The 54373-nt window shown below is 37.2% G+C and overlaps 2 protein-coding genes across 5 annotated transcripts; one reads left to right on the forward strand and one right to left on the reverse strand.

The window, feature by feature from the left end:
- Window positions 1-4457: 4457 nt before the first annotated feature.
- LOC140148502 (leukotriene A-4 hydrolase-like) lies at window positions 4458-33232 on the reverse strand. 2 transcript variants are annotated; one of them, XM_072170485.1, is made up of 18 exons: window positions 33063-33232; window positions 24072-24211; window positions 23460-23580; window positions 20108-20176; window positions 17694-17848; window positions 16979-17051; window positions 15708-15848; window positions 14838-14861; window positions 13808-13967; window positions 13242-13267; window positions 12479-12623; window positions 12093-12196; window positions 10596-10666; window positions 8910-8964; window positions 8194-8289; window positions 7563-7645; window positions 6671-6775; window positions 4458-5975 (listed from the first exon to the last, which is right to left on the reverse strand). In XM_072170485.1, the coding sequence occupies exons 1-18, from the start codon at window positions 33222-33224 to the stop codon at window positions 5849-5851; spliced, it is 1857 nt and encodes a 618-aa protein (XP_072026586.1). In that variant the 5' UTR covers window positions 33225-33232; the 3' UTR covers window positions 4458-5848. The 2 variants fall into 2 exon arrangements, with proteins under 2 accessions (XP_072026586.1, XP_072026584.1); XM_072170483.1 differs by lacking the exon at window positions 13242-13267 and adding an exon at window positions 13330-13355.
- Window positions 19330-46232, forward strand: LOC140148503 (GDP-fucose transporter 1-like). 3 transcript variants are annotated; one of them, XM_072170486.1, is made up of 8 exons: window positions 19330-19440; window positions 28547-28706; window positions 35760-35888; window positions 41102-41162; window positions 41459-41599; window positions 42098-42214; window positions 43078-43186; window positions 44162-46232. In XM_072170486.1, exons 2-8 carry the CDS (start codon window positions 28552-28554, stop codon window positions 44701-44703), a joined length of 1254 nt encoding a protein of 417 aa, XP_072026587.1. In that variant the 5' UTR covers window positions 19330-19440; window positions 28547-28551; the 3' UTR covers window positions 44704-46232. The 3 variants fall into 3 exon arrangements, with proteins under 3 accessions (XP_072026587.1, XP_072026588.1, XP_072026589.1); XM_072170487.1 differs by lacking the exon at window positions 19330-19440 and having other exon boundaries at window positions 28518-28706; XM_072170488.1 differs by lacking the exons at window positions 19330-19440; window positions 28547-28706 and adding an exon at window positions 35067-35407 and having other exon boundaries at window positions 44162-46231.
- Window positions 46233-54373: the final 8141 nt, after the last annotated feature.

Consider the following 54373-nt stretch of genomic DNA (forward strand, 5'->3'; position numbering starts at 1 on the left):
CATCTTCAGTCCTAATTCTTGCTCTCATTATTCAAGCTTAGTATTAAGTTGCACCTCCATATCTTCAACTGCAAATCTCAGGTCTGTTAACTTCCCGTCAATGTTGACTCCTCTCGGTTTTCTGTCAAAATTCTTGAATACTAATTTCCATGGCAGCTGTGAAGATTTCTAGAAATATTGTATCACCATGTCTTACACCTCTATTGATGTGTCGTATTTGGACAAATCATTTTCAAGATGAATTTTGGCTGTCAAGTTGCATCTGTGTAGGCCTAGGCCTACATGTATAATTTATGTCCTCGATGATTTGTATGTAGGCGTACATATCCTTCGTTGATCTTTCTTAAAGCTGTGAATAGTCAGGTCTCTGTGCTGATGTGTCATACCGAGTCAATTAAGGCTTTTTCTTAGTCAACTCATATCCAACCAGAGATGCCAGTCAGTTTCACTCAAAAAACCTGAAAAGCGCGTGAATGCAGGCCAAAAAGCCCCAAAACAGGCTGAAAATAAATAAAAACGCAGGAATTTGAACTCTCAAAAAACCTGAATTCAGGTTAAAACCTGAAAACTGGCATCTCTGTCCAACGTAAATCTTCATTTGCTTTTCTATTAATTGGTTCAATGCAGGAAGATGGTGTATACAGCTCCAAAAAAGTATCCTTACAGTTGAAAAAATAATCACAATTTCAAAACTGAACCATATTGGGGTAAAATTTTTTTAAAATAGATGCACTATTTAATCCGGGCACATTATGACACCCCATTGAATCAATGTGACTTCAAGAAGCAAAATTACAAGCATTTGATTTGACGAAGGTCCAGTTTTAAAAGTGACAAACTCAGTGGCCTATTCAAAACTCCACGGACTAGACATCTGGTTTGAGAGTGGTAAATGGCTAATTTGTGCGTGCCTTTAATTTAAAACAAAAGGAACAAAAGAAAACTGAAATAAAGAGCTGACAAATAAAATGGAAGTTATGAAAAGTACAGAGAAGTAAAAACTGAAATAAATACCGCTTTAAATAAAGCTTCATTGAAGAAATTGTGTTGTCTCTTTCTTGCGCTTGTTGGAATCTTTTTGCGCCTTTGTCGCTTTAAAACGGGACCTTGTAACTTTACTTCTTGAGGTCACATGTGGTGTCATAATGTTCACGATCAGATAGTGCATCTATTACTCTATTAGGGCCACTGTTTAATTTTGAGAACATCTCAGTTTCAGGACCACCTACTTAAAAGACCCTAGAACATTTGGTTTGGTTGGAGTTCTGTAGGGGCAACCAAGGTGGTAATAGCTTTCCATATGAGGAATATTAGTTTCAATAAAGAGGGTCTATGTTGTACACCATAATGCAATGACACAGAAGTATTACCACACCAGAAACGAAAAATACGTTGGCTTCACTTTATTATTCACTTATTATCTCAGTCAGGTAACCAACAATGATTTACATTACATGTATTTGCACTGAAGACTTTCCATATGGAGCACAATTATTACAAAATATGCATTTGGCTTTCCATATGGAGCACAATTATTACAAAATATGCATTTGGCAAAATAACCTTTTGTTATTGTTCAAAACTAGCAAGAGTTGTACAGAATAGTTTTTTCTTATGTGATGCTCAAATAGTTAGGTTTCCCTGATGACTTACTTTACTAGTTCAAGACTAACCGAGTGGGTTTAGTGGAAAGGTGGGTGGGATGTGCAGCAGCTGCAGGTAGCGTGATACACTTACGTTTAGATTAAGTTACAAATTTCAGAAACTCAACAAATCTGGAAAAGGTATCAATTTTGTTAACAATTTCCATAAATTCTTGCAAATTTAGTTTAATTTCAACATAAAATATTTCCAAGTCCAGAACATAAGTATAATTTTGGATTGTTTTCTCTTCAAATTTAATTGTTTCGTTTTCGGGTCGGTTTTCAGCATGCCAATCGCACATCCCACCTAATTAAAATTTAAGAACCCCTCCGACCTGACCCTATTAATAATTTGGCAATGACCCGTTAAAGATCTCTAGGTCTCTTACTAGTAGTATATACAAATTACTGTTAAAGTCTTTGTCATATTGCATTATTTCATTGCATGTATTACATGTGGGGGTGTGTTTGTAAACACCAGCAACTGAGGACACCCACATCAGAAATCTGTGTAACTGCGGACAAACAGGAACTGTGTATGTAGATGTTGTGTCTGGACTGTGTTTCTGAATGTAGATAAGGCTAATGAAAGTTGATTCACTACTTCCCATCATCCACTCGCATCACTTTTTCATTTTGGCCAACCTTATGAAAAAAGTCAATACACTAAAAATTAAACTATGTTGCAAAATGTCTGTACAGATGATTTAAGCATTGTCTTATATCAACAATATAGTATGAAATGCAACCAAATAATGAATAATGAAAGTGTCACCTAAATCACTTGACAAAAAGATGTTACAGGAAACTTAAGGGATCTAAAATGAGCGTTTATTGCGTTTCGACAGTATTTTTTGTGGGACATGAGAGCACCTCAGACCTATCGAATTGCATTCTGAAAACGAAGCATGTCTTTCTGATATCAAATAATTTTCATTTTTGAAAATCACAATATAATACAAATTTTATGACAAATTATAAAAATTTGATATTTTTCAAATTTTGATATATAACAGTCCTCGATAAATTATATAAATCTAATGACATATTCTTAAAGTGTATGTAGCAGGGAGGAAAAGCCGACGGTCAATTGAAAATTTTGACCTTTCATATTGAAGATATGGATTTTCCCCCCAAAAAGACCTAATTTTTTTTGGTGTATTGGGAAAAAAAATCCATATCTTCAATACGAAAGGTCAAAATTTTCAATTGATCGTCGGCTTTTCATCCCACCTACATACACTTTAAGTATAAATCATCAGATTTATAAAGTTTACTTCAAGTACTGTTAAATATCAAAAATATCAATTTTAATGATTTGCCATAAAATGTGTATTAAATTGCGAATTTCAAAAATCAAAATTATTTGATATCAGAATGACATTCTTCGTATTCAGAATGCAATTCGATATGTCTGATGTGCTCTAATGTCCCACAATAAATACTGTCCAAACGTTCATACCCAGCCCTTAACATCAACTTGGCATAAGGAGAAAACAGACATGATCCTTTATAGCCCTACTATAGGGCCTTTTGACAGTGGCACAATCCCTTATAAAAACATTATATTCCAAGAACTGCTACGGAATTACAGCAGTTGTCCGGGAATAGAATCTTTAAAAGGCCCTATAGTAGGGCTAGTCCTAGGTTGTTGTTGTTATAGGTGTGAACATTATACTGACTTGGTCTTACAAAATATACACTGAGTATAAAAAACTATATTCTAACTGATTTCTACATAACATTATGTATGGCTGTGAAGCATAATGTGTAGTACACATTGTGTATGCTAAAGCCAAGAATTCTCCGCGTTGCGGAAATTCCGCGAAAATCGCGGAATTCGGAGGTAAAGCGGAAAATGCATTTCTGAGAAAAAATAAAAAAATAAGCAAAATGACCTAGAAAAAGAAAAAAAATACAATTTTCACAGCTCGAGTATCCCACAATCCTTTGCGCCCTCGACTAAAATAGCTCTTGGGGCTTTCCCGGCCTTTTATGCGTGTTTCAACATGACTCAGACACGTGCATTGCGCTGCTACTACGCTGGATTCTTGTGAAATTTTATTATGTCAGAAATGTGCTAAAATTACAAAGCGGAGAAAAGCGGAATTTAGCATTTGTAAAGCAGAAAATTCTTGGCTTTAGTGTATGCCCATATCAAAACAATGCAATTGTCAATATTTAAAGATTATAAAATAACCAAGATTGTCAAACAAATTATTAAAGAAATAAAAAAGAAACATTTGTTCTGTACATTGCTCTGTACAAAAGACTTACACAAACAATCATTACACATTGGCAATTCCTTATTGATAGAAAAGTAGTTGTTTTTCAATACATAATTATATATCTTACTTTCCACATTTTGGTACCATTTCTGATATACTACATTATTTGACAACTTCTTACAATACAGTGTTACATTTTATGTAGTTTGATAATCTTATTCCCTCCTACTGCTCTTGATTCAATGTTGTCTGTGAAAAAACACAACCATTTATGATTTATAAAATGAGATCCATTTTAGCAGAAAGGATATGAATAATTGTGGAACCACACATTCATCAAAGAATTGAGATATGTGTATGTGATTTATTACAACCAATTATATCTTTTATTCAGAGCTATTTTATAGGGACCTCTATTATACAGGTATCTGTTATCTGACTGAATTATATTTTAAAGAAATCATGTTCTGAACAGTTTGATCAGTACTTACTTTCATGCTTTATTTGAAGACCATATAGGTTATTTGTTATCTGTAATGCTGCTTGGAGGATAAATACTATATTTTGGTTCATTCTCTTGTCCTGATTTTCATTTAAAGGCCTATTCAGTGATCCCAGCAAAGTGTAAAAAAACAAAATTATGTATAAATTGCTTAAAAGTGAATGGTAAGTCATTAAAATTGTCATTAGGTATTTTTGAAATGAAAAATTTGGCACAAACAAGGAAAAAAGCAGTATTGACAAAGTTGGAGCCCCATTCAAATACATGTAGCCAATTCCTCTACTTAAGTGGAGAAATTACATTTTCATACAAAATGTCCTAATTTTCTTTTTCTGATTTTCAACAAATCACTGAATAAGCCTTAACAAGCCAGTGCTGGTTACAGATGGATAACCAATGTTGGATTGTACTGTTCAAAACAAAACAAGGTACTGGCTACCTGAGAACAATAAGTTCAATAAATTATCATTTCCACACAAATGCATTAACATATCGTTTTTAAACTATGATGCAATTTTATCAGTTTCGCCGTCGAGCAATGATTAAAGGAGGAAATAGGAAAAAAGGTCATTTAACCCTACCTCCTTTGTGCAAGTCATCCCAATGTGGCTTGGGCCTGACAAGCGTAAATAGTGCCGTCCTCACTGTAGAGGGACATAACATGAAAAACAGTTTTTCATGATATCGTTTTTTAACAAACACACACTGTGGCAACACTGGAGGGTATTCTTTTTAATGCATGTGTGAATATCTTTTGATACTGAGCTAGCAATCATGTTTTCAAAAAATAATTTGCACATTCTCATATCATGATAGGTATAAAATCAACTTCCCCATTCTGACGAAGATGTGTTATGCCACATTGATCAAATTAGCATTATGATTATATAACATCAATGACAAGGACTATGTTGCAATTTGTTTATTTGCAATATGCAAAACAACACCATGGTACTTCTTGTAAGACACAGGGCTGTCAACTCTCACACATTCAAGCACTTTCTCACGCCAAGGTAGTAAATCCCACGCCCAGATCTACCAAATGTCACGCATTGTCGAAATATTATGTGAAAATAACCTATAAAAGTGCAAAAATGATGCATTAAATGGCTTCATTTGGACTTTAATTTTGGACACATTTCCCCTCACATATGCATTACACAAACGTACTGGACGGCACAGACACTGCGATTACAAATTTTTAATGAACTTCCAAATCTTTCGACAATATTTCACGCCAAACAATACCAAGAAGTTGACAGCCCTGAAGACAGACTGATAATCAGTCATTTTGACAACTGTAACAGTACTAAACAATACAAATATAAAACAGATACTTCAAAAATCTAACAATTGCCTTTCAAAGGAATCTTACTATTAGCTTTGAGCCTTTGGGAATTACCCCAAAGATTACATAACTATATTGACGGTAAAACATGGATATATTTCGAGGTTCATGTGAAACAAGTTCTACATTATTGTTGTGTGTCCACCTCTAGATCTTTGGCCACCATTGTCGCTGTGATTGGATGCATATTTTCCCTGTTCTCCAAGAACGCTTCCACTGCCTTCTGGCGTGACTTCTGCCATTTGTACAGATCCCTGAAATCAAAACAACAGGTTATGAATTTGAGAATGAATCCTTACTAAAGGTGAATACAATTAAATGGCCTTTCAAATCCATATTTGTATGTAACAAATGAATTTGTATTATTTTAATGAAAAAATGTCAACCTTGCTAAGTACAGTAATACTCTTTATTGGTATGCATCAGTGTGAAAGTTTAAACTAAGAGTGCAAGGTTAAATAGTGGTAAACAAGATTAGTTGTCTATTATTCCCACTAAATGTTGTCAAGTTTTAGTATTATATACCATAATTCTTTCTAATTAACGCTAATTAATTTGTTGCATTTTCCAAAATAGGGGGCGTTAATTAGAGGTCTTTTTTACATTGGTTATTCTCATTAAAAACATTGCCAGTACTGTCTGGCAGTGCTCCACAAACAATACGGAATTTCTACAAATACTGTAAACACTGTTGACGACAATGGCCGCTTGCATGGATATCGTAAAATCAGTAATCACATTTTCGACAATATGGGAACTGAATGGCATTTTGACAGCATTTATGGAACAGTTTGGTTGACAAAAATGGTGGGAGAAATGGAGAGAATATGGTAGGTTGTAGTAAAAATATCTTGATATTTGTGTTACTTCACCTATTTCAATACTTAGTTTAAATCAATTAGCCTACTTAGACACAGGGTTACCATGAAAGCCACTATATACTACTTACTTGAATAGTGGTCTTGCAAATTTGAGCCTCCCTGTCTTGCAAGCATATTCAATAGCCTTTGGTATGATCTTAGCATAGCCTGCTTTGATACACAATCGTAACCATCTGAAATACAAAATAAACATTCAAATCAATTATACTGATGTGCTGGTACTGATGAACGGACCAACTTTGTTATTATATTAGGCTATTGCAATTGAAATCCATACAACCCCCTATGGAAGGCATGACCTTAATCTCCCACACAGGGGGTGTAGATTTCCAATGAGACAAACCATTCAGGTAACCCCCAATTGAAATTCACTCCCTGTGTGGAAGATTAAGGTCATACATGTATTTTTCCACACAGGGTGTATGTATGAACAGCCCATTGGTCATCCTATGATCATCTGAAAGTGACAGCAAGCTTCTCCAGATTTGGTGATCATCCGCTGCAATTGAGTAGAGTTGCAGCTTATGAATAACTAAACAAGAGGTGGCAGTTAAAGCAGGCATTGATCTTGCTCACAATGTACATAATCAGAGTGATATTCAATGAGATTTTGCTGTTAAAGCAGCACTAATTTTGCTCAAAATTGATAATATGTCAAGTTAGTATGAAGTATTTTAGAGTTTATTTGGCTTTGCAGATGTAGAACCCAATAACCCACAATGAGTTTCTTATAGGTCACACCAGGGTTTTCTATACGTATTTTGCTGAAGGAGTATATAATTACTGATGAGTCAGTCATATTAATGTGCAGAGATTAAAAAATTATTCCATTCTCATGAAACCACCAAACTGTTTTATCCTTGCTTTATAAAAAGCCCTGATATACATGTAAACGTACGCAAATTTCATGAGCATTTCACACTGAACTACATGTAACACATTAAAAAAAATCTTTCTCACCTGAACTTGATTTCAGAATTACCAGTGTCATCAAATTTATAGCATGACCCCATAGAATGTATATGTAACTCACTCAAAGCAGGCTGAAAGGAAAAAACACAAGGCTAATAAATTAATCAACTACTACAATAATAGCTGCTCTGATGATAACGCTCGCTAAGTATCAAAAGATCAGCCCCTGATATGGACTTCTCTCTGGGACAAATGTTCTATTCATGCTCACCAACAAGAGGTTGCATGAAGGGTGTGAATTAATCAAATATAATGTAGGCCTAGCCGAACACAAACAAACAAAAACAAATTACTGTTAAGATTTGTCTAATGGCGCACATGGGCTCCTTAGGGTTAATTTCGCGTACAAATAGAGAGCTCGCTCCTCTGAAATTCCAAACAAGAATTAAGGGCATGTGTCCTTAATTTGCTGGTAGGATATTCACAAGAGGGATCTTTTAGTTTGTACTTAAAATTCCAGTTATGACAAGGGAGTCCACATGCGCCATTAGACGAATCTTTATACAGACTGCATGTGTACTAACTGATTCATATCCATGCAAAATAGGATTGCTATTATGTAAAAATGAAGCGAATCAAAGAAAAGTTTCATTATTTCTCAAAGAAATAAAATTATTACCTTTAGCAAAAGCTGAGAGAGAAACTCAATTACTTGTCCTGTTGACATTCCCTTCAAGTCACTTGCACCAAATTCCTCTAATTCCATGAAATCGGCCTGCATAGAAAATATTAAATAATGAAATTGCAGATGCTTCATTATAAACAATTATAAGTCTTAGTTTTCACCATTGTCATCACAATTATCTTTGCATCAATGTTAATTTATTTGCCCCTGAAGAAGATGAAGGTTTTTTTAAAAGCTTAAAAGGAGGCAATTTTTTACCTTTCCCATCTATAATTTTAACCTTTCCTGTCAGCTTCAAACTATGATTTTTACCCTTCCCCATCCGGTGATTTATTTCTTACTTAAAATGTATGCCTAAGAACCACAAAATGATTCAGAATGTTGTTTTACAGAAAGGATTAAGACATGTTTATAGTTACACTACAAGATTCCTATTGGGCCGCCTGCACAGGTACACCAGCAGGGGCGTAACAGTGTAGAACCAGTGCAGTACCACTACTGGTGGGACCTGTGCAGTAGCAGGATTGGTACTATGTAGGTACTCTGTGTGTACCAGTCAGATACCTTGGCGATGGTGTACCTGTACAGGCAGCAACAATAATAATATTGTAGTGTATACCATCCTTTTATCTAATGCCATAATCCATTTAAAATGCAAAATATTATGTGCATAATTTTTATACAAGAGAAGAAATGTGCAAAATCCTTACCGCACACCACCTATCACAAAGTTTGGTACAGGCATCACTTAGTGTGGTATCAAACCTATAGAACAATTATTTATCAAATTAACATTACAATTCAATTGTACACCTATATTGTGTGTATGTTGCTTCTGTTATCAAATTACATCAATCTTACAATTCTAGCATTATTTGTTTGTGCTATTCCAGTTGAAATCCATACACCCCCTATGGAAGATATTATCTTAATCTTCTACACAGGGAGTGTGAATTTCAAATGAGGCTACCTGAATGGGTGACTCTATATGAAATCTGCACACCCTGTGTGGGAGATTAAGGTCATGTCTTCAATGAGGCTGCCATCACATAGAAGTATATGGTATTCGCTATACGAAATACGCTCATTCGATAAGGCTGATTTCACATACAGGGTGTCCCAGAATGATCTATACCGTGTTTGAAAAAAATCTTAAAAATATATAGTCAACAGTGTATCTAATTTTGATGAGTGCAATACAATGACACACATGTCGCCTACTTATTCTGTGATTTTCATGGAAATAGCTTGATGCGTTTTGGCGGGACATTGATATTACTGAAAATGGACGAAAACTACAGTTGTGTGATTTACAGTGCAAAGGTATCATAACACCAGCCGTTGTAGAAATCCTACATTCCATTACAGGAAATACATCAAATTTGGCACAAATGTAGAGCGTACAACGCTGAACAATTCTTGATATGGAATTAAGTTAAACATTTCAATATGACTTCAGATATATAGGTTAAAAAACATACTTTTTATGTAATTTTTACAACAATTTTTACCCAAAAATGTCATTATTACAGAGAATATAACTTCCGCAAGGATCCCTACAGTCAATTTTAATCTTCTCCATTACGTAGCTGTCGGTTTGCCAAAATACTGTAGACATAAATAAATTCTACCACACTAAGGACAAACATTCTCCATACTTTCATGACAAATCCATGTTCGCCGGCATTTAAAATGATAAAACTCAGACACTGCAATAATTATCTTCAAAACTGCCAACAAAGAAACAATATAGTATAAAGTCGCTCACGTGTAACAAATCCTTTATTCCATACAAGGATTACTTCGTAACATCATAAATAATCGATAGATATCAGGCAATTTAGGACAAAAGTACCTGTATAACATTTTACAATTACATTTTGCTGAACAGTTAGTAATTTTATAGATTTTCAAAATAGGTTGTTTTGTGAAATCCCTAAATTCACCATTTTTACGCAATGTCCTGTAACTTCTATGAGAAACATCCAATTTCAAAAATCTAAAATTTCTAAGAAAGCTAAATATTTGTAGATTTTAGAATGTAAAACAATACCACCATTAATAATGCCCTTCATACCCAGAAAAATTCAACTTTCCCGGTATAGATCATTCTGGGACACCCTGTAGTATACTCCTGAGATATTGGCAAAAAAAGTGTTAAAATTCTTTTATATTGTTTTCAGTGATTGATCAAGTGACGTAACTTCGCAAAAAAAAGTCGTATCAACACAGGGTTTTCAGTTTCTGAAAGCTCTAAATGTTCTCTTTAGAAACATGTGTAAAACTCATTTTGGACAAGGGTCGACATGTGACTCATTCCCCTTGATCATGTCACATATACATCCCTTGTGATTATAGAACTGGAGATATAGAATTCCAACTACTTGTAGACTTACTTTGGTAGGACTGGACACATGCCTGGTGAGTGAAACCACTTATCCCATTCTACTTCATTGAAGACTGATGCCTATGCATACAAACAGACAAAACAAATGCCAATCAAGTGGACATATTACACTACAAAACATATACATTGCTTTCCAGCACTGGTCATAAAATTTCACTGTTGAACTACTGGAACACTTCAAACCCACAATCAGATAACCCAATTGGGCAAATTTTGAGGATTTTCCCAATGGCCTCCATGCATATCCTGTCCTATAGAAACCAATGGTTTCATGTCCCATGGCGATTTTTGATTATCAAGCTATTCCATACACCCCCTATGGAATACGACCTTAATCGTCCACACAGGGGGTGTGAATTTCAAATGGGGTTTGAATGTGTGATTCCATATGAAATCTACACCCCTTCTGCGGAAGACTTAAGATTGTGTCTTCCATAGGGGGTGTATGGATTTCAACTGGGATAGCTCATTTGAGAGCGATTCAGTCTGAATGTTTAAGGCAAAAAACCCTACATTTAGGTATAAAAACCCTGCACTTGGGTATAAGTAGAAGCTTCCCTTGACATACGCTTCTCTGTTGGGCAAGCATAAATCTTAATTCTAAGCTTGTACCTGACAAAAGGAACATTTATCCATGAAAACCCATTATAACGATTATCATATTGATAAACTTGCTGGTTGGTACAGATCCCAACTTACCAAGATATCCAACATTTAACATATTTTTGCTAAGCGTATGACAATTCAAAATTGTTAAATGAGTGCCTTCAGGTGACTTTTAAATTTACAACAGAACAGAGAAGTAACAGCTATGTAAAACTGGACCAAATCATTTATCGTCTACCAACTGTGCAAGTTATTTGTGCTAAGCTTGTTAGTGACTACTGCACAACTTTGGTTGTATGCCATAATCAGCGCCTCATGTGCCTACCACACCTTTGTGACAGGATTGCGCTCTGGGTGTTCTAAAAATATGTGATCAAAAACAATGCAGTCAAGAAGTTAATTTGGTTGCTTTCATTGGAAGTTTCTCAGTCAGCAACCCAGAAGGTTGAAGATGGATGGCACCAGTCCAATGTCAAAACAATTCGCTGTCGTAGACCAACGTCACTTCCTGCCGAGGTCACAACTACTTCCGTAGTAATGGATCATGTGGTTTGCATGACAACACTATCTACACTATACACATCGATGTTCTGCTGTTTGAAAATCAAGTTTTAGCCAATTTTATGGGTTTCACTGCCTAGTAAGCTTTTGCAAGATGTTTTCCTTCTGAAATCATGAGGTTGCAGGTCTTAAATATGACTGATTTATAAATTCCATACATTGATACCACCATTGCGGTTCTCATGAAAGCGTGATCTAGTCGCTATGGTAACGCTCCGGGGTCACCAATGTGACATCACTTCTACGACAGGGAATTCTCAATTGCCACCCAAGTCCTGGTTCTGACTTGATTTATAATTTACTTTTGAGTTGTCCTTACCTTATCCTGAAAATAAGAAAAGAGGAAGTCTTTCCAGTCTTGAGTTGAGATACTTTGGTACTTGAATTTTTCTATGTAGGCTCTCAAGAATGCCTCAAAGTCATCTACAAGAGGCAAAAACAACAACAATCAGTCAACTCTTACATTGCATGAAGTTAATAATTGTAAAATATTCATGATAATCGCATTTATTACTTGTTCAAAACTACTGAAAGGTGGAGGAGGGGAAGGGAGCAGAGAGGAGATGAGTGGAGAGGAAAGGAAGTGAGCAAGACAGTAAAGAAGGTGGGGAGGAAAGACACAATGAAGAAGGAAAATTGTGAACGAAAGGAACAAGGGGAAAAAAGCAATGGAAAGGAAGGAAGCAGATGTACATTTGTACTCACCTGTGTTTCCAACAAGTGTTTCTAGATAGAAGAGGAATGTTGACCCTTTCTCATAGGGTATAGAAGAGAAGGCGTCATCTGGGTCAACTTTCTCAAGAAGTGGCAATAAATGTGTGTAAGGATGCGATTCACCAAATGTCTCCACCTGAGATAGTAATGAAAAATGAAATCAACTGCGTTAAAGAGACAATAAGATATTTGCTTTAAAATATTAAGTCAAACCGATATAACACAAGCCAATTTGCACAAAATATATCATTATGAAGACAACACCAAATAACAATTTACTACAAATCATCCATATCTAACATATGAAGCACTTTAGGCCATTTGCTGAGCGTTAGTAGCGATCAATCTTTTGTATTGTTTTATTCTGTCAACAGAGGGCGACGTCATTGATCTTTAATCAGAGAAAAGTCATTTTTGCATTGAAGACAGTCTATACCTGGATTCTATTGAACATATATGTTGTGATCAGAAAGATTTCATGCATATTTGATTAACATTACCAATAACTCGATTTGTAAGTGTAAATTGCTAACCCAAGCATGGACTGCTCGCATCTAAACCATACACACAAAAAACTTCACGTTTGCATTTTTTTTTGTTCTCTATTACATCTACGCTTGTTCCAACATGTAGAAATCAAAATCATGCCTATATATTCAAAATCTGTGTGTTCATATTCAATTGATATACTGTGTAACTAAAATTATACACTTTCAAATCTGTGGATTTCTGTTAACAAACAACAAACTCTTACCGCATATATCAATTTGCCTTGTCCTCCTATAAGAAAAGGAAAATAAGAAGCATATTTAATTCATTGCTTCTAAATTCTGCCAACTTACCGCCTGACGTAAATCTTTTTGTCCACCTAAAACAAAAAAACAATAGAAATTGTTTCATTTGAATACAATACAACCTGTATAAATGCCTAGAAAATGTTGTTTTCTATAATATGAACCTTCAATCAGTCCTAGGCCCTTTACAATGGATTCTGAGGAAAACAATTGCAAATTGTACTGGGAAAATGCCAAATTGTATAAGGAAAAGAAAACTATGCAGAATTGTTCAGAATAGTTAAGTCACACAAAATTTCATGGGGAAAAATGAAATTTATAAAGAAAATCAAATTGATGACTTATTTTGCCAAAAAGTGGCTCCTGGTTCAAACTTGGTTCACAAGAACCAAGAGCTGTTTTAGGTTTTATGAGAGATGGCCTGTCTCCCGTTTAATCTCACCCTTGATTCCCATGCTCAATGAAGGAGTCTGACTTTTTATATAATATCCTCCCAAAAAGAACTAAATCATCTCCTAATACATACCGATGCATTGGAAGTGCCTTTCCTTTTCGCTGCCTTTCATTCTACCCAGTATCTTCCTCTCTACAAACACGGTGAAGCCTTCATTCAACCACATGTGTTCCCAGCTACAGTTGGTTACCAGATTCCCAGTCCAGCTGTGGGAGATCTCATGGGCTACAACCTGGGTTCAAAAGCAAGTGAACAGTAAGGACCGTGGATATATCGATAATAATCAATAAATTAACTATCCAATAATATAGATATCGCCGAGATCACTTTCTGAAGAAAATCAATATATCCAAGTTGCCGATAATGAAAAGAAAGTCTCAAAAATCGGGCGATTCAATATTATGCCAGAACAGACAGAGTGAAATGTAAAACCTCGCCACCTTAAAACACATTTTATTGAAATGACTATGCAAGAGCTGGACTCCTAAATTGTACATTATTGTAGATGAAATATGTGTAATATGTTAATTACTATAAATGTGCAATATTTATGTTTTCAGTTCACTTGTCTTGGTGGGTTGGAGGGGTCACACCCTCGGGTGATAGTGTTCGTGCTCCTGGCTCCTCCTGGCTAGCCTACCGGGACAATATTTTTATTTTATGACATGCTTTGTATGTGTATTTTTGATGTAATTTAGCCAGTTATGTAAATAAATATGTAAATAAATAAGCCTCTGGAATTAATAACTGTTGCTTTACTTAACCGCAGTTAAAAGTATATATTCCATTTCCAATGTTCAACCATCCGAAAGTTAGCAAATTGAGCTTCAATATTTCGCCTGCACACATTTCCTAGTTAATGATGATTTTAAAACCCTTTTTCACACTTGCTGATGGCTATTTCAATGGTACATGAATATTGATAATCTCATTAGAAATAGCTAGTTACAAGAGTGACATTTCTTGGTTAGCCAATGAACGCTAATTTTGGACAACCAAACTCAATCCGCCATTCAGCATACCATTACTTATACACTACGAGTTGGTAAATAATGCGAACTAGTGAGATTGCTAGTTGTATACAAAAGTTAAGATAACTTACACTTGCTAAGGATTTGTCTCCAGCCTGCAATATAAAGAAAAAATATAAAGAGAATTATATTAATTGTAAAATTACTTTTTATGAGTAATAGCAGGACCTCCTAGGAAATCAGTGCCTTAGCATTGAAAGGGCTAACCTGATTTAAGAAAGATTAAAACCGGTACGGTGCGACTTGAAGGCAACAAAAAATTACAAAATTTTGCTGTAACCATTTTTACATCCGAATTCATATCTTCCAAACATTTTTATCAAATGGGCTCTGGGGTTTTTCACACATTATAGCTAAAAGATGTGGCTTTTACATAATTATGTAAATACTGAATGATGGTTGACAACACATTTTAAAATATCACCACATTCATTGGAACTCACTTTTAATGAGACACCCTGTATATAGACATGAAAATCCATATGCAAAATATAAGCTACACCAGGTCTAATGTTAGACTTGGTCTAACAATGGAGGTTAGACTTGGGGAGGGATCCTTTCACACTCTTTTTCTTTTCCTCCTTTACTCCTAACAAAGTCCAAAAGTTAAATTGCAGCCATTTAATATTAAGCTATACATCTATAATTGAATAGAATATGATGTGCAACTTCCAAAAGGTTCCTTCTCTGTGGGACTAATCTCCTGGTCAAACTTCTTTTGTGCATACGAACCAAACTTACCAATAATGTTGGTGTTACAAATGTTAGGCATGGGTTTTCCATTCCACCATAGGAGAAAGATGGAGGGAGTATCAACAGGTCATACTGACCCCATACATAAGGACCCATGAGAGCTTCTGCTGTCTGCAACATTGTCTCTGTCTGCATGATACAACATTTGTATGAGTCTAAGTAATACATTTAAATAGACATACACTTACCAGTAATGTTGGTGTTACAAATGTTAGGCATGGGTTTTCCATTCCACCATAAGGGAACGATGGAGGGAGTATCAACAGGTCATACTGACCCCATACATAAGGGCCCAAGAGAGCTTCTGCTGTCTGCAACATTGTCTCTGTCTGCAACATAACATGTTTTATATAACACATCAACCAAAAACTGTCTATAAGTTTCATTCAAAAATGTGATTCTTGAAGAATTTTCTCCAACGTACTCTGTTAATTGTTTCTTTTTGCTAGCACATTTAGGCATATATCAAACATGGCATTTTAATTCAACACTTCCAAGCTGTAAGATTTACCATTTCACTATCCTTTTCATTGATCTAAAATACATATGAAGAGCTTTGTTTCAAAACCCTAACATCCACTTTTTTTGAGAACACATCAAAAATCATCAAAAAATCACTGATATATGGGGTTTGCAACAAAAGCAGTTTTTGGCAGGATGCTTGGGTAGGATGAGCATCCTGCTAAAAACTGCTTTTGTTGAAAACCCCCTTATATCAGTGATTATTTTGATTATTTTTCGATGTGTTCTCAAAATTGGGCAAGTGGATGTAAGGGGTTTTGAAACAAAGCTCTTCATATAACAAGGAGGTTTTACCCTTGTTTTGGGATATTTTTGCATCCAAGAATAAAATGCAAGTAACCACTTTTAGTGTGTTTCTATTGAGGTCCATTATTCGGATAATACCAGCAAAGAGATAAATTGTGCCCAATAGAAACTGGGTTTTACAACAGCACAACAGGTGTAAAACTGGTCAATGTGTTTTTGGTTTTGGTATAATCTTTGGTAAGAATCAGAATGGGTTTTAATCAAGTTCAATGTACCCCACTGTACGGTTGTATTACATTTCATTATCAATTCTGTTTTAAGTTCAGAATTTTCTGGACACAAGAAGGATAAATTCGCCGGAAAACTCTTGTCGTTATTATCTGGAGAATAGCGGAGAAGGTAGTTTGTACCATGATTGTTTGTGTGTACAAATGCATTTTGTATTTTAGTAGAGACCTGGTGATTTCAAGACCTAGTATGAACTCTCATTACATCTCAGTAAGACTCTCACCTAATGGTTAATTACGTATTTGGGTACCTGACTGAATTTTCAGGTAGATATCTGGTAAATGCTACATTTTTTGTTGATTCGGTAACCCATTTCTAGAATTTGGACCTGGGTAGGCCAAGGACGCGCGGGGACTTGGGTACCATGGAATTGGTGAGAGCCTTAATTACAAGTAGTACTTACTTCACTGAATTCTTCCTTGCCTTTTTCCACATACTCGGCTTCAGACCACACTCTTGAACGAGGCCCAATATCCCTGGTAAGATAAATCAAGTGAATCATTAAGAAACTGCAATTATGAACTACACAGATAATATCTTCAAACACTATTTTATAAACGTCCATTTCAGGAATATTATGACAAAGCACCACCTAAGATTGGGCTATTCCAGGTGATAACCATACACCCCCTATAGAAGACATGATCTTAATCTCCCATACAGGGAGTGTAGACTTTAAATGGAGTCATCCATTCAGTTAACCCCACTTGAAATTCACACTCCCTGTGTGGAAAAATAAGCTATCTGCTAATCTGCTATGGAAGACACAACCTTAGTCTTCCACACAGGGAGAGTGAATTTTAAATGAGGATACCTTAATGGGTGATTCCATTTGAAATATACACCCCCTGTATGCCTGTGTGGAAGATTAAGGTCATGTCTTCAGTTGGGGTGTATGTATTTCAATTGGAATAGCCCAATGCATAAGATCTATTGCAGCTTGAAGTCATCTATTTGACACAATTAGCCATGATTTTCCTTGCACCCGTATGGAAGACAAGATCTTAATACAGGGAGTGTGAAATCTACACCACATGCAAGGGAGATTAAGGTCATGTCTTCCATAGAGGGTGTAATGATTTCAACAGGAATAGCCCATTAATTAGTTTAGAAGTTACCTGCTTTCCAGAGCACCAACTACTATAGCCACCAAATAGCTTGGTATAGGTACTTTTTGTTCAAAGCAGTATGTTTTCTTGGCACTATCTGAGCAGGCTTCTTCTCCACTTCTAACTGCACTCATCAAGGCTACAAGATCCCTGGGTACTGTCACCTGAATGGTATACAAATATTGAATAGTAAACAAGGCGGTTCTCGAACCATAAGTCTCGCCTGCTTTTGCAACCACCTGCTTTCGCGATTACTTTTGGTAGAAGTAAATGAATTTCGCAACCGCCTGCTTTCGCGATTACTTTTGGTAGAAGTAAATGAACCTGCAACAACCCATGGTGACTCCGAAATGACCTTCCAAAAATTTGGCTCTAAATGTTGACTGTACCAACAAAGTTTCATGCCCATATGATAGTTTTTATCAATTTGACCTCAGATGACCCCCGCCAAATCATGGCTAAATACATAGCCTGAGAGCAACTTAATCCAAATTTCAAAAAAACAAATGACGTATGGTGACCTTGAAATTATGTGACACAACTTCATAACTTAAAGACCTTCATACTTCACCTATGGCCCAAGTTTCCTTGCAATAGGATTTGAACTGTTCATCTGAAAGCATTTAATCAAAACTTTAACCAAATTTGTCACATACACACACGCCCCCACATGGAAAAGTGATTATATAGTCGATTAGTCTCCTGCCTTATCAGGCGAGACAAAAATATAGCATTATGTCAAAGTTTGAATTTTCAATGGAATAGTCAAAATTTGACAGTGTGATATATTTCTACCATCACACACACACATAGACAGGCAATACTTGTTTTATACAACAATAAGAAATATATTCTTTTCCAGCTGCCACTGAATAGTACATATTTCAATGGCTCAAATCAATGCCATCATTATATAAAAGCAAATATGTCAAAAATAAACAAGCGACCAATTATGATTATTATTTTTCGAGTTACATTCTGCATTTGACACTTTGGCTTCAGGTGTGATATTGAGAAAGGCTTTGCTCATTAAAGCAATGCAGTTTATTTCCTTATATATTTTAAATGCTTTACATTATTGGATGAATAATTCACACCAAGAACTACTGGATGAATAATCTACACCAAGATTTAAATGCTTTAATTAAAGAACATAATATTATATTAAATATTTATATTTCAAAATCTTAAAAATCCTCCAAAAGCCCACAATTTCAAAGTAAATTTTGGTCATTCACATTTGAAAAATATTAAGGCTCAGTGTTCTAAAATAGCAAGTAAAATAAAAACCTGGAAATGTACCAGGTAATTTTGGGTAAAATCTATAGTTTACTGTAATTTACTGTTATATTCGATAAAATAAAAGACAACAAAAGTAAAGTATACAACAACAAGCAAGTTTGACTGACAATGTCAAGAGAGTTGAAGTGCATTTTTAAAGATGGCTATATAAATAGTCTGATGTAACTCTGTATTGATACAAGGCAACAGATGTTTAAAATGACCACATTGATTTTATAGATATTTTAATGATGTATGCTGCTATACATTGTAGCATCAATATTTTGTTTTCAATATGATCATTTCAAACAACTGTTGTGTATTATTGTTAATTAGTGGCATTTAGTGCACACATATATTGAAGTCATGAGATCTTGTTGACAAAATTGACACCCTAGCCATGTTATGTTGAGCAACTGAGCTGATGAAATTTGATAATTTCAATTGGGAAAACACTCATTTTACCAATATTTGGGTAAGTACAAATTGTTTTGGTAAATTACCAGCAAATTACAGAATTTAGACCACTTTAAATGATGTAGATGTATCAAAGCCTGTTTAATCAAGGTGTTATGTTTCAGTTCAGCTTGCATGAGCATGTTTTACTGATTTGAAATGCTGCTATTATTAAAGATTTACTAGGTGTCAAATTGATCACTCCATGTGGAAAAACACTTGAGTCTTGTTGGGACCAGGTGCAAACAGAAAGCTCAAGCCAAGCTAGAAAAACTATACATGTATCATATTCGTTCCATTAACTGCCCATGCCCCTATAAGTGCCCACCCAGCGACTTTACAACAAGTAAAATGTGAGATTACTAACTGACCATCCAATGCTGTCAAAATACTTCCAAGCTTACCTATCGAGTGACTATATATGAATGCATGTGGAAAATATTCAAAATGTGCACTTAAATTAAATTATGATGCTAATTCATAGTGGGCAGCTGTATCTATATTAAAACTACTTACCAATCATTTATACCTTTAAAAGGCCAAGTTTGAGGTGATTCTTACTTCAAAATTTTAGTTCATTTTGATGGTCAATAATTGTTTTGAACATAGAAAAGCTTTTCGAAATCAAGTATAAAGAGAAGACATCTGTAGGAGACACCTGTATTAGAAGTGAATGTACAACCTACCTTTGCATCATAAGGAGCTTTAACTGAGGGTGTATCTTGACATGGGATGAGGCTGCGTGCATGAATAGCCTGTGAAAGAAAACATTATCATTACAGTTCTTATTTCCAAGTTCAAGCTACACTGCAAGATTCTCATCTGTGTGACGCCGCCGATGTCACATCAATGTCACTCCATCGGAAACCACACCTCGGTTTTCCATATCGCCGGTCCGAAATAGCCGGGTAGCCAGCCTCCTAGGTTTCTACAGAGTGACTTCGCGGCGCGGTAACTTCGCTGGAGAGTCACACCGGTGTGACTACGCGACTGGGCCTGGGTGCTAGTACCGGGGTTTTGGGTTGCCGGTTTTGCTTTTATTGCCATATTTTTTATATTCTCTTGATTTATTGAATTAATTTTTTTTATTTCTTGCTTTTTTTTAAAGGGATTAGGAAGGGGGAAATTGCAAACTGAACTTCAAAAATAAGGAAAATATTAGATGAATAAAATACATTTGTTAGTAAAAGAAATAAACATGATAAGTAAACAAAGTATAATTCAATAAACTAATATGATGAATAAGATACATTTTTCTTAATTGATGGTTATTTGAATATAAATAATAATAAAAAAGAAATAAAAAAAACATGAAGAAACCAATAAACATGCAAAGAATAGAAGAAACAAAGAAACACTTCGAAAGAAAACAACTTGAGAAAAATTGCAAATAAAGAAGTTAAAAGTAGGAATATTATAAGAATCATGTAGGCCTATTGATGAATTAAAATGTTAAATGTGTAAAATAAATTAATAATTATAACAATAATATTAATATTTATGATAAAAAATAAGACACAATTTCAAACAAACACTGCAATATGCCTATAGGCCTATTGATTAGAATAAATAAAAACAAAATTTAGTGAAATATAATTAAGTGAATATCAAACTCAAGCAACAAAAACAAGTTAGCTATTTTTAAAAAGTGCATGCATCAAGTTTAAAAAAATACACAGCAAACAAAAGTTTACCTACGAGTCGCCAGTCGACGACAATGGCAACAAAATACAAATAAAAAAATTCCCCGATTTATAGGCATAATTTTATAACGTAAAAAAATCAACGTGAAAAAGGAATCAAACTAATAGGCCTATAAAAACACCATTTTGAAAAACGGAAAAGGAAAATAACACAAGCCAAAGTTTTGCATTAAATCTTACAGCCGACATTAAAAGTATAAATTAGTAGTAGTCCTATATTCAGGAAAGTGGCAAGAAGTAAAACAAAATGCATGCTAGGCCTATAAATCAATTTTAAATATTACATGTAGAAACATTCTTGCTTCAAAATGAGCAAAGTTTTGGCAAATCAAAATGTATAAATTGAAAATGCTAGGCCTATAGGCGAACTTCGGCTGAAAATAAAATAAATATCTCTTTTAAAACATTTAAAAACACAATTTATTTCAATAAAAGAAAGTGTCAATATAGGCCTATATAATGTTATCATGCAAAATATGAAAAAATAGGCCTAATTTGATTGCAAAACATGCCATCTAACCACTGAAGTAAACAAAGCAATGATATAAGTTTTGTAGGAAAACAAGCAAACAAATGAACAAAATGAAAACGTTTGAAATGAAACAAACAAATAAACCAAGAACAAGAACTGCAAATTAAACACACACTGTTGATGAGATTATTAAACAGACAGCACTAAAAGAATTAAAATTATATAAAAAAAGAACATCAAATAAATGAAACAAAATGAATCGGAAGTATCACAGTTGAAACATAAATGATTATAAAGAATGCAAAAGCACGATAAAAAAACAAAGACGGCATCGCGGCAGTACGGCCACACACCCCTGCACTGCAGTACAGCATGCATCAATCAATTAATTATAAAACCAACATCATTCCATTCATATCATACAAGCAGTAAACAAGCATGATACGCGTATTTGTCATCACCAGCGCGTATTTTGTAGATATACGCGCGCGTCCCCAGAGTGTTCGAACTCATAACAGGGTTCGGTCAACGACCTTTTGGCAGCGTAGTCACCTTGAAGTTCGCCGACTGGGTACCGAGTAGGCGACGCATGGGGGCACTAGCTGCGGAAGTCACTTTGATGTGACTACAAGATGTGGACCACTGTCGGAATCTAGTCAGTGGTGTACATCATGAGTCGCCGATCGACATCGAGCAGGTAACACATCGGAGGCTAGCAGTTGTAGTCACTGCGTGATGACACTGCTGCATAGTACCCTACTGCCTTGTTTCCGATGTAGTCACTCTCCTGTAGTGACTCCGTCGGCCACCATAAGGTAGGTTATTATGGCGTGATGGCGGTGGTGACTGCAGAGATCCAGTGCGATGTAGTCACTCTGCCGCCAGGAATTTTGCAGTGTATCTCAAAGGAGCTGTACATGATTTTAACTATGAAAAGTGTTTTTTGTTTTTGTTTGATTTGTATGTTTTGAGATTTTAGAATGTCTACAAATCCAGATCCACTTGAACTACTCTTCATCTGCCTGCTTAACTCTAACACTCCCAGGTACTACAAAATACTACATGATATATGCACTGCGCATACTTTGCAAGCATATCCTAAATGATGTGATGATAAAATCACCCTAAGTGATATATAGGTGTGGTTTCGTTGTCTGGGCCACTGGCAGTGAAACACCTGTGGCTTACAGTCGCCGACCTAGTGCTTGGCATGCAAGGGGCCTCTGGTTTGAATCCTGACCTAAACAAGCAACTTCTTTGTTTGTTTTCTCTCTTTATTCCTTCCTTCTTTCCTTTCTAATGCACATACTGTGCATACATCCCAAATGATGTGATGATGCAATCACCCTAAGTGGTATTTATGCAAGGTTTTGTTTGCCGTTGCTACTGGTCGCCGACCTAGTACTTGGCATGCGAGAGGTCTTGGGTTCGAATCTCAACCAAAACAAACAACTTCCTTATTCCTTCCTTTTTTCCTTTCCAGTTGCCAACAAGTACTTGGGGCGTAAGGGTTAATACACCATGATTCAAATGATAGTAACAGGAATACCTCTATATAGCAGTGTTTTGTATATGGGCCCAACAAAATTAATGTAGAGGGGCATGGCCCACATAGGTAGCAGAGTTAGCCTAGTATCAAGACATGAAATATAGATTGTGGAACAACGCTTTCTAATCCCCAAATGAAGTCTTGACAATAGGCTAAATTTGAGTATGCTTTTAAAGGTCAGACCCTTAGAAGTGAAGGGGTACAAAATTGTAGTCTTATCTGTACCTTCTCATGATCAATAGAAAGATAGTTTTAAAGAAACCCAGCATACTCGTACACATTCCATCAATTCTACATATTGGTATACTAATTACCTGACATTGGCTGAATAAGTAAGGTTGTTTCTTGCCGACTGTCTGAGCTGGATTCAACCATTGCAATGCTGATGCACTTGGTGACGTCTGGTACTCAATTCGGATACAACAGCTAGACTCTCTGCAAAAGAAAAAGTTTTTTCCAAACAATGTTGGTTTTTCTTACACAGTCATGAACAATTGTCTTGTTATTGAATGATGAACAAATAAGATTTTCTAGAGACCAAATTAAAACATTTACTTTGCAACTTTTAATCTAGATATCAAATTTAAATTTATTTATTGCTTCAACTTTTATCACATTATGATCTGGATTTCAATGTGTTTCAGGGTGTTCTGGTGGGAGAAGGGGTTAACATAGTGATTGTGTCCCTTCTTTGCATCACAGAGGTGGAGGGTTTAAGCCTCCGTCCAACCATTCCCAGACTCGCTCTCGTAGGATCTCAGGGTTCTCCAATTTCCTCCTGCATCTAAAAAAAAATGGGTTTTTTTCCTGAGTATATTATCTGCCTTTTCTACCATAATCAATAAATTAAAAGGTATTGTAAAATGGCACACATGATCTGAGTACATCCAAACACCCAACCTAAGGGTTTAATTGATTCAACTTACTTTTGCTGAGCACTTGATGGTAGCTGAATCTCAAGAGCTGAACCTACAGCTTGGTTGGGATCCTGGAGGGCAAAGGTCAATTTTTCATTTGTGGCATCATTCCATACTCCAGAAATGCTCAAGTCACGAGTATCTAAAACCTGAAATAAAATTGTAAACAACAGTTACATGTCATTACACTGATTACAGGGGGGCACAGACAAGGATTGGGAAGCAGGCCTGATGGGAGGGGAGGGGCACAAGCCATTTTCCGGCAATTTTCCTTATTATCAAATCGATTATTCCCCAACATGAATACTGGATTAACTGACAGCAGAAATTCCTAGCATACTGTAATTGAACATTTTCACAAGGTAATATTTTGGACCCATCTAAACTTTAATTTGTAGCTGTTTAAAAGAAGTCTCCAGCAATCACAACATTATGCTTTATATGTTAGAAAAATGTTGTTTTATTTAAAACTCATATTGACTATGAACAACGAATAACAACAGCTGTCTGTCAACACGCGATATTCAAAATTATCAAAAATATCATGTGTTGAGAGCCAGATGTTTTTATTAGTTTTTTTTTGGCCAATATGAGTTTGATTAAAAAAAATAAAACCATGTGATTCGTGCTTGATAATTATTTTTCCAAAATTTAAGGTGCAATGTTGTGATTAGAGACTTCCTTTAAAACTGAAGATGAAAAAACCTGCCAACTGTTCAATACACTTAAAATCACGAACAATTAATACTGCTAAATATGACTCCTTTATACATGTACTGCTCAGGAAGACACAAGTCAACAAAACCCAATAGAACTTACAGAAGGCATAGCTGGAATTTGGGTTGAATGATTGACACAAGGACATTAGAAATAATAGAGATTACTATGAAATTGTTCATATTTTTAATATTGTAAATTTAGTCTTTCAATATTTAAATCTTTTAATATTTATTTATTTTTCAATCAAAGAGACTTGTATAAGAGTATTCTTCCCCTAAAAAAGTGTAAAATTGAAAATTGGCCTGGCAAATGCAAAATTTTACCTACATTTTGGGCTAAAATAGTGTACAATTGAAAAGATCTTCACGCTTCGCATACAATTCTCACAGTGACACACGGAACAAATGATGCACACTTTTGTCTTTACCCCCTCAAACAACTGACTCTGATACGCTACTGAACATGTAAAATACTTGGGCCCAAAAAGGATTTGTACAAAGACCACACTGCACACAAGGTCACACTTGCATAATAACAATAGGCAAGAGTGTCCATTTCCATTTGTACCTACACACAAGCTGTGTGTGTTATTTCTTGTTTCTTTCAGTGAAGATTTTGTTTGTTACACATTTGGTAGGTTTGATCTTGCTTGATCTCATGCAGTTGTTTGTACTTCACTATTACAGGTCCACAATTTCCTGTGGATAACAAGCTGAGCTCCTTGAGCCTTCTTGGTTACCTCTTGAATATGAGTGTTCCAGCTGAGTATGCTTGAAATATGAACACCCAGGTATGGTTGGGATGATACACAGTGTAAATCATGATTACCAAACTTGTGCTGAAGGAGGTTACATTTCCTTATGGTTATTGTACAGTACTTGCTCTGGTTTAAGTTCATAAACCTTGTGTCTTTTCAGCTTCCCAAAAGTCTGAAATCATTCTACAGGACACTGGTGTCTAGGTCAGGAGAAACTGGTGTATACAACAAGCAGGCATCTGCAAACAGTCTTTGCCTGGCAGTTAGTCATTCGGCAAATTGTTGATGTACAACAGGAACAAAAGTGGGCCTGTAACTGTGCCCTGTGGCACTCCAGATGTAACAGGCACAGGTTTAAGATGTATGGTTATTGATGATAACTTATTGTGTGCACCCAGTCAGAATATTTTGCACACATGAAGCAATTTCATCCTTCAGCCTAGTGCCGTACTATTACGCTGACTTTCGTACTATTACGCTGACTTTCGTATTCGGCGAGGAGGACAATTTTCGACCTCCTCGTTTGTTTACAAACAGAGAGGTAGACAAAAGGCCTGTCAAAACTGTTCCGCTTGTCCAAATACTCAAGTATCAAAAGGATGGTCCACAATAGAGTGATTCACGCAACATGAATAGGGGATTAAAAAACTGTGGAGTAGGACCATGTGCTTCTTTTGTCCAATTTGCCATCAAGATTTCGAATGGAAACAGTTCAGACCCAGAACACGATCATATCAGAAATTAATATTTTGTTCTGGGTCTGATTATTCGGACTACCTTCAGCCCATAATAATGAAGTACCGGTATGGAGATAAGACAATGGTACAATATTTTGCCAAAGGCTTTTGTAACATCACAGCAACATTCACAAAAGTTTAAGTGTAAAGCAATGGCAGTTCAAAAGTACACCCAGCTGATCACAGTGGGCCATCTGCACTTGAACTCAATTTCAAAATAGGCAAACTATGCTCTAAAAGATACAGCTTGGTGGTGTTGAATTGGTCGATTTGGCACCACCCTCCCCCATGCCAGGCCTAGAAATCTGTGGCAGTGTGGGCGAATCCATTTTAATTTACGCATAAATCTACCTCTCACCAGGGCTCGAATTTCGCGGCGGCCACCGCGGCCATTGCCGCGGTGCCCTTTCATTTGGCCTTAATGCCCTGAAAAACAAGAACTTTACGCGGCCACAATGGCCTTGCCCTAATTTTGCAGTGGCCAGTAGCATTTGGGATCGAGTCTCGGTCGGGAACAAAAAATGCTCTCGATTCCCAGAAGTGGAATCAATTTAAAAGTAGCCCTTTTTATTTTGTATCACAATTGACTGTAAAGCTTAAGCTTTCATACAATCGCAGGTTACACTCAATCATTATGATCACACGTGTCGTTTCCTCCAGCTTCCTCGCCCGCAAGCGAAATCACAACGGAGTTGCCAGATCTTTTGCCGCACAAGCGCAGCAAATGCGCTGCAAGCTGCACACAACAAAGTTCATCGATATCGGGGCCACATGTTCCCTTGCTGACGAAAGCGCCCAACACGTGTCTCCTTAGCGGGGTTGGCAAATATGTTTTTCGATCGTTCTGCAACAGGTAGAGATCCTGTGACATCCTGCAATTTGTTTATCGGAGATTTATTTTACGTATTTTTGCGTGATTTTTTTTTCTTCCGTGTTTTTCAGCGTTAAAAAAAATGCTGGAAAATAAAAAACGTGACATTTTCATGCCTGAATGTATTCTAATAACGAACCTGGAACGAATATGAAAATTGAAGCTGTATTATCATTCTAATAACAGGTAAAAGTTTGACTGTATCACTGCACCTCCCAGGTGTTTGTTTCTGTTTATTTACATACTCATATTTCACTGAATGAATCATGAAATAAATAAATAAATAAATATATATATAAATAAATGAATGAATCATGAAATAAATAAAGAAAGATGAAATAATGGTGGATGGATGGATGAACGAATAAATATATGAAATAAATAAATCATGGCCTCGGTGCCCCCTAAAATGTTAAATAGCCTAGGCCAAGTTGGCCTGCCCTAAAAATAACGAAATTTGCTTTGGCCTTGGTGCCCTGGCATGATGGCCTCGGTGCCCCCTAAAATGTTAAATAGCCAAGGCCAAGTTGGCCTGCCCTAAAAATAACGAAATTCGAGGCTTGCCTCTCACTGTCCAAAAAATACTGCCCTCTATCAGTCTCATACAGCCAATCACCATATCCAGGATGGCGAGTGAAAGATTAATTTTTCTGACACAACTGAGTGGATGTTGTTTAAAATGCCCCCTCAAATCCTGGTAAGCCGTATACTTCTATTACAGTATAGGCAGTCTGCATACATGTTTTCTGTTGACACGGGGCAGTCTTCAGTGAACAGCTCTTTTCAGAGCCAACAAACCTTTAAATTTAACAGATAGGCAAGGCCTGCTTGTTTTCTGTTGACACAGGGCAGTCTTCAGTGAACGGCTCTTTTCAGAGCCACCAAACCTTCAAATTTAACAGATAGACGAGGTCTGCTTGTTTTCTGTACTGTAGACAAGAGGCAGTCTTCAGTGAACGGCTCTTTTCAGAGCCACCAAACCTTTCAAATTAGCAGAGGCGAGGTCTGCTTGTTTTCTGTAGACAAGGGGCAGTCTTCAGTGAACTGCTCTTTTCAGAGCAGATAGGTGAGATCTGCATGTTCTCTGTTGACAAGGGGCAGTCTTCAGTGAACGGCTCTTTTCAGAGCCATCAGTAGGCAAGGGGCGGCCTACATGTCTCATTCTTAGGTACTTTGTCTTGAAGAAGTCAGAGCTACTCCTGACGAAAGCTTGAATTTCTAAACTTGTCTGACGGCGAACCCGCTAAAAACCCACAAATTGTTATGAATTCCCATCGTAAAAGCCTACGGTATCCCACAATTTGGTTGTATAATCTTTGTTTCTTTCTGTAGCTATAATCTGTTTCTTTTTCACTCTAAGAATTTAAGCTTACTCAATTTACAATTGTCTCGACTTCAGCAAAAATGATGACACCAGAAGAACAAGACATTGAAAACAAAGAAAAGGAGCTGGAAACAGGGCCACCAGAAGCTGCACAGGAAGATGACAATGTAGAAAACAACACAGATTCAGCAGAAGAAGCATTATCTGGATCTATGAAGATCAGAATTGTTGGAAGGTATTGTGTGGTGTATATTTTGTCAAACTGCTAAGTTCAACAGTGGTGTTTAATTTTATACATTTTTTTACAATTCATGCTCTTTAGGCTAAAACAAATACTCATGTCTCAAAGCCCATGGCAGTTAAACAAATTATGCGGAATGCGTCTTTTTTTGAAGTTTTTTAAAAAAATTTTTAAAACTTAATTTTGAATTATAAGATGTCATTTTATAAAATTGTGGTTGATTTACAAATTTGAAGTATGTATCCATTGTTTTATACCTAAACATTGTGAGTATCAAATAAAGTAGATTTTCTTCAAAATACTGTAAATCAACTTAATTTCAGCGTGATATTTAATTTCATGAGGAGGCAAAATTCAGCGAAATTAAATATCACGCCGAATTTAAAATAGCGTTGAAATCATGCCGACTAGCCCACAGTGCATGAAGCTTCCAACGTCTCACACAGTTCACAATACAGCCACGATCGTGCAATGGAAGTTGTTTAGCTGCAGGAGCATCGACTCTCTGTAAAAATATTAAACTTTACTGCCCAATTTATATAGTATTTCATGTCAATATAGTATTTTCTATTGTAATATTGACAAAATTTTACCTTAGTTATTAATTTTGGTGCATATTGATGGCATATTTTATGCAAGGTTTCTGTCCGACTGACATCGTTTGCCATAGCAAAGGCCACAGAAAAGTCACAACAATATTTTTTTTCTTTCCTTTTCTTTCCTCTCCATCTTTAAATTTCTTTATAACTTCTGTAGGCAAATTATAAAACATTTTCCTTTCACCAAGTAATAGAATTTGTTCAAACTTTACTGCCTCACCAGCATCTGACCCCCCCCGACCCGATCTGTACGTGCCAATTAAAGTGTCAGTAAAGTGAGACTTAGAATAAGACTACGAGCACATCCGTGCTAGCCAGCTCGCAAAACATGTGCTCAGCTCATCGAATTGATTGAACACACCACTCGTGCCATTCTTCTTGGACTAGTGTTACTATAATAAAGAATTGATCTGCTTTCCTATTTTGTGACTATAAAATGAAGAGCCGTTTAGGGAATTCAGAAGTATTAAATGAATTTGCAACAGTGGTGTAGCTGTCAGCTGTCAACACGATCAAAACATCGCCGAAAATTAATGATCAGAAGAGCAATTTTTACGATCACCAGCTAATTCATGGAATCATTATTCAGCCTTGTGATGGAATATATTTTACTAGAGTATGCCTACTCAAACCATGGAACTGCATGTTTTATAGACCCAGTACAGCATGCTCCCATTAAGGTATTTTTGTAATATTATTGGGGTGGAAATTGAAAATTAAAATGCATAAGCTTACTGACTTCAAAATTCGGAAGACTTAGATTCATGTCAAAATTTTGAATTCGCGAAATTAAATCTCCGCGAAAATGTTGACAATCCCCAATTCGCGAAATAAAGTATCCGCGAAATTAAGTTGATTTACAGTATGTCTCAGAATTTCATGATTTTGTGGCACAAAAATTTAATGAAAAAAAATGAATTTGCTGTTTCAGCTGACATGGACACGTTTAAAAGAAAAACAATCACGGCGGCTTTTTTTTCAGCTTTATATATGCAAAAAGGAATTAAAATGCCTTGACCAGGGCCTACAAATTACAATCACAATAATATCATTCAAGCAACAATCATAAAAGTACTGGGTGTCTAAAAAATGGTTACATGCAGATTTTTGAAAATAATCCTAGTTAATGTTAACAATTATATGTCCTTGTACAACAGGGTGGGCCGAAAATCACTTTTTTTCTCACATCGACTTGGAACTCTCGAAGAATTTTCCTTGGGTATATACTACTACTGTGCTGAAATATCAGTAAGATCAAAGCATGTTTCGCCCAGGCAGTAAAATCCCTATTTATTTGCCATTTCTTACTGTATACATGTAACTCTATAGAAATCAGTAGGAACAACCTACATGTAGGAAAAGTAGGCATTCAGATGACATCATATTCAATATTAAACATTTTGGGTAGTTTGTTTGGACCCTCTAGAACATCACCAAATAGCAAGCAATCTCTAACTGGTTATCATTATGTTTTTCCCCCACCCCTCTCAGCCCACCAAAAATCGCTTGTCCCCCCTCGGCCTGCCAAAAAATCTTTGCCCCCCCCTTTGCACATGCCAAATTTTTGGAATCCCAATTTGTAAACCTAAAATGGTCTAGATACATGTTGTGAGTGTAGCGAGCAGGAAAATTTGCATATATTTAAGCGTTTCCGTACTGTTTTACTAAGCCTTTTTAGAGCGTTTTATTAAAGGGAAAAGGTGCCCTATGAATGTTTGCCATAAATTGCTTGCCCCTCCCCTCAGCACAAGCGGCTACAGGGCAACAGGTAACCTCAGTATTTTCTTGTCAACCTAACCCTAACCCCCCAATTAGATTGTCGATTGACAGGATAGTGGTCAACAGATTACTGCTTACCAGAGTCTTAGCCAGAAATCAGAAACCACCCGTCCAAGCAGATAGCAAAATTTGACCCTCAAATATAAAGCAACTTGTCTATACCCATGGAAGGGTCACTAGGGTCAAATATGTCCTGCTTTGGCCTTTACATGTCCCTCTGAATTAGTCTCAAGTTCATACAACCTTAAAATCATCTGTTTTAGAGCTATCACATCTGTAAAATCCATTAAATCCACCCGTCTAAAATTAGATTAGGCCGTCTTAAAGACAGATGGACGCATGGCTGGCTAAGACCTTGCTGCTTACTGGCATATGAATTTGTCAAGCTTCATTATCAGCGCCACTTGTTTTCGGGTCAGAAAAGGCTTGGAAAAACCTTGAAAAATTGCCAATTTTGCACACTTTTTAGTCCGTTCTTTTTAATGGAAAGGTCTTTTTTCATGGACGAAAAGGGTTTGTTGAAGCTTAGTTTGTTACAGATCTTGTAGTTTAAAATATATGTTTATATCTTGTAAAAATCCACCGTCATTTAATTTTTTCTGTTCCCAAGTTTCGCCAAATTTCCTGTGGCATGATCATTTTTAGTTCATGCCCGGATGTCCGACCGACAGAATAACTTACGTTTGATACGGGTACCGGTTAGGGGCTGTGCAATAATTATGAGCCCTGGGGAGGTAAAATTGGGGGGCAAGAATTTTTGGCGAGCCAAAGGGGGAAGCAATTTTGGCAAGCCGAGAGAGGGGGGGCGCAAGCGATTTTTGGCACACATTCTTGGGGCGCCTTTTAAATAAAACGCTCTGAAAAGGCTCAGGAAAAACGTACGTAAATGCTTAAATATGCAAATTTTCCTGGTCGCTGCGCTCGCAACATGTATATATAGACCATTTAAGGTTTGCAAATTGGGATCCCAAAAAATTGGCATGTGCAAGGGGGCAAAGATTTTTTGGCGGGCCGAGAGGGTGGGGGGCAAGCGATTTTTGGCGGGCCGAGAGGGGTGGGGGGCAAGCGATTTTTGGTCGAGCCGTTTGGAAATTTTATCATCATAATTATTGCACAGCCCCTGGCCATGGTAGGTTACCCGTAGACTGCGGAACTCAGTCCTCAATGATAGTCAGTCACTTTCTTTTGGTCGTTATATGACTATCATTTGAGGACTGAGTTCTTACCATACATCTTCCGAGGTGCAGTTTCAGACAATAGCTTGGGATTTAATATTGGGGCAGAGGTTATCTTTTGAAAATTGAATTCTTTCATGACCACTGAAGCATAGTCAAGCCTGTCAAGGACACTCGGCGTGAATTGAAAGACCATGTCACTCGCCACAAAAGAATGTCAAAGGTCACCGGACACCAATTTGGTGTACTTCCGCGCCTCAGAAAATGATGTTTAAATTAAGTTTACATGGTTTAGGACTAGGTTACCCGCCCGAAATTAACCTCGGGTACCCGAATACGTCATTACCCGATAGGTCACAGCCTAGCCTTACCCCTTCCTAAAGTTGGTTTTTTAAAACTTCCCTGGACGGTCTTGCCTGTGTGTATCGCGTACACAAGCGTAAACGCAAAAGCAATAAACAATCACAATGATTGGCTGATCAATGCACTTGACAACAAGCAAGCCGGCTGAGCTGACCCATTCATGCATTATTGGTCTTCGGCGCGGCGCGTAGCTAGTAGCCTAGTAGGCGACCTTGTCACTTCTACGCGATCGCAATTCACCAGCGCCTACCCGGACCACGGAAGTTAAAAAAAAAAAAACTTTAGGGCTCACAATTATTGCACAGCACCTAATACTGTATACAAGTTCATCCCAGTACTTGTCATGCTTGTAGTTGTACGTTGACAATGCACTGACACTGACAGACAACTGTGCAGAATTTGGCACCCTCTTTTTCTTTGTCTATAATTCTTACCAATTTCCCCACACCATCTTTTAAGATTTTCACATCGAGTTTCACATTTCCACTCAGAGTCTTCTTCTCGAAATCTACATCCCAATCAAGGTTCAGTTTCGTTGTAACAATCTGGTCCACAGGTGTAGACAAAGTACACGGATCTACTCTCCTGTCAGCCATGCTTGTTTTGTTTTATTCAGCACAGTCTCTCATCATTGCATACTACGTACGACTGTGTGCAAACTTTATAATCCAAAAGCGAATGTATGCTCGTTTGGTAAAGAGGCTGTAATTGACTAATGCAAATGATTAGTTCAAAACTTCGTACGAAGTACAGACTACGGAATTGAAGCGCATCCGATAAATAGTCAAGCTGGGGGTCAAAGGGCTGTGCAATAATTACTCGGGGGGCGGGACCAGTTTCACCACTTGCTGGCCCCACACCCCCTCAGCCTGCCAAATATTGCTGCCCCCCTTTTGCCCTGCATGCCAAAAAATATCCCCACCTTTGCACATGCCACATTTTTGTGAGCAGGAAATTTTGCATATTTGAACGTGTATGTAGGCCTACAAGTGTTTCCTAAGGGGGCTAATATTTTCTTAGGAAATGGGGGGGTCCCAAATTTACAAAAAGTCTGCGTCAATAAAATTGTGATCCCCTATTCGGCAACATAATTTTTATGTCCCCCCCCAAATACACCTTATGGTCCTTACCCCCTAAACAGGCTGAAATTGTATTGAAATCAGTCTTTTTGGATAAAATAAACACTTTTCAAAACCACCCTAAATCCGCGTTTTCTTTCACGCGGATGCTTACAACTTTCATATATGAGTGGCCCCTCGGGATTAATCATCCGTATATTATTGTGTCAGCTATTGTAAAATTTATAGTAGCCTACCACTCAGGGAATTTTGACTGGAGGAAATATGGACAATTGGAGTTTGGACATGCATATTATTAGACTCGGATTAAAAGTGCATTTTAAATGATTAATAATTTATAACTATTGGTTCATGGGGGGGGGGGGTGTCTCGATCCCCCATGTTCAATGCCTATTATAAACTACACATTTTTTAGACCCAAAGCGGCAGGGGCCGGATTATTGTCCTTTTCATGAAGGGGCTTTTTTCAATAGTACAAGGGAATAAAAAATGTGAGGTTTTTTTTGGCGGGCAGGTGTCAGATTCTTCGTGACTAGACTCTGCATCAGGGTCTGACTATACATGATCCCGATCACTCCTATCTGCCTATGAAGCCTTATGCTCCGGATCCATTGCGGTATTGCACCCCACTTTTTCCTGCCAAAAATAGTACATCCACCCCCTCCAATTTGTTTGCCCTGCCAAAATTTCCCCCTCCTTTCTCCCGGCGGTGCAAATCGAAATGTCACTGCTCATATCAATATGTAACACGGGCCCATTTTAACAATATCATCCATTTTTGAGCTACTGAGCTGCCGGGAAGTACCGGTACGTCTCCATCCAATGGATGGAGTTGAGAAATTAAAATTTGTCGAAATGTAGGCCTATTTAGGGACTGTTCATAAATACTTTGGTGCGGGCGGGGGAATTTTTGGATCAAACTTTTTGCCCCCCCCCCCCGAGAATCTGAAACTTTTTGACCCCCCACCTATTTAGACATACAAAACTTCAGTTTACCCCGCCCCTTTCCAAGAGGTTACAATTTACAAAACAACTTACTCTATTTGTGCAGGCAGTCACAATTAGGGACCGTTCACAAACACTTGTAAGGGGAAATTTCAGCCCCCCCCCCCTTTTTGACATGAAAATTATCGGTCAACCCCATAGAAAAGCATATAAACTCAATTTTCCCAGAAAAATTTGTGGCCATTTTTTCAGGCCCCCCCTTAGGAGGGTCAAATTTCTCAGGGCCCCCTTTTTGCATCAGGCCCCCCTTACAAGTGTTTGTGAACGGTCCCTTATGATATGTTTGTTTATACATTCATTTATATATAGGCCTGTTTCCTAAAAACATGCAAGTTGAAGCTGAGTCTCAGAGTTGAAGGTGTTTTTCACATGCTGTGACTATGACTTGTATGAAGTTTAATTTCAATTTATTCTAATTTCTAATAACGTTTTGCCCAACACCCACCAAAGTATTTATAAACGGTCCCTTTTAGTGTATACCATGCATCCAAAAGGTCACCCGTTTTATTATTAGCCGGGATGACTGTACATTGAAAAACATTTTGAACTATCAAATTTCAATACCCACTGAATGACAAATGACTCGGTTCATGCGTGGATGATTTTAGTACACGTTTCAATTAGCATCATGACAGGATCATGAAGCGACAGCAAATGGTGAATGGTATTGTAAAAGAAACAGCAGCAAAATCAAGGTAATTGTTACATAATCAACCCCTTAATCAATCAAGGAATTACCCTGTTTAACTTAAAACACTTGCTATTGGACAAAATTATCTTATCACAAATAAGTAAACCAATCAGGAAAGAGAATACACGGGGTATCGGTGCAGGTGACATGTAAACAAGTACGTGTGTGGAGGAGTTTGTGATATTTGCATGCGGATTTCACTTCCAAATTTCAGTTATATGTTTGCACTTTAATAAATCCCCGATACTCCTTTGTTTTGTCTAAATATTAGTTTATCCCACCACACCCAGTAGAGTAGAATCGAAGGCACTACGTGGCTATAATTCATCACCTATGTTTTCTAATTCTCGCTACAGTATGGCGAGCAGTAGCAACGGAGGAGCCCGGTCTTCTCGGGTCTTGCCCGGGCCAAGTGCACCGCAAGAAGGCAGCCTTTCCCTGACGCAGAAATTCATTCAGATAACACTTGTTGTTACGGCATACTGGTAAGTACTTGTATATGATGATGTTGGAACGTTGAATCCGGACATTTTGTATTTTTACAGAAGTAAGAAGAAGTATTAAAAGTATAATAAAAAATGTATCATTATTAACCCTACACTGACCCAGGTCAGGAGGTTCTATTGGAAGTCACAGAAGATCCGAAAAAGTCAAGAAGAAGAAGAATTTTTGACTTGGCACCCCCAGGATTCGAACCTTTGACCCCCCGCATGCCAACTACACGATCGCGGACTGGGAGCTATGTACACGGCTAATTGCTGCCCGGCCCGCAATTCCGTAAGCATTTGACACTTGAGGGTGATTGCTTCATCGCAGACCCTCACCCTGGGATGCATGCATGCGCAGAATTTTTCATCGTGGTATTCTGTGGTTTTTTCTGGTGAATCATGCATGCATGTGGATGATGCATGATGTGGACATAATGCTATAGGAGTTTGGACTTGGAAGTTGGTGCATGCAGCATGCACCCGGGTGCTTTGACTTTGAAAGAATACTCTGCAACTCCTCTGATGAGGTCACCCGCAGAGGGTAGTGGGTGCGCACGAGGGTTTGCTAAGGAGTCTTTGAGTCTTGAATGTGTCTGGGCTTGCTATGTTGATTATGTGTTCAGGAATATAGTTCCATTCAGCAATGGTACGTTGAAAAAAGGACTGATTGAAGCAGTCCTTTTTGGCAAATGGTCTGTTCTTCTTCTTCTTCTTTGACGTTACTCCGCAACGCTCCAAGAGTTGGAACCACATGCAGAGGAATAGGTTGTGCGCAATAAGATGATATTAGTTGCTTTTCCTTTCCTGCTTGTAGTGCGTTGACAGTGCTTCTTTAAAAGTTTCTGTGTTTGTTATGTTGATGAGGTTTTCGGGTAGTATGTTCCAGTCCGCGATTGACCGTGGAAAAAATGTGTTTTTGTAGCAGTCTTTCTTGGTATGATATCTTTGGAATGCTTTACTGTTGTGATGACGGGTGGGGTGTGTAACTGGCTGCAAGAACTTTTGCGCCGGTATGGCAACCTGACCATTCTGGGTCTTGTGTAACATGGCCATCCTTGAGATCTTTCTTCTGGTTTGAAGTGGCTCCCATTCAAGACGCTCAATCATGTCTGTGACGCTACTTCGTCCCTGCACACGAAGCGGGCAGCCTTTCGCTGAACACTTTCCACTTTCTTTATGTTTTCTTTGGTGTAGGGGTCCCATACTGTGGCTGAAAATTCCAGGTGTGGTCTGATGAGAGTTTTGTAGGCTGTAGACTTGAGCTTGGTTGGACAGGGATGCAAGTTTCTACGCACCATACCTAGGACTTGTTTGGCCTTTGACTCTTTGAGGTAACATGGGCAATGTGATTCCCCCACTTGAGATCATTTGATAAGTGAACCCCTAAATATGTATGTGACTTAACTTCAGCTAGTGTTGAGTGGCCTAATTTGTATGTAATTGTTTCTGGTTTCCGTGCCTGAGTGAAATTTACAGCAAAACATTTGTCCACATTGAAACACATCTGCCATGTATTCTGCCATGTAAACAGTGTGTCTAAGTCATGTTGTAAAATTGTAGAGTCCTCAGCACTTTCAATTTTCCTATACACCACGAGTCATCTCACGAATAAGCGCATTTCGGACTTGATATTTGTTGGTAGATCATTCAAATAGAGTAAAAAAAGTAGAGGTCCCATGACAGTCCCCTGTGGGACGCCTGAGCGGACGTGAGTCCAATTTGAATGCTCACCATTTACTACAACTTAAATTCACTGACACTTGCATTGTTCACATGGTTAAAGCTCAAGTTACTCTCAGAATTGTTCTGGTAAAGCACAGTTTTTAACAGTACATATAAAACAACGGTAGACATAGATAATTTCATGATGAAAGATGAACAGGAACGGTGGTCAGGTGCCACACCAGCGCTACTCGTTACTTACAAACCAGCTACGTTACCCCATCCCGATGCTCGCTTAGCATTCCATACTACACATGGTGGCTTCCATCTTGAAATCAGTCAATCAGTGATGGTAATCAAATGTCAAAAAACACATATAATACTTTACCTCATAAAACACAGAAAGCAGGAAAATTGTGATGAAAAGGATATTATATATCAACACATAGCAAAATTGTGTCAAGATGGGCGACACAAAAGCAGGATTTACTGGATGAAAAGTACAACCCAGCAGCGAAATCAGAGAGACCTCCTCACTCCTGCGCATGCGCACAACCCCACAAAAGGCTTTTGTATTCTGCAGACGGGTTGGGCGCTGGGCTGGCTGTAAGAACGTCGACGCCGGTATGGCCACCTGATCATTTACAATCTTGTTCATCATCGTCAGTCTGGAGGCTTTCCTGCGAAGTTGGAGGCTGTCCCATTGCAGTTGGTTTAGCATCTTTGTAACGCTGCTGTGTGGTGAGTAGTCTCTACACACAAATCTCGCCGCAAGTCTTTGAATGGCTTCCAGCTTGGTACTTAGGTCAGCAGTATACGGGTCCCAAACTGTTCCAGTGTACTCTAAGTGTGGTCTTACCAACGACTTATACGCTGTGGCTTTCAAGTCAGTGGGGCAGGAATGAAAATTCCTGCGTACTACACCTAATACTCTATTGGCCTTAGAGACAGCTGAGTTAATGTGTTCACCCCATTTCAGATCATTAGAGATATTAACGCCTAAGTAGGAATGGGATTTTAATTCTTTAAGAGTAGATTGGCCCCGGGGGGATCACTCACATAAATGGACTGTACGCATGCATGACCAAAAAAACAAGGAAAAGGGGGTGTTTTTTTTAAGCAAGGCAAGTTACGCGAGTGACACATTTAGGGTCTAAAAAACACTGATTTTTAAGAATAAGGGTAGTTTTCTGCAGCTGAACAACTTGTTTAGGGTATCTTTTCACATTTTTGGTAAATTACAAAAAGGGTCAATTTTTTCATTTTTACTAGCCAAAAACTCATTTGGGGGTAAATTTTATATTAAATTACCTTATTAAGGGCCTAAATTTGCTGGTAGTGGGGTAAAACTTCGTTTAGGGGTGTTTAAAGAAAATTTGGTCACGCATGTCGTACACTATCATACTTGAGTGCCCCGGAGATTGGCCTAGTGTGTATTGATGAGTGGTTTTGTTTCTTGCATGTGATATTTTGAGAACGAAGCACTTGTCCGGATTAAATTGCATTTGCCATGTATTTTGCCATGACAAAAGTGTGTCTAGGCGTTGCAATGCTTGCTCCCAGATTTACTGGCGGCACGTTTGAAGTTCCGAAGAAAACTCTATCCCGGTATTTAAAATCTATGGTCTAGGTCAGACTGCAGGTCTTTAGGCCCTAATGCATCATATTGCATACATGCATGACATGTGTGTGGCTGTGCCATGGGAGTGCCAGAAAGCAGAGCAAAGGGATGCTAATCTTTATATGGATTTAAGTTATTCTACTTTGTACACTCCACTCAAGTGTATGACACTCTTAGTCTTAGGGGTGGTGCAATAATTATGTACGTGTACCCCCAGGGTGGTGATTTATATAGGGGGGTGCAAAGATTTTTGGTAGGCCAAAAGGGGGGAAAGCATTTTATGGCAGGTCGAAAGGGGAGGGGGTCAAGCAATTCTTGGCACGTCGAAAGGGGAGGAGGCAAGTGACTTTGGCACAGATATTTTGGGCAAAAAGTGTTTCTGTTATTACACCCTAAAAAGGTATGTAGGAAAACGTAACGAAAACATTCAAATATGCAAAATTTCCAGCTTGCTGCGCTCGCATCATATGATAAGACAATTTTAAAACCTTAAAAGGTTTTAAATTCAGGTTCCCCAAAATCTTGCATGTGTAAGGGGAGGGGGCAAAGATTTTTTGGAACATCAAAAGGGGGGGGCTAAGATTTTTGGCAGACCACTTTGAGAATTCACCACCCAGGGGTACACATTTATTGCACCACCCCTTATCAGGTTTCTTTTTCAACCCAAACCTATATACCCAATAACGAATCCCGGTGGCTTAATTGTGAAATGATAATTTATGAATTGTCCTCAAAACATTTCGGTTGTCCCCAAAATACGGTTTTGAGTGCAAAGAATCCAAATAGTGGTTGTCCAGGGGATAAGTACATAGCTCAATATGGTTGTCCCCAGTGATGTTTGGACAAGATGATAAGTGCTTAAACACTGCTTCTTGAATTCTAATTTACTTGTACTTGTTAGGATTCCCATTTCAATCCGCTGTCTATCGATGTATTGAACATGTACACCATCATCATCATCCATCATTCTCCAACTATTGCGATCTTGGGCAAGCGAAACAATTTTGTTTGGCTGCTACAGTATCTCCCAGGAGGTGCTGGACATACTGTAAGTACAGGGTACGCGGCCGTCCCGGTTTCCTAGACATGTGGTGGAATATAAAGGGCATATTCTTTCACAGGCTTGTCGTCTTAAACGCAGTATATGGCCGAGAAATTTGAGTTGATGAATCTTGGCTCTGGCAACCAGTGGAGTGGTGTTGGCCAGATTGTAGATGGTTTCATTTAGAATCTGATACACACACTTGATGACTCTGTAGCAAGATGTTGCAAAGGCAACACACGTTGGTTGTATTTGGTCGGTTGGCATGATGTCACTTGTGCTAGATCGCTTCTTTCCATTGGTTGTTTTTGTCGGGATATGGCTGTTCCGACATGAAGGGAGAGCTTATGTTGTTCTCAATGGGAGGATTGGGTAAGGGCAATAGATGGAACAACCCTGACTGTGAGACGAGACCTCAGTACCCGGAACCTTAGCAGGACATAATTTACCCATAAATCACATCGCATAGTTTTATCATCGTCACATTATTATACATAGTCTTCAAATGAAAAATGATGTTCAAATAATAAAGATCAAATAATAAACATGACATCCATGTATCGCCGTCAGGAATATGGTAATGTTTACACATGTGGCGAAACAGCTGCTGTCACACTGGTTACACTGACTGTATAATAGCTGCCCGCTGTTGTAAGGCATTGGCGGTGCATGCTTCAAACACACAGAGTCACTAACTTAAGTATGAATCTGTGGATTCGCGCAAAACTACACTACGAGAATTCAGTCAGATTCTCCCAACCAGCCACAAATCTGAAGGCCTGGAATATAGTCCCTGGGCCAACGATATGGAGTTAGTTAAAAATATGAACCAACAAATTATGTAACTATGATTCTGATTCGATAACATTTTTATTTTGCACACAGGACAGTATCAATATCCATGGTGTTCATCAATAAGTATTTACTCAGTAGTCCAGATCTTAAGGTAAGAACATTACAGAAAATGTATCAATTGGACTATCAAAGTAACAAGCATTGTTTAAGACAATCAAGCTTTGGTATTGTGAAAGTAATCTTGTACTCTCATCTTAATGGAGTACGTATTTTGTGATTTTTATGGTATAATTGAGTAGATATCCATGAAAAAATTGTATTCTTAAAATTTCAGTTGATTCGGATTTTTCAAAACTTGTTTTTACACCATCTTGATCAGTTGAGGTGTAGCCAAACATATATAGATTTCTAATGAAATAATTATTGTGTTTTTTCTTTTAATTGCAGCTAGATGCTCCATTATTTGTGACCTTCTACCAATGCTCTGTGACAGTCCTGTTATGTCTTTTCTTAAGTGTGCTCAGTAGGGTAGCTCCATCTTTAGTCAGTTTTCCAATACTCAGATTTGATTACAAGATTACAAGAGAGGTAAGTTTTGAGGTTATTGAACATTTGGAACTCGGACTATGTCAGAATACATTGCTATACATGGGTGATCTGTGTAGGGATGACATGGCTTATGCATATCAACACAATACAGAATAAATAATGGTCACGTTAGCTCAATCGATATAAGGCGTTCGACTATGATGCAAGAGGTTGCGTATTTGAACCTTGGGGTGGTTTAGTAGGCTCTCATGGAAAAATTGAGTTTGCCTGAAATTCTCCTGGCTAAGGTACTGCAAATTGTCTTGTTGTAACTTGTACCAAACTCAGGGAGCTGATCCTGGCTGCAAAGGTTAATTGTGGAATGCCAAGGGTGTGCGCTCCTAAGCTGCAAAGTCCCTGAGTGTTGTTGTTAAAATTGTTTATGGAATGATATGGGACTGTAGTGGTGCAGGGTGACATAGACTTGAGACAGGAGCTGGGTATGGTTGATCTAGGTGCAGTGGTGATTTGTAACTTTTCATTTTGATTTTTTTACAGGTTCTTCCTTTATCAGTTGTCTTTGTTGGGATGATCACTTTCAACAATTTATGCTTGAAAAATGTAGGTGTAGCCTTCTACACAGTTGGACGTTCCCTCACAACAGTATTTAATGTGGTAAGTGTTAGCCTTGTAAACAGTCATACAATTGCATGTACAATGTAAAGAAAATAATATTTTCAAATGTTTTTGAGTGTGTTAGTGTGCTTATAATCATGTTTACTCAATGACCAATGATTATGGGCTGGTACCAGCCTACCAGAAATAATTAGACCCATTTTATATACAGTGTGGCTGTTGCTTTTTTGATTATAATCATGTTATAATTGGGTTGCAATGATGTAAATTTTCCTGTGTGACTATGTTCTCAGATTTATACTGTTAGTACTCTCACTGAAGAATTGTAGTAAAAATTTCATTTGAATGATCACAGTTGCCAACAGCTGTTCTTTGTATTTAATTAATCTGGTTTCATCTTTTGCCATGTTATTTTGTCATTTTTGTCATATATGCGCTGCGCTCTTTATGTATGTAGTGCTATATAAATGCCTCAAATGTATGTATGTATGTATGTAGCTGTACGGGATCTGACCACAATCATATTTTGAGATACAACGCGAATGCACAAACTTTGCTACTTTAGGAAAATACTTACCAATCGCAAGTGAGTTGGATTCACTTTTGCGTTGTGCATATTATGCACACTCAGGTGTTCATTACACAGTATCTGGACGTCCTGGACGATCGTCATGCTGTTGGCAGCTGTGTTCATTGAAATGAAATTCTCACAATAGGTAACAAATCACCCTTTGGAAAAAAAATACAATTTATAAACTATGAAGATCACATGTATAGTTAAAGCTTGTTTGATGCAAATTGTGTCATATTAAATAAGTCTCATAACACTTCAAAATATCACTTGTCATTCAAGTCGTCAAATGGTGCCATCATCCATTAATTATACCTCTTTTTCTTCCCAGATTTTATCCTACACAATTCTAAAACAGACAACATCAATTAAAGCCATAGTTTGCTGTACAATAATCATCTCAGGGTTTATACTGGGTGTTGATCAAGAAGGAAATTCAGGTAAGACAAATCTGACTTGTCGTAAGCCATGTTGTACCCCTCCTCTCAACCTTTCACTTACATACAGTTTGTGACAATTTCCCACTTTTATAGTACCTGAGGGAGTCAGCTCAAAACCAAGGCAAAGAACCTTTACTCTTCATCTTCTTTCTTGCTTCCTCCCTTCCTTCCTCTTAGGCAAAAGGTAGAAAGGGTGTTAGAGTTAAGTGATTTAAGTATTAGAAACAAAAGACTAGTTGCTGACTGTTGGATTATATCAAATGAAGAGCTTTGTTTCAAAACCCCTTATACATCCACTTGCCCATTTTTGAGAACACATTAAAAAATCATCAAAAAAATCACTGATATATGGGGGTTTGCAACAAAAGCAGTTTTTGGCGGGATGCTTGGGTAGGATGAGCATCCTGCCAAAAACTGCTTTTTTTAACACCTTATATCAGTGATTATTCTGATGATTTTTTGATGTGTTCTCAAAATTGGGCAAGTGGATGTAAGGGGTTTTGAAACAAAGCTCTTCATATACAGTTTGTCCACTCTGAAGTACAAAGTGACAACGCACGCATATACAGTGCGTTAACAGTGCTGCGTCTCTACTGCAGGTATGCGTGCCTTCAAAGTCGGCACAATGTGTGCGTCCACATCGGTACTTTGTACTTCAGAGTAGACTGACTGTAGTGGGTACACATAGTAATCCCTTGGTTGCTGGTTCAAGTCCAAGTGGGATCTTGTGATTATAATTTTCTTCACTTTCCAAGACATATTAGAATAGAGAGTGAAAATTTGCCAATTAAAGTATCATTTTTAATTGTCTTTAATAGTGAGTATCAGATTTGAGATCTTGTTATGGTTCAGGAGCCTGACTGGAGGTCAAAATCTCATGCATATGTGTAAAATATTTGGGATTGGTGTTTAAAGTTTTTTCATTCAAGAAATTCAAGAAATAACTTATTATAATTCATTGTTTTCTTTTGTCAGGTGTGCTATCTTATATGGGTGTTATATACGGAATCCTGGCAAGTTTGTGTGTATCCCTTAACGCAATCTTCACCAAGAAAGTACTACCCTCAGTAGACAACAACTTATGGAAGCTTATGTTCTACAACAACGTCAACGCTGTTGTTCTTTTCCTACCGTTGCTTCTTCTCAACGGAGAAATCATTGTGATTCGCGACTTTGACAAACTGTACACATTCCATTTCTGGATGATGATGACCGTGAGTGGTGTATTTGGGTTCATGATTGGTTTTATTACGGGGCTACAAATCAAAGTCACTAGTCCTTTGACTCATAATATCAGTGGTACTGCAAAGGCTTGCGCTCAAACCATCATGGCGGTGATGTATTTCCGTGAATACAAGACATCGTTATGGTGGTTAAGTAATGCTCTGGTGCTCGGTGGATCGGGAGGATATACACATGTTAGAAGGACTGAAATGCAACGTCAGCATGATGAAAATGTCAAAGCTAGAGCTGCAGAGGACGCTAAACCATTGAGGTCACCAAATAGTGTTGTATAGATATGATATTAATTATTATACAGACAATCTCAACAACTTGTAAAGGAATAAAACCAAAAGAATGATAAAGTCCATTCATAACTAGTTCCATTACAAACATGATCCATCTTCCTCCCTATCTGTTATGGTTATTTCAGTTCCCTATTTAAGACATGATCATAATCTCCCACACAGGGGGTGTATATTTTAAATGGTGTCACCTGGGTATCACCCATTCAGGTAACTCCATTTGAAATTCATACTCCCTGTGTAGATTAAGGTTATGTCTTCCATAGGGAGCATGGATTTCAACTGAAATAACCCAATGAAAGTGAAAGTGGGTCAAACTAAATCAGTGTTTTTGTAGAGTATACATAATCAACATGTTTAGCCCCTCAGTTTCATTCATTCATAGGGATTTATCACTCTTTTGGCTTGTTCCCTTTATACTGGGATTATTTTAGCTTCACTTTCATCTTGTTTTTAGAAGCCGTCCATCTAATGGTCGTCTCTTCCATTTGTGTAGTGCTACTAACTTATAAAAGTTGTGTGATGTTAAAAAGCTGTTAAAGCAACTCTAATGAGTCAATATTTGGCTCAGTGGAGTACAGAGCTCCAGTTTCTTTTATGCAGAATGTGTAGTGAGTATGAGTATACACATGTAAGTCATGTAGCAGTCAAGTTAGCTCAATCATTAAGGCGTTCGACTATGGTGCGAGAGGTTGCGGGGATCGAACCCTGGTGGTGCCTATTATGCGCTCGTGGAAAATTGAGTTAGCTTGAAATTCCCCTGGACAAGGAACTTACTGCTAATTGTCTCGTTGTAACCCGTACGAAACTCGGGGAGCTGATCCTGGTTGCGATGCTTATTTGTGGAATGTCTAGGGTGTGCGCTCTTGTAGCAGCAAATCCCTGATTTGTTGTTAAATGGTTTATGGAATGATGTGGGCCGTAGTGGTCAGCGACAACCTGAAAAGTGTGCTGAGGCTTGTGGATCAACGTCTAGGCGTTGTGCCTGTGCGTAGCGCACTATAAATCACTGCGCTATTAAGTCCAGCCCAATTCAGAGCTGATGTTTAGATCGTTAGTCTCAAGACCAGTGTTTTCGATGCTATCTAAGGAGAGGTATTGTAAAAACCTCATAATCATTCATTTTGAAGCAGTTCTGCTAGAAAAGCATTTCATCATATTTGGCATATCCCTCGATTCTATTGCTCTGTAATATACTCGAAAAGTTCCAGGAACCAATCAAATGTTTATCCACTGTACAAGAATTTTATTTTTCTTGAACTATAGCATTATTTTGTATGAAAAGTGTCCAGTTATACTTTAAATATGTGGTAATTATTAAGTGACTCCTTTGGAGGACTTACTTAGGCACCAGGGCAGTAATTATGTCAAATATGGTAACCCTTGTAGTTGTATTTATCATTTTGTAACTTCAATGCTGCAATTTCTTTGGTAAATAGCCATTTAAGATATTTTTTAATTTTGGAATTGACAATCAAGTACCTTCGTACTAAATTAATTCAAGTACCTTAATACTAAACTAAATTTCCTAATTGTTCAGAGTTATTTGTGCAACCACTGTACATTAACAATATTGAATATATCTTACTCTATTGTCAATTAAACGGACCAATTTTATCACAGAGAAAAATGTTTTATAACCATGCATGACTGCATGTGACACCACCAAACCAAAATGAATCATCTGCCATGCAGTATCAATTTATTTTTTGTTACCATTTGAAGCCGTCCAATAAGCCCTTTCACAAATTTCAAAAATCTCAGACTGCGCATCATCTGCTCATCAACATCTGCATCTGTTTGAGAGATACACAACCCAATCTCCTCCATTGACGATGCGTGTGATGAACCGCGCCTGAAAGGGATACCCCATGATTTTACTTTCCTGATTTCACACTAGCATTTTCTAGCTAGCTCATCAATAACTTCATTGTCTGATGCAGAAGAAGTCTTGTTCAGAAGACATTGACACCAAATATATGTAAAACACACATAGGAAATGTTTTTTACAACAACAAAAAAGTTGAAATACTGTGAGGAGTCCTCAATGTTTATCTCATCATGCTCATGGATATTACCCACAATGCACTTTGATCTGAAATTGTGAAAGGGCTGATTTAGCAGAAAATGTAGAATCCAGGAAGCAGTTAGCACCCTCCAAGAAAATTTTGACATTTAGAGGGAAATGTTGCTTCCATAATAAAGAAATACATATGATGGCAAATATTGCTATATTTTGTGAGAATTGTACATTTGTCTAGACCTACTGACAAATGACTAATTTGGCTGGATTGAGTTACATTTAAATGTGATGTGTTGTCTCACATATATAATATATTTATTGTTAAAGCCCCTACAGACATTTTAGTGGATGTAGAATATTCGATTATTTCGATATAACATATCTTACTGTCTTCGTTATTTAATCTACATGTATTCCCATTCTATTTCCAGTATTAATGTTTAATTTCTAACAAGTGTTTAACAATGTATTTCCACCAGATATTCTACATAACATATTATCAATGTTACGTCATCAAACATTCGTGAATATTACTGGAAATAGAATGGGAATAGATTAAATAATGAAGACATTCTATGTCGAATACTCGGGAGTCTGTAGCAGCCTTTATGTTGAAATGGTGGCTGGCTGGATGGCAGGCCAATTGTTGTGACTGTTAAAATACCAGCATATTTACTGTACATGATCAGTTTCAAGCTATCAATAGTGTGTTATCAATAACATTCTGATATACATGTATGCCTACATTTGAACAGTAAGCATATAAACTCCTCAACAAAAGTTTGGAAAGTTTTTTTCACGCATCTGTATCTCACATTATTTGTGACATATTCATATCGTGTTGTATATCAATGGATAGCTACAATACTCCCCTTTACAATGACACCCCATTTGAAACAATAACATTTTTCACGGCTGAGTATACGCCTTGTGAATGTAGTGGGGTCTCAAACAGAATTTGCCAAATTGACCATTATTCTGTGCTCAAACAACGCTAGCCACTAACCTCAATAGCGGGTGGAAAAACCACAGGCAGCCACAATAGTCGGGCACCTTCTCCTCATGCTGCTCACCGACCTGGTTACACGTTACTGTGGCATGGCATTCCATTCTTCAACAAGGATTCGTCGCAGGTCATTCAATGTGGTTCCATATGGGCTTCTCGGCACGTACAGCACGATTAAGCTGGTCCCACAAGTGTTCAATCGGGTTGAGGTCTGGCCTGATGGCAGGCCATTTTGGCTCTACTCCCATATTCTGTAGGTAGTCGTTGATTACCGTGGCTCTGTGGGGCGAGCGGTGTCATCTTGGAGGATTGCATTAGGTCCCAGATTGTGAAGATATGGATTGCAGCTTGCTGCACAGAATAATGCTTAATTTGGCAAATTCTGTTTGAGACCCCACTACATTCACAAGGCGTGTACTCAGCTGTGAAAAATGTCATTGTTTCAAATGGGATGTCATTGTAAAGGGGAGTATTGTAGCTATCCATTGATATCCAACACGATATTAATATGTCACAAATAATTTGAGATACAAATGCTTGAAAAAACTTTCCAAACTTTTGTTGAGGAGTTTATTTTCAGCATTAAACTAGACTAACTAGTCAACTCAGATTTTTTTTGTACATTTTAAGTACTCAAAATCAGTTTCTGGTTTGCAATTTTTCTCCAAACATTTGAGTCTGGAAATATTGTTGCATTGTGTTTTATGTTTGGCAATTTAATATTATGCATTCAATTAGCTTGGGCACACAGTTTGATTGTTTTATTGAAAAATATTGTTATTTTTAAAAGATTTTTCTTTTTTTGCATTTACTAAAGGTAGCAACAAATTGATCCATGTCATCTCATTCCAGTTTTACATAGAACAGGTTTCAAGGATGTAGCTTGAACTACAGTAAATGGTGCATGTCATTGCACTGGGTTATTCTAGTTGAAATCCACACACCCCCTGTGGAAGACATGACTTCCACACAGGGAGTGTGAATTTCAAATGGAATTATGTGGATGGGTGAGTCCATTTAAAATTCACGTCTAAAGGGATGTATGGATTTTAACTGGAATAGCCCATTGCAGATATTGGTTTAAAAATTGATCAAAGTTGGAAAAGATTTTGCAAATCAAAATGGCTGGTATACACACCGATAATAATGTGATATCGGTAGTTGTAGATCATCTTATTTAGACATCAAAATATACAAAAATTGTAATATATATCATAAGCAGAATATTTTGGGTGAGAGGTTTATATATCATATTCTGCAAGTTAAAAAAACATGTGGGTGGGCTCTTGTTGGAGTATGGGTGTTTAATGGAATGAACATGATATAACCTATTTAAGGGTGTTTGTCTTAATAGCATTGTACATGTGCTATGGTGAAGTGCAATTTTCATTTGAACATTTAAATGAAAGTTGAGAGTAATATAAAATTAGACTTCAACACTACTTGTTTTTATTTCGCTTACCAGGAACTTCCTCGTCGTCAGCCGATGTTGTTAGCTCTAATGTTTTCTTGGAAACGGCTAGAGACTATCCTGATCAGATGATGTTACACTACGTCATCAAGTAGTGTTGAAGTCTAATTTTAATTCTTCTCATTTTATAACCACTATGTATGAATCTGCAATTCTATATAAATGAAAGCTGTGTCAAAATATTGAACTAAGAATATTGTTTTTAGATGAGGGCATGGGAGTGGGAAATTTGTGCGATATGGTTTAATACCTCAAATACTGAGTACTAAGGATAGAGCTACATGTATATGAAGAAAAATATTATTTTGTAAATACCTATGAGTTGCTCAAGAAAATTACGCATTCCCTTAAGACCAGCACCAGTTGCGGTATTGATGGCGTCAGCTCAAACCTTCTTAAGCAGATCATCCCCGAAATTCTTGATGTCATCACACATATTTTTAATAGCTCCTTGTCAACAGGTATTGTTCCACCAAAATTGAAAACGGCCAAAGTGAATCCGTTTTTAAATCTGGTGACAAACATACGTTTACCAATTATCGTCCTATTTCTATCTTGCCATCTATTTCAAAATTGCTTGAAAAGATCATTTATAACCGGATCCTTGACTTTATTACTAAGCACAAAATTCTCAGTCCAAACCAATTTGGCTAAAAAAAAAACCATTCCACCTACATGGCCATTAATAACCTGTATGACACTATAACCACTGCAATTGACAAGAAACTATGCACAGTTGGTATCTTCCTTGATTTAAGCAAGGCTTTCGACACCCTTGACCATTCCATTCTCCTTCAAAAACTTTACCACTGTGGCATTAGAGGAACTTCCAATTTGTGGATTAAAAACTATTTAAAGGACAGACAACAATTTGTTGTCTTCAATGGGAAAAAATCCCCACTAATACCATCCATTGTGGAGTTCCTCAGGGTTCGATCCTGGGTCCTTTACTTTTCCTCCTTTACATAAATGATCTGCCCAACTGCTCTTCTACACTTAAATTTATACTTTTTGCAGACGATACTAATATAATTTGTACCAATAAAGATCCTATTAGCCTTGAAACTTTACTAAATAAAGATCTTGAAATAATTTCCAATTGGTTTAAATTAAACAAGCTGTCACTAAATGTAAGTAAAACTAATTACATGATATTTAAAAATAAATATAATCCAAATCCTAACATTGAGATCAAAGTTAATATTGATAACAAACAATTAGGTCAAGTAAACACTACTAAATTCTTGGGGATCCTAATTGATGATAATTTAAGTTGGAAGTCCCACACCACTCACGTTTGTAACATCATCTCTAAATATAATGGCATCATCAGAAAAGTTAGGCAATTTCTCCCAATTGAGTCATTACCAACCCTGTATAACTCTTTGGTTTATCCTTACCTAAACTATTGTGCAATTATCTGGGCTGATAAGAACAATTCACACCGTGACTCTGTTCTCCTGTTGCAAAAGAAGCTTGTCAGAACCTGCACTAACTTCGCTCTGGTTAGCACATGCTGACCCACTTTTTTCAACTCAAAAAAAATAAAAAATACATGATTTGTACATTCTCCAACTTGTGATTTTTATGTATCAGTTTTATCATGGTCTCCTCCCCAACGACCTACTTGATCATAATTACTTTATTGTTAACAGTGATGTGCATAATTACAACACTTTCGTCATGCAGGCGATATCCATATTGATCAAACCAACACGTGCCTTGCATATAACACCATTAGAATCCAAGGTGCATTACTTTGGAATAATTTACCATCAACTCTGAAAAATGCACCCTCGGTTGCTGTTTTCAAGCAGCACATGAAAAAATATCTTCTTGGAAAATATATGCCAAGTGATTCGTAATTTCCCATCATGTTTCACAATTTACTACTATTCATTTGGGTCTCTATCGTATTTTGCTATCATGTAAGCAAATTTTGTTGTCGGCACCCTCATTTTTGGTATTATTCAGTATAGGGCCTATTATAGGCCCACTATTTCTACATTTCCATTGAGCAGCATTTTGGCTTTAACTTTTGCTTTTCACTATTTTGTACATTATTATGCTGAGTGCATGAAGTTTGTACCACTCTGAATTTTTACCTTGTATAATTTATTATTATTTGTAGTTCTTTGTTTCCAGTTGTAACTTTAGGTCGAGGGCACTGCACCTCACGCTCTGCGTTTAGCAGTGTCCTCATCCATCATCTTGCCCATGTAAGTTTTTCATTGATATTTACCTTTTTCAATGTACACTGTGTATATATTTATATTTATAATTTTCATAATTGTATAATTCATTGTTTATTGTAGCTTGATGAATATTGTTGCTTGTTGCTTGATGAATGGATAAAATAAAATTGATTGATTGATTGATTGATTGATTGAAAGTGTTTGGTACTCATAATCCTAATCTTAAGCTTTATCAGAGATTTTATGGACAAAATATTATAACTGCACCACCAAAGGATCAAAATGAATGTAAAGGTGATTTCGAGACCTTCCAATTGTTGAGTTGCTGTTCTTTGTTTAAAGACAACTGTATAGACAGTGGTATTCAATTCTGTCCCCATTTACAAAGGACATGCCACTGCCAATACAGACTGTCTTCAAACATCAACTCAACAGTTCTCAAAACTCCCAATTTGTGACTTTACGCTCATTTCATGGGAGCAGGACACATGTAGGCCAGTTTGATCACAATCTCGTTCAATTGCATAAAACAGTGAAAGTGTAAATTGCTATCCTTTATGTCTACAGCTAGCGCCGTACCATGCTGAATTTGACAGTCTTGCTCGCACAATTAAAAAAACTGGACAAAATAAAAGTACGAACACACTTTTATTTATTCCATTTTCATTTTGATATCCAATTGTCTCTTACCAGATTGCTTTAGACTTTGCCATTTCGCTTCAGTGGCATATTTTATGCTTGTTCCAAAAATCTGAATTTTGGTGAATTTTAGGGTGTTCTGGTTGGGAAAATTGCAGATAATCATCTTTAATATCTTAATAATAACCCTAACCTTCATACCGTAAAACCTACCTTAAACTCTTGGGGTGGGGCAAATATTCTAGAGAAGGGACAACCATTAAGTACTGTATGAAGATGTACACAACACCTTTTGATCAAAGCAGACTCAACCTCTAAGCATTAAAACATGTATGTGTCCAATTCAGTCTGATTTTGTTGAAATGTTTCACAATATTTCCCCTTTCCCAAGTAATTACCTGTTGTAGAATTTTGATGTACCAAATGAATTACATTTACTTTAATAAAAAATGGCAAAAATGTACAATTTTAAATTGATAATCACAATTCTCTTGCACCAAATCTCAATGGACTAGTATCATGGCATAATTAATGAGTGATCACTGGTGTACACATCAACTTGCAGACATGCCAACTTTGAAAAACTCAAAATCCTATTTTCACACCGCAAAAACCATATTAACCATATGAAAAGCTTATTTTTCTAAAGTAAGCTCACAACTTATTGTCTAGTAGTACTTTCAATCACTTGCCGTAACCATTTACTGCTCATTCAGTGAGTTGAGGGTGGCAGATTAAGATTGTGATAATCACACTTGGTAACATGTTTCACCAGCCGTTTAACTGTAGACCTTTCTTGTCACACGACAGGTTCGCATATTTTGATGCAGTAGCAGCAGGCACATTTCAGAGCCATATTTTGTGAAAGAAAACCATATGCTCGTATTTTCCATACAAAATATTGCGAAACTATACTAGTTGGCGTGTCTGAACTTGTTTAACAAATCGTCTTTCCAACTTTGCGTGTATAACTTCTAAAGATTCTACCGAGTGAGGCAGGGATTTGTTTTGACACACACTGTGGTGGCACATCAATAGGATCTATGCTTTCCTTCAAAGTTTTTCTGGGGTGGGGGCAAGGGCTGTGGTTGTATTTAGTTTCAAGTACGCTTCAGCCAAAACTGAAAGGCTAAATGACACTGTTTGAATATCCCACCACCTGACATAGCTTGCATTACCTGACACATGTTGTAGCTTGGTATGATAAAAAATTCCAAGTCAATGATTTCAGTTTTTGTTGGATGTCCTTAAGGGCTCTGTCACCCACCTTTGCATAGTATTTTGTGGGACTTGAGAGCACATCCGATACACCAAATTGCATTCCAAATATGAGGAATGTCCTGATATCAAATAAAATTTCCCAAATTTGGGAAACTTATAGTATATAAGTATATCCAACACGAAAGGTCAAAATTTTCATATGATAGCCGGTCATCCCAGCTACATACACTTTTAAGTACATAGCAATAGATTTTTAAAGTCTACCTAGAGGACTGTTAAATGTCAATTTGTAATTATTTAATATTTTGCCATAAAATTTGTATTATGTCACAAATTTCAAAAAATCTATTTATTTGGTATCAGAATATTCCTCATATTCAAAATGCAATTTGGTGTCTGATGTGCTCTCAGATCCTACAAAAAATACTATGTAAAGGTGGATGACATAGCCCTTAAGAACACACAACCTGTTGTTAGATAAAGTTGGAACGATAACCTGCCGCATACTTCCTAGCGGAAATGCATAAAGTGTAATAATTATGTTAATATTGATAAAATTATCATGTGATATCAATTAAGTTTAAATTATAATTAGTATTGTTTGTTTTGATGTTACATGAATAAATAAATTTTATGCTCCGAATGTGACACATTTGATTGGATTAAGTTTAGTGCTTGTAGTTTGTTGAAAATAATTCTGAATTATAGCTTCATTTCTTAATGAATTATAGACGAATCCAATTTCACGCATTCCTATACCTTAATGGCTGCCAAAGTTGGGTCCCCGTCTGCTCAATCTTACCTAAAATGTGACATAATGCGGCCTTGGAGGGTATTTTAAACCGCATTCTATCACCTGTGTTACACGTAGACAAAAGAATGATGACAGTTTACAACACAAAAGAATCTAACATTGATTTTTAAGCGGCTTTTTGGTGTTGCGGGGACCCAAAGATGGCCGACCAAATCCTGACCATGACATGGCTCGTTAGATTCGTCTATATCATGGCAGTTATAATTTTGATTATTATGTATTTACTCAATGCACCCACCAGTTCCACTTGATGAGAGGAAGTTGTGTTTCACCCATGCAGCTCTATGGATTC

The sequence above is a fragment of the Amphiura filiformis genome, chromosome 3, assembly GCF_039555335.1.
Source record: "Amphiura filiformis chromosome 3, Afil_fr2py, whole genome shotgun sequence".
In the NCBI taxonomy this organism is placed as follows: domain Eukaryota; kingdom Metazoa; phylum Echinodermata; class Ophiuroidea; order Amphilepidida; family Amphiuridae; genus Amphiura; species Amphiura filiformis.

Coding starts and splice junctions, on each gene's coding strand:
- LOC140148502 (XM_072170485.1), bottom strand. CDS start 33,224: ATGGCTGACAGGAGAGTAGATCCGTGTACTTTGTCTACACCTGTGGAC. Junction 23,581..24,071: donor CCATCAAGTGCTCAGCAAAA/GTAAGTTGAATC, acceptor TTTCTTTTGCAG/AGAGTCTAGCTGTTGTATCC. Junction 8,965..10,595: donor ATGTGTCCAGTCCTACCAAA/GTAAGTCTACAA, acceptor ATTGTTCTATAG/GTTTGATACCACACTAAGTG.
- LOC140148503 (XM_072170486.1), top strand. CDS start 28,552: ATGATGACACCAGAAGAACAAGACATTGAAAACAAAGAAAAGGAGCTG. Junction 28,707..35,759: donor AAGATCAGAATTGTTGGAAG/GTATTGTGTGGT, acceptor TTCTCGCTACAG/TATGGCGAGCAGTAGCAACG. Junction 43,187..44,161: donor TGATCAAGAAGGAAATTCAG/GTAAGACAAATC, acceptor TTCTTTTGTCAG/GTGTGCTATCTTATATGGGT.